The 72,089-nt window shown below is 43.5% G+C and overlaps 1 protein-coding gene across 1 annotated transcript; it reads left to right on the top strand.

Moving 5' to 3' along the window:
* The first annotated feature begins 40,292 nt into the window (after window positions 1–40,292).
* LSM6 (LSM6 homolog, U6 small nuclear RNA and mRNA degradation associated) lies at window positions 40,293–51,891 on the top strand. The gene is made up of 4 exons (XM_049770178.1): window positions 40,293–40,355; window positions 46,038–46,153; window positions 49,441–49,554; window positions 51,628–51,891. The coding sequence occupies exons 2-4, from the start codon at window positions 46,060–46,062 to the stop codon at window positions 51,660–51,662; spliced, it is 243 nt and encodes an 80-aa protein (XP_049626135.1). The 5' UTR covers window positions 40,293–40,355; window positions 46,038–46,059; the 3' UTR covers window positions 51,663–51,891.
* The last annotated feature ends 20,198 nt before the right edge of the window (window positions 51,892–72,089 follow it).

Genomic DNA, 72,089 nt, shown 5'->3' with positions numbered 1-72,089 from the left:
AGTCCAATCTTGGTGGCAGAAACCAAAGAGGAGGGAAATAAATGCCTATTTAAGAACTTTATAAAGATTTCTCAATACTAGACTTTCCTGACATTCTGGAACCAAAGCCCAATTAGTATGGCTGTGGATTATTATTTTAGTATGCTGCTGGACTGAGTTTCTTAAGATTTTATTTAGGCTCCTTTTATAGAGATTTAGAAGTGGATCTGGCCTGCAGTTTTCTATTATGTGTAAGCTTTGGTTGCCTTTGCTATATTCTGCTCGCTAGAGTTAAAGAAAGTTTTTCTCCTGTGGTGAACAGTTTCCATCACATTAGAACTGCCTTTCTTTAGAAAGTCACAAAATGGTTCTGTGAAATGAGCTGAGAACATTTGGGGACGGGGCGAAATTAGCCAAGAACATTCCCCAATGGTGCTTGGGGTTATTCCCAGCAGGTACCCAAGGATCACCTCAATGCTCTCAAAGTGTGCAAAGTTTTGCCAGAGTGCCAGGCAGACACACTCACCTTTTGAGTACTCTCTCTGCTCGTACTGAGAATGCTTTAAATGGGTCTTGTGGTGTTTGGGTTTTTGTTTTCTTTTTGTTTTGGAGCCACACCCTAGGGCTCTCAGAAGTTACTCCTGGCTCTAGGCTCAAGAACCACTTCTCAAAGGCTCAGTGACCACATGGGATGCCAGGGAATTGAACCTGGATCAGAAGTGTGCAAGACAAATGCCCTACCCAATCACTTCGGCCCCTGTTTTTTTTTTCTTCTCTTTCTTTCTTTCTTTCTTTCTTTCTTTCTTTCTTTCTTTCTTTCTTTCTTTCTTTCTTTCTTTCTTTCTTTCTTTCTTTCTTTCTTTCTTTCTTTCTTTCTTTCTTTTTTGACAACTTTGTCTAATTTTTGAATAATAAGTTAATCAGGTCTGAAGAGATGGGACAACTTTTAAGGCCTTTGTCTTGCAATAGGTTGATCCTCATTCAATCCCCGGCATTTCAGAGCATTGCCAGGAGAGATATGTGAGCACAGAGCCAGAAGCAAGACCTGAGCACATTTGGATGTATCCTCCCTCTATTAGATCAACAAATTCATCTGGAAAAATCTGTTTGGGGACAAGTTAAAAAAAAGAAAAAACCACATCACTTCTTCCAAGTTGGAGACATAACTCAATGGGCTGAATTATGGCTTTGCTGTTTCGGAGGCTCAGGTTCAATCCCAGCATTCCACGTGTCCTGAGCATTCCTGGGTGTAAAATAAATCCCCACGTTTTGAAATTGCCCATGCACTGTATTTGCACCTTCAGATAAACGTTTCTGAAGCAAGTAGGGCAGCTGTGAAGAATTACTAAACCAAGCCAGCCAGGAGAGAGTCATGGAGTCAGTTTGCTTTTTGCCCTGTGGTCTCTCCACCAGAGCCAGACTGACCTCTCTTTATTAACCTAATACAAAATTCTACTAGGAGGGGGAAGGACCAGTGATCCAAGTGGGTTTTTACACATGAACGGATAGGTTTAAAGGAAGAGAAAGATGGGGGAACACCTTTGTTTGGAGTTAATAGCTGAATGACATCTTATACCTGGGCATGATCACAGAGCACAGAGCCAGGAGCAGTCCCTGAGCACTGCCTGTCATGGCTCAAAAAAAAAAAAAAAAACTCTTTAAAATTTTGATGGAAGTCTGTCTGTCTATCAATCTATCAATCTATCTATCTATCATCTATCTATCTCTCTATCTCTATCACCCATCTATCTATCTAATCCACCTATACTTTTATAATTAATTGCACCCCTGAATATTATTGTGAACTTGTCTATTTAGCTCTTTATGCACCAACTATCTAGTGGTAAAATAATGGGCCCTGTTCTCTTTTTTAAAATAATTTCATGGGGCTGGAGTGATATCACAGCATTAGGCCATTTGCCTTGCAAGCTGCTGACACAGAATGGACCTGGATTCTATCCCCTGCATCTCATATGGTACCCCAAGCCTGTCAGGAGTGATTCCTGAGTGCAGAGCCAGGAGTAAGCCCTGAGCACCCAAGCGTGTGACCCAAAAACAAAACAAAACAAAAATAATTTAACAACTTGGGGCCAGAGATAGCATAGTGGGTAAGGCACTTGCCTTGAACATGGCTGACCTGGGTTCATTCCCCAGCATCCCACATTAACACTGTAGCCCGACAGAGTGATTCCTTAGCACAAAGCCAGAAATAACCCCTGAGCACAGCCAGGTGTTTGCCCAAAAACCAAAAAAAAAAAAGTTTTTTTTTTACAGCATAACTAATTTTGTTTCATTTTTAATTTTTACTAAATGTCTACCTTTTAAGAATTTTGTACCTATAGCAAAGGCAATCTTTTTGATACAATTTGACTAACTTTCCATAGAGGGGGTTGATTCTTGGTTTAATTAATGTGATGATTTCTACTTTTGTGGCTTTGAGAACTTTCCCTACTTTTAGTACTTTGTGCTGTGCATATATGTATGTGTGTCTGTTTCTAATATTTGGACAGATTACTCTTTTTATTTTGCTGTTTTATTTTTTAAAAAAAATAGAGAACTGCAAAATGGTTCTTTATCTTATATTTCCTTAGGTCACATTAAAATCCAAATAGCATTAGAAAAAGAATGTATCTATATATAGTTTTTGAAAGGTTTGTTCCAAAGTTTTCTTCCTGCACTGCCATACAATAACTTTTTTTAACAGATTCCTTAGGGATTCGGAAGGAATGCATAGCTTTTAATATTGAATTTCTTGCTAATTGTGTGATTCAAATTCTCCACAAACCTCCCCTCCCTGCCTCTGACCTCTATCCTTTCTCTCCTAGGATAGCCAATGTCAACAATTTCTTGTATATTCTTCCAGAAAAGTTATGTATTTAATATATTTTTGTGTGTGTTAAATATAAAAATTAGGCTGTTTCAGAAACTGAGTTATCACCTCTTTTTTTTTTTTTTTTGGCAGTAATGCTCACCTGGGGGTGCTGAGGACCACATAGCACTCAAGTCGGGGCTCCCTAATTCAAAGCATGTGCTCTTGCCCTGACCCATAATCTATCTGAGTTCTTTTTATGTTCATATAATTGGAGGAGCCTTTGTAGCCACATGTGTATGTGCCTCCTTCTGAATATTTTTTAATATATTATTGGGGAGGGGCTCCAAGTAATTAATGCTTCCCTGTGATCCTCAGCAAACCAGATGGGAGGGCCAATGTTAGGGCCAAGGAAGCTCAGGTTCTGGGGTGCATGGAAATACTCAACAAACACACTCCCAGATTCTTGGAGTCTCCATGGATGTCATCTCTAAGGATTTTCAGAGGATCTTGAGTTACTGGGGTGCATTAAGTGTGCTGCTCTCTGTGTACTCCTACCATTGAGTAACTTGCCTGGACCTGTTGTTTTATTTTGAAGAGGCTTCCCAAGTGGTTCAGGAGTGTTAGGGTGATTCTGTACGAAGTACTAAGCAACAGTGTTCAGGAGTCTCCATATCTATATCTAACAAAGTTCAGGGGACCCTGTGGTCCTCAAGATCACCTTACCTCTTGAACTGCCTCTTTGGCTCCACTCCATTCATCAAAGAATGATTTAAATAGGTGACCCTCATTCTATCTTCATGCAGTTAGACTTCACTAAACACATTTTATATTGAATATATCACTTTCTTACATCATAATCAGAGAATGTGACTGTATATATTAGAAGTTTATTGATATTTCCTTCATGGTCTAAAACCCAATTAAATGTTTGATGTTCCCTTGGGTCTAGAAAAGAATGTGGAGTTGCAGTATTTTGACTAACTAGCTCATATTTGGTGTTTCACATTTTCTCTATTATTGTTGCTTTGGTGCCATTGTGGGCTTAGAAAGTAAGTGTCTCCCACTGTGATGGTGGTCTTGATAATTCTCTTTGCAGTTTTCAAGTTATGGCTATTGTATATGTTTTGATGCCCGTAATTTGGGAGAAAATAGCTGTTGGCTAGTTTATTGCCTTTGTATTTTGTATTTTAAAAATCAATATAAAACATCTTTCATCACACCAATAATTTTTGCATTGAAATATGTATTTATAGCAAAGTATTATGTGCCATTAGGTTTATATCTTTCTCTGGTTGTTACAGGTTATTATGGGTTGTTACAGCTTTATTTCATTTTTTTATGTTCACCCTAGTGGCAGTTTGCTTTAAATATATCTCATAGAACTAACAAACTTCTGGCTTCAGAGATGTAGAATTCTAAAGGCTGGGGATAGAATTGTGTAAAAACTCCAAGAACTGGAGTTCTTACCATCCCTTACCATGAGATCTTGGGAAAATTATGCACCTTGGTAAGATTCAGTTTCCTCACCTATAAAATGAGACAATCACTTTATGTTATTAGTTTATACTCTGGATTGTAGCAAAAAGGCTGAACCTCAAATGAGGTCACATTTGAAGGAAAATGTCCCTGATCTCTGTTAGGAACAAGATGGTGTTGTTCTGCATTGATTTCTGATTGCTCCATCCAGCTTTCTTGTGTGCCTCCCCCTGCTTGGCTGCTGCCAGGAAAAATGGGTTTCACACTTTCTCTGTCCCCACATCTAAAACCCCAGAGGAATTGGAGCTTCCCATGAGCCACATATAAAGGAAGCACTTCTAAGAGATGGGGCAGGATGGGGAGAGCCTTACAGAATGCAGTGAGCCCACAGGAACCCAGCCAGGCACCTCCCAGGAGCAGACTGTGCTTGTATTTGATTTCTGGTCAGACATCTCAGCTCCCCACCATCACCTTGTCATGGGCCTAAGGAGTGGGCTCAGTGGAGATTGTTCTGTTTTATTATACCCCATAAATGAGTGTGATCATTCTATGTCTGTCCCTCTCCCTCTGACTCATTTCTTTCAGCATAATGCTCTCCATTTTCATCTGTCTAAGCAAATGTCATGACTTCATTTTTTCCTAACAGCTGCATAGTATTCTGTTGTGTCTGTAAATATTTTAGGGGATTATTATGTTACTGACCCTACCCTGATCGGTGATTGTGCCCTACCCTAGGGTGTGACCTGGCATTCTGCCCCCACCCTAGGGTGGTATCTGATCCCACCATTGGGTGATACCTGATTCTGGGGATAAAAACAAGGGTCTGTGGAAGGCGAGGGGCTTTTGGCTGGAACTTATGCTGAGTCTTTGGACTTCAGTCTTGTCCACTGAATAAAGCTAATATTTCCACAAGCCTGACTGTCTGTGAGCTGTTTACCCGCTGTTTCACCTCAGAACCATCGGCTAGACAGGGTGGCAGATGCATGTTCCGAGCTGGAGGGGAAAGACCTCATCCTCCATCCCTTCATCAGTCAACTCCATCAAGGGCTGACTTGCAACAGTATTCCATTATGTACATCATATTCCATTGTTATGTACCACACTTTCTCCAGCCATCTGTTCTCGAACACTGAGGTTGTTTCCAGGTTCTGACTATTGTAAATAGTGCTGTGATGGACATAGGAGTGTAGATGCTTAAAAATACTATAGTAGGGGCTGGAGAGATAGCATGGTAAGGCATTTGCCTTTCATGCATAAGGATGGTGGTTCGAATCCCAACATCCCATATAATCCTCTGTGCCCGCCAGTGGTGATTTCTGAGCATGGAGCCAGGAGTAACCCCTGAGCGCTGCCGGGTGTGACCCAAACCCCTTCCCAAAATAGTATAGTAATAATATCCAAAGACAAAAGAGAAGAGGTCCAGGAGGGCCAGGAAGGCTTGTCACAAATAGCAGGGAATGCAGTAAGGGCAGAAAAGAGGCCACTATGACAATGACAGGGGAAAATTATCATTATGGGCAAGAACTGGATGCTGAAACGAAGTAAAGTGATATGCATGATAATCTTTCAGTAGCAATATTGCAAATCACAGTGCCTAAAGGAAAAAAAGAAATACAGACTGACAGATAGATAGATAGATAGATAGATAGATAGATAGATAGATAGATAGATAGATAGATAGATAGATAGATAGATAGATAGATAGATAGATAGATAGATGAGAGAGAGAGAGAAGAAAAATGTCTTCCATGGATGCAGGTAGGTGGGGTGAAGACAGGAGAGAAACCGGGGACATTGGTAGTGGAAAATGTGTACTGGTGAAGGGATAGGTATTGGATACTGCATGACTGAAACTCAATCATAAATAACTTTGTAAATGTGTGTCTCATGGTGATCCCATTAAAAGTGCATTTTTTTAGAAAAGGAAAAAGGTGGAGGCTGCTGCTTTGCCCTAACCTAGACACCAAGTGGAAAATTCTGGACAGCATTTGCTCCTGGTGGATGGCTGCAAGATCTGGGAGTTGATGCTTTAACAAAGAATCCCAGAAGCAGGAAGACAGTCGAGGGGCCAGGAGCACATGCCGGGTGCACACCAGGCCCGGAAGCTGGTGCCCAGTGCCACAGAGGGTGACTCGGGTTCCCACAGTGCCATAGCCTGAACACTGAAGCTTCCAGCCCACATTATTGGGCAAGGGTGACCAGCAGTAGCCTTTAGGTGCCCTCTAGAACTTGACCATGTCAGATGAATGCCATGTTGTTGAGGAAGGACTTCACTCGAGCGGTTTCTAAGGTCTGAACCCTGTCCAGGGCCCTTCGTGAAATCCCCCTTTCCTTGCCTCTTTCCTTGTACCCACCGGTGAGAGGAAGCACAACACAGATAGGTGTGCTAAAGGGATGAGACCCCCCCCCCTCTCCGAAAACACTACAGTAGAAAGTGAGTTTCAAAGCCCTTGTGCTAGAGACCCGGTCACTCTAAGAACCACACAGCAGTGGAAAGAAGGGGAAATAGCCCCTTCTTCCCCCCAAAAGGCAAAGAAAAAACATGGAATTTCTCTGAGCTGCAGAAGAGTCCTTGCAGCTCCTTCCTCCCACTGGCCCAGGACTCAGCACCACATACAGATTTTGCTGGTTTGGGCTGTTTTCTCCAACTCAGGTCTGAGGCACACCGTGATTCTCCAGCATGTCCCTGCTCATCCCCGTCAATTAGGATGGCCAGGAGCCCAGTCCAGCAAGGTGCAGAGCCAACTTCCACAGGGCCAGTCGCCAGCCCCATCCTGGCTCCAACAGTGACTGAAGATCCTTCCTGGAGGACTGATATGCTGGCCAGGGTCTCGCAGTGGCTCTGGGGACCAGCCGGAGCTGATCCTGATTCACTGCTCATCCTCTCCATGCTCACCTGTTACAAAAGAAATGGGTCTCGTGAGGGGCTTGGGTGCCCCAAGGACTCAGTCGGGCACTGGATGCTGGCCTGGCATTGGCCAACTCCGAGCTCCTTCTCAGCACTGCCTGGTCTGCCAACCACAGATGTGGCGAACAGCCTCCAGCCCCTCCAATATGCCCAAACCGCTCCGTCCTGAACAAGAGATTGGGGCTTATTTGAGGGTTGCTCCCAGTGGTGCTCAGTGGTTATTCCAGGCCTCTATGCTCAGGAGTGAACCCTGATGTAGTTCGGGACTCCATAAACGGTGCCAGGATCCAAACCCTGCTCAGCCAATCCCAAGCAAGTGTCTTATCCTCTGTACTATTTCACTGGCTCCTCTGTTCATTCATATTGTTTCCATTGCACTTTGGATAACATGTTTGCAGAGATGTTAACACTCATGGTTTTGATGAATCCGAGACTCCACTGCCTTCTCCTTCCTCCTCTCCCACCTCCAATATTTAGTGGGATATTGTTACTTTTTGAAGACCACAACTTTGTTCTCATTCACTGTTGTTTTTTCCCTTGTTTTTGTATATCCCACATTCGAATAAAATCATCTGATATTTATTTTCCTTTAGACTTATTTCCAATGGGGCCGGGCGGTGGCGCTAGAGGTAAGGTGCCTGCCTTGCCTGCGCTAGCCTAGGACGGACCGCGGTTCGATCCCCCGGCGTCCCATATGGTCCCCCAAGCCAGGAGCAACTTCTGAGCGCATAGCCAGGAGTAACCCCTGAGCGTCACCAGGTGTGGCCCAAAAAAACCAAAAAAAAAAAAAAAAAAAAAAAGACTTATTTCCAAGTTTCAGCAAACTGCAAGAGTTCATCTTTTATACAGCTGCATACTATTCATTTGTGCATTTAGTACACTGCTTCTTTCTCCTTCTGTTGGGTATTCGGGGTGTGTCCATATCCTGGCAATTGTACTGAGTGCTACAATGAGCACAAAATTATCCATACTGTTTTCAGAGTGCCTAAACCAGACAATATTCCCAGAAGCTGTGAAGGAGAGTTTCTTTTTCAAGCCATCCCCACCTACTATCTCCAAACTTTAAGAAATATGCCATTATTACTGATGTGAGGGAATCTCTTTGTCACTTTGATTTGCATTTCCCTGATAGAAAGCGATAATGAACACTTTCTCACGAACCTGCTGACTGATCATGGGGAAACTACTAGATCCAAGAGCATAAATCTCTTGGCTCAAGAAGATTTCTTGGGGCTGGTGAGGTGGCGCTAGAGGTAAGGTGTCTGCCTTGCAAGCGCTAGCCAAGGAAGGACCGCGGTTTGATCCCCCAGCTTCTCATATGATCCCCCCAAGCCAGGGGGAATTTCTGAGCGCTTAGCCTGGAGTAACCCATGAGCATCAAACGGGTGTGGCCAAAAAAAAAAAACAAAAAACAAAAACAAAAAAGAAGAAGAAGAAGAAGAAGAAGAAGAAGAAGAAGAAGAAGAAGAAGAAGAAGAAGAAGAAGAAGAAGAAGAAGAAGAAGAAGAAGAAGAAGAAGAAGAAGAAATCTTGCTTGGCTTCTGAAAATAATTAATACCTTAACCACAGGGTGCTTTTCCATAGATCAAAGAAATTCTGGTTGATCTTTGAAACAAATGATGCTTGGGAAAATAAAACCTTCTGGGCCAGATCAATACGATAGCAGGTAGGGCATTTGCCTTGCATACAGCAGATATAGGTTCAGTCTCTTGCATCCTATATGGTCCCTCAAGACTGCCAGGAGTGATTTCTGAGTGCAGAGCCAAGAGTAGCCCCCGAAAACTGCCAGTTGTGGCCCCCAAATCAATCAATCAATCAAACAAACAAACAAAAACTTCTAATGGTCAGGAAATGGCTCAACTGATAGAGCAGAAACTTGAGGTCCCGGGTTCACCCCCAGTACTCATAAATTCTCCAAGTACACAGAGTATAGCCCTCGTGGCTCTCCAAGATCTGTAGAGGCTGCAGCCAGCAACACTGAGTATGACCCTTTTAAAAATAATTTAAAATATCTCATGTAAAAAGACAAGAGGTTGCAATTTGATAAAAAAAAAAAAGGGAAGATTTTTATCTTTACAGTGCTGGAGCAAATATTTTTCAATATAGGGAAACAAAATTCTGCAATGATATATTTCAAAATATTAATAGTTTATCTGTGTAGAGGGCACAGGGATTGCTTAGCATATACTTTTATCCAGTGAAGTGTGTTTTTAAACAAGTCTATAACAACGACAAATTATTTGTATAATTTTTAAAATGTGGTTTAAAAATTTCCTAAAAAACAAAATTCTTTAAAAAAAAAAAAACTTGGCACCCTGAACTGATGGATCATAGTTTACTAATGCCCAGAGCTGACCTTGAGTCACCTCTTTTCCATGTCCCTCTGTTTTGTTTTTCTTCCAGAAACAGCCACATACCTACTGCCATGATTAGTAGTGCACTTTGAGGACCCACCCTGGAGTTTGGCATTTGACATATTTTCCAGGAGAAGCCAACTCAGCCCTAAACGATGACAGCCCTTCTCAGAAAACCCCAGCTCCCCTGTTTGGCACTTGAAAAGTAAAAATTACGGGTTGGTTTTATCCCAAAATACATAAAAGATGCCTATTGAGATGCATGAATGGTCATTTAAAGTCTACTTATTTAAGCTAAGCTTGTGACTTATTTGGTTTTATTTATATACCAACCACTTTTACTCATCTAGATATGGGATCAGTTTTGCAATGTTTTCTGCCCCCTCCTTTAAAAATTAAGTCATTTTTGTTATGGTTAAAGTTATATTTTCTCATTTATGAGGGAAGAAAATTCTCTAACGGTGTTCAGAAAATCTACAGATCTCTCAGGTTGATTTTTGGCCAGCCTTCTGATGGTTCAATGCAAGGGTCTGAGGAAGTAGTCACCGCAGTGCTGGGGATGGCAGGGGTCATCCCAGCTGTGCTAAGAAGCCTCCAGGATCACAGTTATCTGCGCTGGGGAGAGGGGTCAAGAGGAATGGGACCAAGCAGGATTAGCAGCGTGCAGGACATGCATTTTAATCTGTGTATTTTTTCTTCAGACTCTGTATATAAAATTCTTTTTTTATTTTTTTTATTGCTTTTGGGGCCACACCCAGTGATTCTCAGGGGTTATTCCTGGCTATGCACTCAGAAATCCCTCCTGGCTTGGGGAACCATATGGGATACCAGGCGATTGAACGCAGTCTGTTCTAGGTCAGCTGCATGCAAGACAAACACCCTACCACTGCGTGTAGATAAAATTCTCTTCTTATTAACATTTTATTTAAACACCATGATTACAAACAGGACTGTAGTTGGGCTTCATTCACCAAAAGAACACCCCCCCCTTCACCAGTGCAACCTTCCCATCGCCAATGCCCCAATCTCCCTCCTCCCACACCCCCTGCCTATATTGAAACAGGCATTCTACCTCTCTCATTCATTAACATTGCCATGGTAGTTGTTAGTGTACTATTTCTCCAACTGCAATTATTCCTCTTTGAGGTGTTTCATATCATGAGCCAATCTTTCTGGCCCTCATCTCTGAGCATTGTCACAATAATGTCTTTAATTTTTCTTAAAACCCATAGATAAGTGAGATAATTCTGTGTGTCTCTCTCCCTCTGACTTATTTCACTCAGTATAATAGATTCTATGTGTAACTCCACCCTGGATTTAGGTGTACATACCTGAGACCCGCCCTTTTCTGGGAGGGGTCTTGGGAACCGGATATTAGGTGTAACCTTACCTGCAAGACCCCTCCCATTCCGGGGAGTGGTCTTGGAAGGTTATATAAAGCCTTTGACCGAGGGGATTAGCGTCTTTGCCCTTTTGGTCTTTGACCAGCATGAAGGTCAAAGGAAAGATGGCTGAAAGGAGTTAAGATGCGGGGCTAAGAATAGCAATGCTTGAAAGGTTATAAGATAGGCCACACACATGTGGTGAATAGGGATGAATAAAGTTGATGCTTTCTGATGCCTGCCTGTGAGTGAGTTCAATACCCGTTGCTTTCCTGAACCCCAGACCCACCGGTTGATGGGGGTTGCGGAGCCACGTGGCCTGGGATGGCAGAGAGAAATCCTTCACCATCCACTTCCATCCATCGCTATCCAGCCCCACCTTCATTAATTATTTAAAACAACATCTATGTACATCCATGTATAGGAAAATGTCATGACTTCATCTCTTTTGACAGCTGCATAATATTCCATTTTGTATATGTACCACAGTTCCTTTAGCCATTCATCTGTTAAAGGGCAACTTGGTTGTTTCTAGTGTCCGGCTATTGTAAATAGTACTGCGATGAATATAGGTGTGAGGAAGGATTTTTTTGTATGGAATTTTTGTGTTCCTAGGTTATATCCCTAGGAGTGGTATAGCTGGATCATATGGGAGCTCAATTTCCAGTCTTTTGAGGAATCTCCATATTGTTTTCCATAAGGGCTGGCCTAGAAAGCATTCCACCAGCAGTGAATGAGATTTCCTTTCTCCCTATATCCCTGCCAGCATATATTGTTCTTGCTCTTGGTGATGTGTGCCCATTTATGTGGCATGAGATGGTACCTCATTGTTGTTTTGATTTGTATCTTCCTGATAATTAGTTATGTGGAACATTTTTTTCATGTGCCTTTTGGCCATTTGTATTTCTTCTTTGAGAATTTTTCTGTTCATTTCTTCACACATTTTTTTTTCTAGATTTTTTGTTTTTGTTTTTGTTTTTGGGCCACACCCGGCAGTGCTCAGGGGTTACTCCTGGCTATCTGCTCAGAAATAGCTCCTGGCAGGCATGGGGGACCATATGGGACACCAGGATTCGAATCAACCACCTTAGGTCCTGGATTGGCTGCTTGCAAGGCAAACACCGCTGTGCTATCTCTCCGGGCCCTTAAGTTTAGATTGTTGTAGTTTGGGTCTCTTTATTCTTTTTTTTTTAATATAATTTTTATCTTTTTTTTATTTAAACACCTTGATTACATATATGATAGTGTTTGGGTTTCAGTCATGTAAAGAACACCACCCATCACCAGTGCAACATTCCCATCACCAATGTCCCAAATCTCTCTCCTCCCCACCCGACCCCCACCTGTACTCTAGACAGGCTTTCCATTTCCCTCATACATTCTCATTATTAGGACAGTTCAAAATGTAGTTATTTCTCTAACTAAACTCATCACTCTTTGTGGTGAGCTTCCTGAGGTGAGCTGAAACTTCCAGCTCCTTTCACTTTTGTGTCTGAAAATTATAATTGCAAGAATATCTTTCATTTTTCTTAAAACCCATAGATGAGTGAGACCATTCTGCATTTTTCTCTCTCTCTGACTTATTTCACTCAGCATAATAGATTCCGTGTACATCCATGTATAGAAAAATTTCATGACTTCATCTCTCCTGACAACTGCATAATATTCTATTGTCTTCACACATTTTTTTAAGGTTATATATATTTTTTCTTGTTAAGTTCTGTCAGTAACTTATATATCTTAGATATTATCCCCTTGTCTGACTGGTTTTGGGTAAATAGTGTCTCCCATTCTCTGGGTGGCTTTTATATCCTAGGCACTATTTCCTTGGAGGTGCAGAAGCTTTTCAGTTTATCATAGTCCCATCTGTTTACCTCTGTTTACTTTTGTATGGAAAGTGCTGTTTTTGCCTTGAAGATGCCTTTAGTCTTAATATCATGAAGTGTTTTACCTATGTGTTATTCAATGTACCTATGGTTTCAGGTTTAATATCCAGTTCTTTAATCCACTTGGATTTGACCTTTGTGCATGGTGTTAGATGGAGGTCTGAGTTTGCTTTTTTGCAAGTGGCTGACCAGTTGTGTCAACACCACTAGTTGAAGAGGCTTTCCTTGCTCCATTTTGCATTTCTTACCCCTTATCAATATTGATAGTATGTCTGGGAAACATTTTATGAATAATCAAGTCTATTCCACTAATCTCAGGGTCAGTCTTTATTCCAATTCCATGCTGTTTTAATGACTATAGCTTTGTAATACAATTTAAAGTTGAGGAAGGTGATGCCTACCATACTCCTTTTCCCAAGTATTGCTCTAGCTATCTGTGGGTGTTTTTGTTCCAAATGAATTTCAGGAGTGTTTATACACTCTTTGAAGAATGTCATGGGTATCCTTAGAGGGATTGTATTAAATCTGTACAAAGTTTTGGGGAGTATTGCCATTTTAATGATATTAACCTTGCCAATCCATAAACAGGGTATGTGTCTCCATTTCCATGTGTCCTCTTTTATTTCTTGAAGCAGTGTTTTATAGTTTTCTTTGTATGGGTCCTTCACATCTTTAGTTGACTCCAAGATATTTGAGTTTGTGTAACATTAATGTAAATGGGGTTGTTTTCTTTATGTCCATTTCTTCTCTATTATTATTGGTATAGAAGAAGGCCATTGATTTTTGTGTGTTAATTTTGTAGCCTGCCACTTTGCTATATGAATTTATTGTTTCTAGAAGCTTTTTCGTAGAGTCTTTAGGGTTTTCTAGAGATATTATCATGTCATCTGCAAACAGTGAGAGCTTGACTTCTTCCTTTCCTATCTGGATGCACTTGATATATTTTTCTTGCCTAATTGCTATGGCAAGAACTTCCAGCACTATGTTGAATAGGAGTGGTGAGAGAGGGCAGCCTTGTCTTGTACCAGATTTTAGAGGAAAGGCTTTTAGATTATCTTCATTAAGGATAATATTTGCCATTGGCTTGTGGTAAATGGCCTTGACTATATTGAGAAAGGTTCCTTCCATTCCCATCTTGATGAGGGTTTTTATCATGAATGGGCATTGGACCTTATTGAATGCTTTCTCTGCATCTATGATATGATCATATGGTTTATATTTTTTTGTTGATATGGTGTATGATGTTGCTTGATTTGCGTATGTTAAACCATCCTTGCATTCTTGGAATGAATCCTACTTGGTCGTGGTGTATGAACTTCTTGATGAGGCACTGGATTCTATTTGCCAAAATTTTGTTGAGGATCTTTGCATCTGTGTTCATCAGGGATATTGGTCTGTAGTTTTCTTTTCTTGCAACATTGAATAAAATTCTTAATGATTATTTTTTCCTTTATTTCAAACTGCTTCCAGTCTAACCTAAAGTGGCAGTGCTCAGAAATGACCGCTAGCTTTGCACTTAGGGATTAGTACTGGCAGGGCTCAGGGGACATAATGGGTGCTGGGAATTGAACATGGTCAGACATTTACAAGGCAAGTACAGCCCTCTCTGCTGTACTAGCAATCCAATCCTACATATGAGATTTGTACTTATTCTAGAATAACTTTCAAAATGAATGAACTTGTTATAAAGCTGATTCTAGTATCTATCTCAAATTAAAAAAAACTGATAGTTTAATTTAGTAACCTCTAATTTAATAGTTTTGCTTACTAAATTTAACTAGTGCTCTACATATCTGGAATATTCTGAAGTATGTCCTCAACTCTTTTCTTCTGCAAAGGATTCCAATAGAGAATACTATTTTTGCTGCTTAATAAAATGTAACACAACACACTTTAAACATCAGTTCTCTGGCACCAAGTAATTTAGTATTCCAACATTTCAAAAAACAGAACAGTTCAACAAAACGCAACACAGAGGGGAAATGTGCATTGGTTCTTAGGATCAGTGTGGCCCAATAGACATTCTTCCACAATGGGAAGTCTGCACTGTGCTTTTCAATCCTGTACCCACTAGATACAAAGGGCGTATGAGCACTTACTATGTGATTTGACTAACGACCTGAATTGTTTGTTTTATTTTATTCAAATTTAAGTAACTTCAGGTGACTAGTAGCTACCATATTGGATTGTCCAATATGAATATGAATTGTATTCAAACACAAGTATTCATGGAACTTTGCCACTTAGTTATGTCCCTTTAGCCTCAATCAAATCAATGTTGGGACTTGCCTAGTTGCCCCCTACCAAAACATCGTAAATTAGCTGTTTTCATAGTCTCTTTACTTCCAACTCTTCCCTGGCAGATGGTGGAAAATGAGAACTCCATCTATTTTCCCCAGAGAAAATACTGGTATTTCTCTCCATCCAAATAATTGTCTAGTTGAGCCCTTAGGGCTCTCCTGATGAAGATCAGATTGATTTAAAAAATAAAATCCTTTATTTTCTACTTATAGGAGAACAAAGAACCAATAATCAAACTTTTATTGTTACATAGGACTGAAGAGTATTTACTGGTTTTCTACCAAAAATCATTAAGGCTTACTTTTGCAGACTAACGGTGATAATTAATTATGTGCCTGTTCTTACCTGTATTAGTTAGGGTCCCCACAGGAAACAGAAGGTACACTACGACTTGTAATTACAGAGAGTGAAAAAGGACAGTTTACAAAGAGAAGGACCATATGGAAGGTAGTTGAAAGGGCTGTACCGTACTCAGGCTTCACAGCAGGGAGGCTGTTTGCTCTCTATCCCTAGACAACCTCACAGGGCAGGGGGAGACCACATATGGAGATACTTGAAAGTTGCTATAGGAGACTGATAGGAAGTGGGGTCTTTGTTAAGGGGACTCATTCAGTCAACTTTGGTAACCTTACCCTTTTCTCTTCTTCTGCTCTCTTGGGAACATTCCATTGGCTAAATTGACTTAGCTAAAACCACAGCAGATTAAGACCTTAAAGGTGGCTTTCTAGATATCAGGCAGGGCAAGAAAACATAGAAAGACTTAGAGAATCAAAATAAAAATATTCAAACATCATCGTTAGTAGTAATCCAATTGGGAGAGATGTGGGTATTTCTCAATCAGGAGCTCCTCCAATGAATATAAGACGTGCTGCTGGATTAAATTTCAAAGTATAGAATTTTGTATTGGATCCATCTTCTCAGATTTTCTGCTTCCCACTTCCTCTCCCTGCAAAACCCTGTCTAGGGCCACTTTCTCCTCTACTGACCTTATACTCTTGTGAGAATGACAGTAGGAGGTGGGCAGTGGGAGTGGACAGAGACCTTTTGATAGTGTGAAGCGGATGTTGGTGATGGGTGTCATGAATCTTGTGACACTGGAACTATGAGGTCAAATCCCTCAAATTCTATGATGCTGCAAACCAACAATAAATTTTTAAAAGTCAATTCCAGATATAAAAAATTAAGGCTATGCTTGCCTTTCAGAATGAAAAATTACATTTTTGGCCAAATCACATATGAGTTGATAAAGAAATTGTAGTATATAAAATATCTATAGTATTATGGATTACTACTCAACTATGAGAAAGGATACATTTTTGTATTTTTCTACAACATGGTTGATTCTGGAGAGTGTTCTGTAAATGAAATAAGAAAATAATTATATTTGGGCCCGGAGAGATAGCACAGCAGTGTTTGCCTTGCAAGCAGCCGATCCAGGACCAAAGGTGGTTGGTTCAAATCCTGGTGTCCCATATGGTTCCCGTGCCTGCCAGGAGCTATTTCTGAGCAGACAGCCAGGAGTAAATGCCGGGTGTGGCCCAAAAACAAAAACAAAAACAAACAAAAAAAAAGAAAATAATTATATTTATTTTATATATGTAGTAAATATAAATACAGATAAATTTATATATTTATATATAACATTTATATATAAAATAAACAAAGTAAGTAAAATAAGAAACAGACAGATAATCTCATTCATGCATGGTATATAAAGGAACAAGTAAAGGAATAGACAGTGGCCAATGAAACTAACCTTTAGACTCTGGAAGCACAACTGAAGATCCCAAGGTGGGGTAACAGAGGGACATGAAGAGAAAAGAAGGGGCAGATGAGAAGGGATCTACGAATGGTTATTGAGGGAGATTGCACTTTAGTGGTGGGTGTGGTACATAAATCTGTAGACATAACATAAATCTTAACAGTATCACAAATCCAGTTACCATAATAACAATCATATTACACTTATTTGTGTAATAGTAAGATAAAAACAACTTTACACCTCATCATTGAGTTTCTGGATCCAAGTCAGTTAGCATATCAGACCCCAATGATGGCAGGAAGTGCTGACTCTGTTTAAGGAAAGACCCTTGAAAGCCTCTGAAATTGAATTGTAGTGAACATTTTGTCCTTCCCCCAAAGGGAACAGGAAGCACTTGGCCAGGGCAGCTGCCCTGGAGAACACCAGGCTTTTCAAGGACTATTAGCTGCAGCTTCTGAACTAGTTTTCCTGCCAGGAGGCTTTGCACATTAGCACATCTTCAGGTTAGAATAGAGACTTACAAAGCTCCAGTGCATCAAATGGTGGGGTCAGTGGTTTGAGCTGCCTGCTTTGTGATGATTTTTCTGGATAGATAACTGAGACAAAGATACTTAGCTGCTGGCAGCACCCTGAATCGATTACCTGTCCTATAGAGTAAGGGTCATCGTGGTAGGAAGGGTTAAGTGCATTGTTTCCCAGCCTCAGCATTTTTGCATTTTCAACCAGACAACTCTTTGCTCTTGAGGCTTTCCTGAGCATGGTATGATGTCTAATAGCATCCCAGGCCTCTCCCTACTAGATACCAAAAATATTCTTCATATGACAAATGCAAAATTGCCATATATTGCCTTAATAGAGAATCACAGGTCATATGTAAGCCCTCTATAGTCTCTCATCCTTCATCAATTACATCCTTGGAGAACTATGGAAATTAACACCACCATCAATGGTGGAGAGTTCTCATAGTATCACCCTCTTTCCTCATAATTATTTTTTCAATTCACCTCTCTGTCTTCTGTAATGATCAGAAGTATCAGTGGCCCTAGCTGTGGCTCAGTTGCATAGTAGCAGCCTTACATATGTAAAACCATTAATTATTCTTAAAATGTGCTGGAGGAGGCTATTGGATGCCTAGTCTAGGACCAACTGTGGATTGATGTAGACCAATACTTCCAATTGCATGAGAGTAAGGCTGCAACACTATGATGTCACAATGATAGTTATGATGGTCTTGGGGCCATAAGTCAAATGGATGAGATCCACCTAGGATCTGACTCTCTTCTCTCAGTGGATATGGGATCTGACTTCTCCATCAGCTCTCTTAGAAGGGTAGGTGATCTGAGCCAAAAGTGTGAGGGAGGAAAAGCTATTTGGATAAACTATAACCAACAAGGGATACTAGACAGAATGGAGGTAGAGTAGACAGAGAAGACAGAGTTGGAATAGGGTGTGGTGTGGCAGACACATGAGCTGGCAACTAGTTGTTCTTCTTTCCTCTCACCACAAAACTGTTCTGAGACCATTGGCTGTGTCTAGATAAGTAAAAATACTACTTCTATTTATTCTCTTTTGTACATGTTTTTCTTCATTCCAGTTGCTCTGAGATTGTACTCCTTACCAGTAGAGCATGTAAGCTTGATCTTAGATTGTTTTCTAGGAAATTTATGTGAAAACAAAGAATTCCTCTGTGCTCCTATCAGAATGAAATCTACCCATCCGTAGGTTTGGCAGAAGTGAAAAAATATGGTATTGGCAACAAATAGGCCCCTTTGTGAAGGGAGAAGTATGGTAAGATAAAGAAAGAAAAACTTTCAAAGCTACTTAATTCCTTCAAATTGATTATTTCTCCTCCTACTGGGGAAATGTGAGCAAGAAGTATAGATATTTCTGGAGCAACTTCATCCAAAATTGGCTCCAGAAGGTGAGGGGTCTGAAAGATAGTACAATGGATATGATGTTTGCCTTGCACCAGGATGTTTTTGGGTTCAATCCAGAGCACCATATATAATTTCCTGAACCTGCCAGTAGTGATCCTTGAGCACACAGCCAGAAATAAGCCCTGAGCACTTTCAGGTGTGACCTCCAAAGACAAACAAACAACAACAACAACAAAACCCAGAAATTGTCCTTGCACTACAGCTTGACAGCTAAGCATTTTGAAATTGTTCTACATTTCTTAAATGTTGTTTTGTCCTTTAGAAGGGAGCACAATGCTTAGTGCTCCACCTATTATTCTCAGCCAATTGGATAAGCAGTTCAATACAAGAAATTACTGGACCACTGGAAAAGTTTAGTACTTCCTATTAGGGCTCAGTGACTATGTTGTTAAAACTGCAATCCTGGTTAGGCACAAGACCCCTAACTACTAGCCTTGTCCCTATTCTTAATTATTTATTTTAATACTATATTTCAGTTCTGAAGACAGATCTTCAAACTCACTTGCTCTTTTTTTGAAGATGTTAGTCTATTCTGAAGCCTTTCAAATACGTATTTTTTTTCTGTGATAGCATTTTTGATTTGCAGCATTTTCATTTACTTCTGACTGCTTCATAGAATCTTCCTCTTTTTGCTTATAGTATCCATCTGTTCTTGCCTGTTGTCAACCTTTCCCATTAGATCCCATAATATGTCAATTGCAGTTTTAAATTCCTATTTGACAGTTCTAAAATCTCTGTGTAAGCAAATCTGAATTTGATACTTGCTTTCATTTACAGACGCATTTTCTGTCTTTTAGTATGCCTTGTAATTTGTCATTGCAAGGAGGATATTATATACTATGTAAGACTAATAGGAGAAATTGGCTTTTAGAGTATAGTTTTATGCTTATCAAGTTACTGTTTACTATAGCTATAAGGCTAGAGGTTAAAATATCCTCCCATGAACTTGTCTTTGACTTTCCCTCCTGTTGTCTTAAGGTTTGCCCAGGTACATTGTAATTAAGCCTGAGATGACAGTTCTGCCTGCTGTAATCCTTTCATTAATCATGATCCCTAGAGATGAGGGGAGAAACATTCTTGGGTCACAGGGTAACATTTCAACATAGCAGTGAGCACATGCCCTTGGGTTTGACCTTTACATTGCCTTCTTCAATTGTTTTTTGCCTCCTTTTTAGATGAGATAGGAAGGCTATAAAGGGCTAGAGGTAGGCTTTTCTCTCCCCTAGGTAAATTAGATTTGGTAATATCCAGAAGTTAGCTTTTGTGAAATAGTTTCCAGGAGGATAATTCTTAGTATGAACAAAGAGCTGAACAATCTCAAAAGTGACTACATTAGCCTTCCCCTTACTAGCCACACAGGGAAATCTTTCTCTCATCCCCACTGTGAAAATTTGCCTATTAAGTTGCCTCAGCCTGTCTTGACTTTCTTTAGCTAATTTACATTGAGCCTCCTCCAGCAATGAATTACAGTATTTGCCGGCGTACAAGATGGGCGTATAAGACGACCCCCTAATTTTGCAGTTAAAACATAGGTTTAGGCCTATATTCGCTGTATCAGACAAAACGTTCCTGTGCTGCATGTGCTGCATGTGTTCCTGTGCTCATGTACCACAGTGAGCCAATCACAACAGGCAAAGGTTTAAAGGTTATACTGTAATAGACTTCCTCTCTGACTCTGGCTAATCTGAGCAGGCTTTTTACAGTGTTGATTCGGTACAGAACATTGTCTAATTTGCAAACATAAGAAGCCTGCTTGGATTGGCTGAGTTAGAGTGGCCATCCGAGCAGCCTTGCAGTGATTGGTGCAGGATCGAGTTGGAAAATTCATTTTGTGGCAATATTCAGACAATTTTTGTTTAGCGGCATATTGAAACATTTTTCGGGATATTCTCAGCGTATAAGACAACCCCTGATTTTTGGTTGACTTTTTTTTTTGTTTCAAAAGTCGTTTTATATGCCGGAAAATACGGTAACCACAGCTTAGATTTTCCCACCCAGCCTAGGTCTCTTCTTCTAGATTTCTGCTCTGATAAATTGTGATTCTATCTTCCCACCTATTTGTCTTTTCAACATTGAGGAGTAGAGCCTTGCTATGACCTCAGTATTCTGATAAATTTAAGATCTGATTATCTACAAGTTGTTCAACATTTTGTTTTTGTTTTGTAGTATGATCACTTTTAAGCTCCTTACATGTTTGGCGAAGAATGGAAAGTTTCTTTTGCTTGCTGTTCATAATGAAAATCACTAGGTAGTTTTGCATGGGAGACTAGAGAAACAATACTGGGTTATAGTGTTTGCTTTGCATTCAGCACGCTCTGGTTGAATCTTTGGTTGAACAAAATATAGCCCCTAAGCAAGGGTCACCCCTGAGCACAGACCCAAGAGTCAATCCTGAGCACCAAAAGTGTAGCATTAAATAGATTCACAAAGCAAAAGTATTTCTTTGTATATATGTACAGTTCAAAAGATAAAGAAGTTGAGAAGGTATAAAGATAAGAACTAGTCTGGTGTGTGGCCCTGAGATTGTATTCTCTCCCTGAAAGCTGCTGTAGCTTAGCTAATATGCTCTTCAATGGCATTGCAAAATATGATGAACACTATACACTGTTCCTGAAAGAGACCAGGCATTCCATAGTCTAAACGATATAGGATTGTGTAAAGGCATTCTACAACATTTGCACCAAGTTGAAATTGCCTAACAATGCTTTTTTAGTTTCTTCTTTCATTCAGTGATGGAGAAAGAAAAAAAAGAAAAGGAAAGAAGAAGGAAGGAAGGAAGAAAGGAAGGAAGGAGGGAGGGAGGGAGGGAGGGAGAGAGGGAGGGAGGAAGGGAGGAAGGAAGGAAGAAATGAAGGAAGGAAGGAAGGAAGAAATGAAGGAAGGAAGGAAAGAAAGAAAGAGAAAGAAAGAAAGAAAATAAAGAAAGAGAAAGAAAGAAAGAAAGAAAGAAGAAAGAAAGAAAGAAAGAAAGAAGAGAGAGAAAGAAAGAAAGCATGTAGAGAAAAAAAGAACAACCAGTGGATGTGGATAGAAAAGGACTCTCATTCACTGCTGATGGGAATGCAGATTGGTCCAGCCTTTTTGGGAAACAATATGGACATTCCTCAAAAAGCTAGTAATTGAGCTTCCATATAATCCAGCAATACCACTCCGAGGGATATACCCCAGGATCACAATAACACAATACAAAAATGTCCTCTACACTCCCATGTTCATTGCTACACTATTTACAATAGCCAGAATCTGGAAACAACCCAGGTACCTGACAACAATTGACTGGCTAAAGAAACTGTGGTATACCTATACAATGGAATACTTTGCAGCGTTTAGAAAAAAAAAAGAAGTTATGTAATTTGATTATACATGGATGGACATGAAGAATCTTATGTTGAGTGAAATGAGTTAGAGGGAGAGGGATAGACATAGAGAAATCTCACTAATTTGTGGGATATAAGAAAAAAAACAAGAGATTGTATGGTAATAATATACAGAAAAAATAGAAAGGTCCAGGAGGTCAGGAGGTTTAGCCCACAGTAAGAAGCTCACCACAGAGTGGTAAGTGCAGGTAGAGTAGAGAAGGGTCTATTATGACAATAAATAGTTGTGACTGATCACTCTGGACAAGAACTCAGTACTGAAAGAGAAAGTGACATGAACTCCTAAAACCAAGGGAAGAAAGCATTGAACCAGGATAGCAGTGGCAGCTAAAAGCAGATGGCAAAGGTAAATGGGTAGGTGCCAGCTTTTGTTAGGAAAGGGAAGAATGTTTGAATCAGGCAGTGTGTTGTAGGCAGTCTTTCCCTAGGATGCCTCAACCATCAGTTGGACTGTACCCTAGGATGCCTCAACCATCAGTTGGACTGTACCTGTTTCTTCCCTTTAATGGCAGACTCAGAACTGTTATGGTGAGTTAATAGGATCAGAGTGTGGCTTAGGAGAGAATCACTGGCAGGAAGATAACGGGAGTTGGGGATTTGGGTTTCATTATGAACTACACATTTTATGTTGTATAAAGGGGTAGGGGCTCTCAGATTGTCAAGAAATAGGAGAGATGGGGGGAGCTTTGAGTTAGCAGTTCTGGGAGTTGGCCTTTCTGCTGCACATAGGGAGTTAGATCCTCCCCATCCTACATGCTTACTGCCATCATAGGATAGGGTTGTATTTTCTCTTACTGACCTTTCTCCATAGTCTCTGGGTGCCATTTACATCAGAATTGCAGGGCCCTATTAACATACAGATGCTTGGACCCCATAAGGCTCCACACATCATAAATCTAGCCCCAGGAGAATGGGTCAGAAACATGGGTTGCTGCAGGAAATAAACAAGGCCAAGCTGAGAGGCTAAAACATGTGTGGTCAGGGAGCTTTCCACCTCATGGAATGAGAGAGAGCTACCACCCAAACCACAGTTTATATTAAGAACCAAGACCACCCTCTGGGGCAGGGTAGGGTGGGGCGAGAGGAGGGGAAGACAAAGGGCATATCTAGAACTAGTCCCAAGTAGGTAAGTCTTTGACTTGTAAAGAGGGCAGGGAAAGGGCAGGGAACCAGCTTTGTTTAGGGCAAAGCAAATTGTAAACCAACAGATCCCCTTTATAAATTTACCACACCAACTATCTACATTTATAATATATTCCTCTGATATTCTTGTCTGATGTCAAATATCTAAGTGTTACGATTATTTGTAAGGAAATGAAAGGGCTTGCATAATGGGCGTGGCATCATGAAGGCCTGAATATAAGGCCTGGGTCTAGTACTGTGGATAGGGCAGTTGCCTTACATGAGACTGACCAGGGTTAAATCCACTGCACCCCATTTGGTCCATCAAGTCCCACCAAGAGTGTTTCTTAAGCACAGAATTGAGAGTAAACCTATTAGAACCACTGAGTGTGTCCTCAAAACCAAGAAAAAATATGAATAACAATTGGTCACCACAGTCAAAGTGGGTCACTTGTAAGGTATTTTTTTCATTTTTGGTGTTTTGCTTGTTGTTTTGGTTTCAGTTTTTAGAGTCATACCAAGTAGTAGTACTCAGGGCTTACTTCTGGCTCTGAGCTCAGGGGTTAGCATAAGTGGTGCCAGGGATAAATCCAAATTAGCCACTTCTGTGGAAAGAACCCTACTTGCTGTACTATCTCTCCAACTCCTGTATTTTGTTTTATAGTGCCAGGGATGAAATTTAGGGTCTTGCCTAGGCAAGGCAAGTATTGTGCTGCTGAATCAAATCATCAGCCCCCCACCTAGAGTATTTTAGAGCTTGAAGTATCATTTTTTGAACAATTGTGAAAAACGATTAACTTTCACTAGCAAACAACACAAAGTAATTTTATATATTCTGATGAAGTGAGATTTTAATGCAAGTCACATAATTAATGCCGATATTTATCTTCTTTTAATAGTAGTAAAGGGGCTAATATTCAGAGAGGGCTCAACTATTGGTGGTAAGTGGGATTTTTTTATTTAGTTCATTAAATATCTACAGAAATCAAGTGGGTTGGAGAAAATGACTATATCTACCTCATAAATGATGAAACCGAGGCTTGAAGAAATTTGGTAGATTTTCCAATACATCTGATTTTGAATTGGCAGAGAGAAAAAAATAACTCAGAATTACCATGAGGTACAAGGGAATGAACCTCGAGCCCTGTGCATGCCAGGTGTATTTTAGTGATTTAAGCCCTATGCCTGCTCCCTCCAGTAAAATTAATGAGGTAACATTTTTTAAAAAGTGGAGCCCTTGGTGATATAGGTCATTTCTGATGCTTGCCCTTGCTATCTGGCTTCCTTACATGATAAATCTCTGGTACTTATTTTGAGTGTATACATGGCTGAATGTGCCTACATTTAATTAAAGAGAAGCACATTTAATTGCACTGGCAAATTTTAAATGCTTGGCTATCCTTTGAGCTGGCAAAACCTTCCAAGTCCTCAAGTTAACTCTCCTATGTCCAGAAATGTTGCTGAACAAATGCAAGTTTATTTGTTGCGAAAGCTTCCTTTGCTTCTCTGTATTAGGATTCTTTGACTGCCCCCCCACTCAACTTTCTCAGAAGCTTTCTTAGAGGCAGTGCACCCTGCTTGGGGAGTTTCTATGGAAAATGGCATTTTAGTCCCTCCCGGCAACTCTCCCACCTCTCCCTGGAACTGTGACTCTAGCATTGCAGCAAATCTCTGCCTGAGTTGATAAAATCCCTTGCTGGAGGGTCAGGAGTGAGCAACGGGTTTAATTAGGGTCTGTGCACATGGACATTTGAATATCCGCCAGTGAGAATTTAAACCAGAACTAATGTTTTCTGTCCAAACGCTAAAGCTCTCAGGAGTCATTTGCAAAGAAAAGTCGGCAAGTTCCTGGCACTTGCTTATTGTCTTTTGGCCACCCATGATCATCGAGAACCCTGCTAATGGCTTTGGGACTGTCAAACTCTTTCCCAAATCCTGAGACCAGACCTGTTCAGGGCTGGATGAGGGGGGAGAATCAGGAAAGAGCTCAGGCCCTGCATCTGCACACTCCCGGGATTCTCATGACCTTTCCCTTCTCAAGGTCAAGTCTGTCTAGACAGTTCCTGGCTGCATCTTTCTGCAGGAAATGCACACCCAGAGCGCACTCTTGTGCCCACGTTGGTGGCTGGTGCTGCACAAGATACCCTCCACCCCCTCAGGGCTTCCTTCCCTGTCTTGACGGTGACCTTTCTCTAGGTTGGAAGGTTGGTTTTTTTTCTTTTTTTGCCGCAGCCAGGTCAGCCTCGTTATGGTGACCGCCCTTCAAAGAGCAGCTAATCCCTTGTTAGAAGTGACATCACTGTGCATTAAAGACATCATATCTCCTTTCATATTAAAATGCCTGTCAGCTCTGCTGCTCAAAGGTTGTAAATCTGCCAGAGTAGCCTGAGCTTGGGGAGTTTTCATTATGAAAATAGGAAGATAAGCACTCTGTTTTACTGTCAAAGGCAAAGAGGCAGGCTCGGAGTAATGACATTGCCTATACACACACACACACACACACACACACACACACACACACATATATACATGTATATATGTATATACACACACACACACACACACATACACATCCTCTCAGCAGGGTATTATAGGAGCCAATATTGAACTGTTAGCTCCCGCCACACCACCCTACCTCTGAAAAGTTTTTCATATGCAGACTTTATAAAGCAGACTACAGAGAGGGCACAGCTGCTGTGCGATTTATTAATGAATTTCAGACTTGCTCTTCGAGCAAATCAGTAGACATTTTCGATGATTTTAGACCTTCACACGTAATTGTCAGGTCTAGGAAGTGCAGAATTGTTAACCCACTCTTCACTTTTCACTCCCACATTAAGTAGGCTTTGAGCTGCTTTTAAGATTCTTATTCACATATTAAACAACAGCCATCACCCAAACATCTTTTGCTTGTGGAGCTATTCTGACTGGCCCATCTCTACTTCTGAGTGTACCTGAAACATTTAAGGTGGTTTTGAGGGAGCATTGGTGATAGGTGGGGAGACCATTTCCATCCAACAAGATAAAAGCCGCAGGAAAAGCATTGAAGGGCTTATAACTTTTCCCAGAACCACATTGAGAAGCCTTTGCAAGTCTTCAGGCTTTCCCAGGAAGTCTTTACAGGCACTGAGATGTTTTAATTTTCTGCAGGTCTTACCTTCAAAGACCTAATTGAACTCCACAAACAGTCTGATGGGAGGAGAGGCATCAGTCACTGCAGAAAACACCTGACTCTCCCGTTCAGACTTTGGGTTTCTTTCACGAGTTGATTCTTCCTTGATAGTTTGCGTGGAGGAGTAATGATTCCAGAGATACTATTATTTCTCTCAGTAGTAGTGACCAAGATCGATGTGGGGGTCATTTGGGGCATCCATTAAGTGAAAAGGAAAAAAAGAAGAAGGCAGCTAGGCTTGGCAGCCCACTGATTCTGTAGACTTAGATTCAGAGCTCAGCCTCGCCAAGCTGAGGCATCAAAAACTCTTCGTCAAATGGATTATTACTGTTTCATTCATAAAATGTGGACATGTAAATGCCTCTTCATTTGCCCAGCTAATAAATGAAGAGAAAGGACACAGAATGTGCTCTCATGTTTGACACAATGCTCTAGATCCCAGCAGGGCCACTGTTGGAAACTTGTTTTATATGTGGTGTGTAGAAAATTCATTCTGTCTCAGCTATTTGGCTTGTATATCTGTCATGGACCAAATCAAATGATCAAGTTCGTGTATCCCTCATGGATCAACTCAAATGATCAAGCTACACTCACCAAAGACCAGGAAAAACATGGATTGGTCACCAACCCTCCAGTTAAGATGTGTAGAAGAGACAAAGAACCATAGATATGTAGAAACCACACATCTGTTGTTCTTTGGGGATGTTTGATGTCCTCTATAGAGAGCTACACAAATCCAGGAGGCCCTATTCTGTGACTCGATCTGAAGAAATGCAAGCCTGTGTGAGGTCGGTCCCCACCACCTTCCTGAATATCTAGAAATAAGAATAAAATTGTCTCCATGACAGTAAATTTCCTGGACTATGATGTCAAAGAAGCAATTGGGGCTCTTCTGTCTTCTCTGGAATGTGAAGAAATAATTTTGGGAAGTGCTAGCTGACTTTCTTGAGAAGTTAGTCACACTCACCTAAAATGGGCCAGTCTATGCAATTTGGTGCCAATGAACAAGGTAAGTCAGGCAGAGGGTTGCATCTGACTTCTCCAGACCACAACAGACCTTCGCTACCATTGTCCCTAGCATACTGGAAAACAGTGCTATCAACAATAAAACCAATGGCAAGCTTAGAAAAAAAAACACACAGTAGAAAACTCAGCAACACTAAGGCTGAAGAGACTGGGATTTCATCATTGTGGACTGGTTTAGCTTCTGTCAATTGTCTTCAGCTACACCCAAGAAGCAAATAGAATTGGATCCTCCACTAAGCTTTACATATTGTCTACCTGTTGGCCTTATTTCATAAATACAATCACAGCTGAACATGAAGAGGCCACTTTGGGTGGCCTTCCTGAGAGACCCCAGCCCTATTAAGAGTCAGCTATACTGAATTTAATTCATGTATGGAAAATAAATACAATTTTGCAATAAGGGTCTTTTCTTTAAGCTATAAAACATATCTTGTACATTTAGTTGAAATGCTGGCTAAGGAGACCAAGGTCCTAGACATAATTTATATCAAAGTGGGTCATTTTACTTGGTTCTAGAGCCATAAACTTGTAAGCCCATCCTATAACCATCCTCTGTTCATGTGCCATTTTATGAGCATCTTTTATCAATCAGAAAGGTGGACTGCTGGCAAACAAGAATGAATCAGCACTCACATTATTGCCTCTAACTGAAGCGTAAGTTTCAAAGTGTGTTTTATGAGCTGTAGAAAATGTTAGCTATATGACAGATTGTAGTTTTTCAAAGAAGGAAGTATCAGAATCTTCTGCCCTCCTGTTCTTAGAATGTGGCTTTGATTCTTCTTCCATTGGGAAGGGGTGGGGTGTCTGGCCCCTTAGAAAGTGGACATGCTTTGTGAATATTGTGTCGATAGACTATGACAGAATGGACTTAGATAACTTCTGAAAATAGGTCATAAAACTCATCTGGCTGGTAGATTGGAACACTCAAAATGTTTTCAACCACTGCTTAAGCTGCCTAGTTATGGAGCTGCCATATTGTGAGGAAGCACAAGTCACCCTGACAAAGACCCTATGAAATGATCTAAGAACCATGTGAGTAAAGAAATTGTTGGTGGGGCCAGAGCGGTGGCACAAGGGGTAGGGCATCTGTTTTGCCTGCGCTAGCTTAGAAAGGACCACGGTTTGATCCCCCACAGTCCCATATGGTTCCCCCAAGCCAGGAGTGATTTCTGAGCTCATAGCCAGGAGTAAACAATTCCTTAGCATCACAGGGTGTGACCCAAAAAGCCAAAAAGAAAAAAAGGAAAAAAAGAATGAAATTGTTGGTGAAATGCAAGTTCATTAGCCAGGGACAGGATATGAGTTAAGAAGACCCACACCAGGGCGAAGAGATAGCACAGCGGTAAGGCGTTTACATTAGACTCAGAAGGATGGTGGTTGGAATCCCAGCATCCCATATGGTCCCCCGAGCCTGCCAGGAGCGATTTCTGAGTGTAGAGTCAGGAGGAACCCCTGAGCGCTGCCGAGTGTAACCCAAAAAACAAAAACAAAACAAAACAAAACAAAACAAAAAAAACAAAAACAAAAAAAGCCAAAAAAAAAAAAAAAAGAAAAAGAAGAAGAAAAAGAAAGAAGAAGACCCACACCATTTCTGGAATACACCTGCCCTTCCAAACCCAAATCCAGGGTGGAGATTTGCCAGAATAACCTGTATAAATCCACTGTAGTTTAAGCTCCATCCATCAACTCATTCCGATTTTGGTAGAACACCCAAAGCTGTTGCATCTTTGCACCTTCAAATCCTAGGACATAAAGTGATGACTTGAGGATGATCTGTCATGAAACAATAGGTAACTGGAAAACATTTGTTTTTTGGCCAAAATAATAGCAATGTTTAGATTGGTACTGTGCAATTTAAAAAAATAATCAGAGTTATGGATTGTGGAGATCAGCTGCCTAGGTTCACAAATACTTTTCACAAATATCACAAAAATTTCACAAAAAACAAAAAAGTATTTTACAAATACTTTTCATGAGGATATGGATATGTTTCTGAGCCTCAACCTTTAGATGTACAGATTACACATGATATCTTGTAATTTCACACAGCTTTGTGAGAAGTAAATCGATCTATATTAGTAAAACACAGCGCGCAATATCTCTCATTTCAGAAATTCTTCCAGGAGATGTCCAGCTGATGCACGGGCTGAAGGTAATTTGGTGCCTAAATATCAACACATACAGACAGAGACCAGCATCAGGAATCCTCAGGAGCAGGGTTGTGCTAGGGACTGTAGATCCACAAGTAATCTCAGACCTCTCCCTATCTCTCAGGTGCTGGGACTTCACTAGTAGACAGAAAAATTAACAGATACAAATGATCAGTTTAGAAAATAATCTTCTTTTAAAGATGCTTTCATTCTAAAAGGAATATAAATTGGTCTTCCTGGAAAGAAAGATGGCAAGATCTAACGCAAAATATGCTGTAAAATGTGCCAACCTTTGAAAATATGAGACAATGTTGGTGAATTTATCTAAGGGATTACTCAGATAAGCAAGCCTCTCCAGCCAAAAAACAGACACACACTGCATATTCAAATATGTCTTGCTATTGCAGTAAAGAATTCAAAGTATATGCTTGTCTAGTAACACAAAGTGAAGATAGAGGTTCAGGTTGCTATTAAAAATTTTTTATTTCAATGACAAAGAAAGATCGTCAATCAGGTCAAGTAAATGAGAAAAGAATAGATAGTCGTGTGTATTGTGCTGAGCACAAGAGTAAACAACTGAGGTGAGGAGTGGGATGAAAAGCTCCAACTTGTTTTCACATCTTGTTTTGCTTTGAGTAGTAATTAGGCACATTTTGAAGGTTTTCTTTCTGCATTATCTATAATCCATCTACATAAAATGTCATATTGGTGTGATTAAAGATTATTTATTTTAAAAGATGCCTCCATCTCACTCAAGGATCTATCTTTTTTTTTCAGAGCTATCAACTTATTTTATTAAATGTTTTTATTTGCCCTCTTAGCAAATCCAGATACCTCCACAATAAAATATACGTATATAACAGCAGTTTTCACAGACTGTGTATTAACTTTCTGACTCAAAGGACATGGGAATTGTAGATGAGGTGCCAGTTTATTAGCCAAGATAGAATATGAGCTCAGAAAACTGCACTTTAAAAAAATTCTATTTTATTAAAAAATTTTGGGGTCACACCTGGCGGCGCTCAGGGGTTACTCCTGGCTCTGCTCTCAGAATTCGCTCCTGGCAGATATGGGGGACCATATGGGAATCGAACCAGGAATCGAACCCATGTCTGTCCTGGGTTGGCCACATGCAAAGCAAATGCTCTACCCCTGTGCCATCTCTTTGGCCCAGAAAATCGCACTTTTTCTGAAAGCTCTCTTGCCCCTCCAAATCAGAGTCCAGGATGGAACAGAGCTGCATTTGGAAATGTGATTGAAAATGCTTCCAACAGTGATAGAAACTAGCACAGCATCTCTGTGGCTTCATTAGATTGATTATTTTGGAAATAATAATAAAATAATAAATTCCTTTCTTGGCAACTTCTATGACCCTGATGATCTGGGGGTGGATAAAGGCCTTTGATTTGTTAGGAAGCCAGTTTCAGGCTTAAATCTTTGAGCCTCTACATTTTTCTTTTTCTTTTTTTTTTTTTTTTTTTTTTGAGTCACACCCGGCAGTGCTCAGGGGTTATTCCTGGCTCCAGGCTCAGAAATTGCTCCTGGCAGGCACGGGGGACCATATGGGCGCCGGGATTCGAACTGATGACCTCCTGCATGAAAGGCAAATGCCTTACCTCCATGCTATCTCTCCGGCCCCGAGCCTCTACATTTTTCAAGTGGTTAAATTAAACAAAATATGTCCTGGACCATCTGTATGTTCCCCTTGCCCCTACTTTCATGTTGATGAATGCTGTGGCTCTATTCCTTGATTGAATGGGATGGAGAGAATCTCATGAGTTCCCTCAGACTTCCACACTGTAGGAAGTCTGCTCTGAACTGCTGGCTAAGTGGGAACATACCCTGCTTGACTAAGAAGATCATCATGACCTGAAATACTTGAACCATTTCCCCCCACCTAACAGTGATGTAGTTTCACAAAAGATTTATTCCATTAATTTGTAAAAGAATTCTTCCTATTAAGTATCTGTGTTCTATTAAGATACATTTGGGGGAAATTGCATATTAAGTTTAAAACCGTCAGCTTATCAGAAATGAGTTTTTGGGGCCGGAGCGATATCATAGTGGTAGGGGGTTTGCCTTGCACACAGTCAACCCTGGATGGGCCTCAGTTGGATTCCCAGCATCCCATATGGTCCCCTGAGCCTGTTAGGAGCGATTTCTGAGCAAAGAGCCTCTGAGTTACAGAGGGGTAACCCCTCAGTGGCTGCAGGTGTGACACAAAAAAGCAAACAAACAAAAAAATAAATGAGGTTTTTCTTTGGTCGTGATGACATTTAGCTGAGAAATTGGGGAAGAATCTAAGAGCACAAGAATTATCTTGGGGTAAAGTTTAGAGAGCAAAAAGGTAGAGCCTAAAGCTCTATTAGATGGGGTACTTTGGAAGGAAAACCCTAATGAGAATTCCTGTTTTTTTCTGGGGTTGGCCCATAAGGCTAGCTAAATCTAAAAAGTTTAGACACAGGTTAGGAAGGAAACTTGGGGAAGACATCTAAGTCAACTATTTTCTTCACAGGACTCAGCTCTACTGGCCAGCATTCAGTCTGCACAGTGGAGGCCAAAGTCATTATCAGAGGCTTCTTCCTGTCCCTTTCAGGAAATGAGGTAGATCCCTGACTCACATCATCTCATAGTAGATCTTTTGCTACTTGTATACATTCTGCATGTTCTTTTTTTTTTTTTTTGTGTGTGTGTGTGTGTGTGTTTTTTTGGGTCACACCCGGCAGTGCTCAGGGGTTTTTCCTGGCTCCAGGCTCAGAAATTGCTCCTGGCAGGCACGGGGGACCATATGGGACGCCGGGATTCGAACCGATGACCTTCTGCATGAAAGGTAAATGCCTTACCTCCATGCTATCTCTCCAGCTCCTGCATGTTCTTTTTAAGTTTTTTAGCCACACTCAATGATGCTCAAAGCTTTCTCCTGCTTATGCACTCAGTAATTACTCCTGCTGGATTTCAGAGTACCATATGAGGAATCATAAGCCAGGAATCAAACATAAGTTGGCGATGTACAAGGCAAGCTTGCATCCTACCCTCTGTTCTATCTCTTCAGCCCATAGTCTTCATACTTTATGCCACTGTTTCCCACTTGCCACATCTTTCTTGACTGAGGAATGAGTGAGCTATGCTGCTCTGCCTAACGTATATATCACAACAGGAGCCAAGGATTCTTGCAGAGCATAGTACTTGTACTTGCAAATATTCAACTTTTATACTGGCACTAATCCTACAAATGACCAAAAGGAGAGAAATAGTCTCCAACCCCATCAGCAATTTATAGTGAAAAAGTTTCACTCTTTCAATATGACATTTTGCACAGGATGTGGGATGTTCATGGTCACATTTACAAATGGTGGTGGTATAGAATGCACTCTGAGAATATTGGAGAAGAGAGGTCAACACTGGTGGTAGGAAGGACCCTGATTCATCGTATGTCTAAAACTCAACTATGAAGGACTTTGTAAATTACAATGGTTTCAATAAAATGAAATAATAATAATAATAATAAATAATGGACACTTGAATAAATAAATGCAGGCTGTCTTGTGTGCACCCCACTCCCAAGAGTACAAAAGTCATATTCCTTTCTATTTTGAAGGAACAATTCATTGTCTTCACTGCTTAAGGAAAACAAAATTGAGTTTAAAAGGATTTTTATTAATATGTGGATAACTTTCAACCACATAAGTAATTCAGAATTGAAGAAAAGTTCAATGCTAAAAGTGACAGACAAGTAGCATTTGCTCTGCAATAGTTGCAACCTGTGTGATGAAAGCCTGAAGTACTGGTCTTGTTCTTGAACTTAGCCACGACAATTTGTCATGGTCAAACTTCTGGTGTAGAGGCCTCTTCAGGAAGTACTAACAGGACTGGATAGCAAACCCAGAGTCCTAGCATGAAGTCACATGCCCCAGCCCTTGGAACTAGTGAACCAGTCTATGACACAGGCTACATTTCAACAGCACCACAGTGCTGGTGAGAAAAATCTTTACATTTAAAAAAACATATGGATTTGATAAAATACCCTGGAAAATCAAGGACATATGTTTTTTGCTGTAAACAATTTTTGGGGGGACAACCTAAGCATAAAACACCAGTTCAATTCATTAACATGTTGAAATGAACTTAGTTATGATATGTCATAATAAGAACAGATTGCAAGTTTTTTTCTTTGTAACTGAAAAAAATCAGAATTTTCACATTAGCAGTTTAAAGCCACAGTAGAAAGAAACATCTTGAGAGTTGAATTAATTTGAAATGAGTTTGGTAACAGGTGTTCTAACAGAAAAAAAATCTCTCATAGAATACAGATGTGCATTTTTGTTGTTTTCATGAGGAAGAGTTTCCAAACAATGACTGGAAACTTGGGGGTGTCATTGCCAGTGACACTGAGCTTATTGGACCAGGAATTCCAAGATGCAATGCTACTTGGACCCTGTTTGAGGAACACCAGGGTCATCTCAGCATTTCACAGGATCTCCAGGGCTACACTTGGTGCTGGTGCAGGAGACATGCACATGAGAGGTCACATGTACCTTCAATTCCTATGTTTTCCTAGTACTAGAACCACATTAAAATTATTTTTATTAAGGCAGTAGGATTTACAAGGCAGTTCACAGATGAGTTTCAGGTACAATGTTCCAACACTAAATACATCACCAATGTCCAGTGTTTATGTCCCTTCACCAATACCACACTCATCACCAGTGTTCCCAACTTCCTCCTCCAAGGACCTCAATGTTCATACCTTTATTTTTTTTTTAATTTTATTTATATTTTTAATTTGGCCCCCACATAGTGGTGCACAGGATTAGTCTCCTGGCTCTGTGCTCAGGGACCACTCCTGGTGGACTCATGGGACCATATGGGATAACAAGAATTGAACCAGTCTCAACTGTGTGCAAATTAAGAACTATTCTATATCTCCAGCCCCTGTCCCTCCCTTTTGACCCTTCCCCTTACAAACTCTTGATTGTGTGAATTAGTTCTGCTGTGTTGCCTTTGGATCTTTGTTGCTACCTTGCTGTGTATCACATATCAAAGATAATAGAAATACATTTTTGGAGCATTTTGGGCCATGCCTCCTAGTTATGCTAGACCTTACAATTGGCTCTGTGCTGAGGGGCCACTCCTGTTGGTGTTGGGGGATAATATATGGCATCAGGAAAATGCTTTAACACCTGCACTATCTCTCTGGCCTTAGAAATATATCTTTATGAATTAAAATCACCATCTATTTTGGACATATTTGGGGGAGATTTCTGCTATTCCTCAAGTATCCCATTCTGTATTTCATTGACTTGAATTACACACACAGTCTTAATTAGCTTCGCTGGGGTAAAATGAACTTCATTAAAGTAGTCACACTAGCCAGCAAGAGATGTACCAGGCCCTTACACTGCCGATTTCCACAGAAACTATAATTCATCAAAGCTGACACAAGCCTTTTCTTTGTAGCTGGGTAACCATTTATATTGGAGGTGAAGATGTTAATATGGAAATTTCACGAGCTGAGAAAGAGGATGAATGCCATCATTCTAATTTATAACCTTTTGTCTAAGGCCAAATGTAAAGACAACTTCCATTGTTTTATATCTCAGGGCCAGCACCAGAGCAGATGTAGGAAATCTGGAGTATTCAACATAAACTTTTATGGCCAAATTATAAATAATTTCTGCAGCTTCTAACATTCACCTTTCAAGTTCATCTTGATGAGAACACCAGAATAGCGTCACGCTGATTTTCCCAAGTTTCACAGCAGGGAGGGGTTTTCTAGAGTTCATAGGGAGCAGAAAGCAGCATCTGGAGGTGTCTGTCTCCTTAGAAGTGTTCATACCCCAAGCCCATCTTCCTTGAAATTCAAGTTTCACAAAGCAGATGAACAATAAAGTCTCATATCTAATGCCCATGATGTGGACAGAATCCTGTCTTTTGTTCAAAGTCAGAATTCTACTGCTGTTCCTGAGGAAGATAGCTTCCATTCCTCAATAAGTTTTCATAGATTCATTCACAAAAGAGATTCAACAACTTAAAAAAATTGGTGCTAGAGAGCTAGAACAGGAAAAAGGCATTTGCTCAGCATGCAATGAAACTCATTTGGATCTTCAGCCCCACATATGGTCTTCTGAGCACCTCTAGGGATTACTCCTGAGCCCTGAGCACTGCTGGTATGATCCATAAGAGTTCTATAAACAAACAATAAATAAGTTTCATGTCCTATGGTCAAATATAGATGATCTTGGTATAAATATTCTAAAGTAGGATATAGTACAGTAAGGTTTTTATTATCTGGTGTTAGTGTATTGAAGCAAGACCACTCAGTATTTCTAAATACATAGGCATATTTAGGTAGTAAGATTGGCTTTGCAGGCTACTAGCCAATGCATTTCCCTTGTTCCTGTCATCATCATATAACATTATACAACCACCCACATATCCATGGGGAAGTTAGGTGCTTTATAAAATAAGATAGACAATGGGGCCAGAGAGATAGCACAGCAGCCTTTGCCATGCAAGCAGCTGACCCAAGACCTAAGGTGGTTTTTCGAATCTCGTGTCCCATATAGTTCCCCCAGGCCTGCCAGGAGCTATTTCTGAGCAGATAGCCAAGAGTAACCCCTGAGCGCTGCTGGGTGTGGTCCCAAAACAAAACAAAACAAAACAAAACAAAAAGATAGACAAGACACCTTCTCTTATGGACACATAACACTGAAGAGAAGAATGTTTTTCAAGGTAAAGTTGGAACACAAGAAACTGCTGATGTTTGGATCAAATTATGAAATGGCAAGAACTGGTTTTAAATGTTTGTACCAATATTTGCCTGTATTGAGAAAAATACAACAGCTGGAAAGGTGCTTGCCTTGCATGTAATCAACGTAAGAGGTTGATTTCTGACACCATATTTGGTCCCCAAATTCTCTAGGAGTGATTCCTAAATGTAAAGTCAGTAGTAAGTCCTGAGCATCACTAGGTATGGACCTCGAACAAAAGTAAACAGTAGAAAGGAAAGGAAAGGGGAAAAAAAAGAAAAGACAAAAAAAAAAAAAGAAGGAAAAGAGATGAAAGGAGAGGGGAGGAGAAGCAAAATGAGGTGAGGTGAGAGGAGGGAGGGGAGAAGAGCCAAGGAGGGCCAAGGAGAGGTGAGGAAAGGTGAGGAGAGGAGAGGAGAAAAAGAGGAGCTGGAGCCATAGTATGTATAGAGGATAAGGTGCTTAAATAGATATGGCTGACATAGAGTCAATTTCAAGCACCCCATATAGTCTCCTGGGCCCCACAAGATTGGTACCAGAGTGTAGAGCCAACAGTAAGCCTTTAGCATCACTGAGTGTGTGTGTGTGTGGGGGGGGAAACTCCTTCAAAAGAAGACAATCCACAAATTGGTAGGGAAAATAAAGAAAAAATGTAAAAGACTTATCTCCATAATGGCTATTGTCCAACATATACAAAGAGCTTTAAAAACTGAACAATAAAAATAAAACAACTGATCTTAAAATGGACAATATAAATAAAAGTAGACACAGAGATAGCAAATAAGCCCAGTAAATGATGCTCCATGTAGTTGCTAGTAGGGTGTCTGGGGAGTCCCGGAGCAGCAGGGGGCATCTATAACAGAGAATTCTACTTGGCTCCTAGTTGACGCACTGAAAGCTTGTGGGGGAAGTCTGGGTAGAGCAGGAAGGCAGAACTGCAAGAGCAGCTGCCTGCACCAGGGGCCTACGAACTGCCTTAAGGCAACCATGCATGGAGCCTGAGGTTCCTGAGTTTTGTAGTAAGAGAGGGTTCTGACACCCAACTTTTCTGGGAGCTGCAGTGAAGTTACTCTCTTCTCCAGGAAAAGAAAAGCCAGCTCCTACTTCCACTCTCATCCGAAATTCCTTATCTCTAATATAGAGGAATTTCAGGAGAAGGCAGTGAGGTAACCAGAGTCTATGGTGAGTGGGTTGTCTAGAGAAAAGGGAAGCAGACCAGTGTGTCTGCTGGTGGGCGGCTCATCCCCTCTACCTGGGCCCGGGGGGGGGGGGGGGGGGGGAGGGGGTTTGGAGATTAGGAACTCCCAAACACAGTTTTTGAGGCTTCCTGAAATAATGAAAGTCAGGGGTCCTTATCTCCCTACTAGTCTGCCTCAATCATACCTCTGAGAAGGGTCAACATTCCCAACACTGGAAACTCCCAATAATAGAGATCACTGGGAACTCCCCAACATCGCTGGCAGGTATGCAAACTCAGCAATTATTTTTGGAAGACAGTCTTTTTAAGAGGGAGCACGTTCTTATAAGTTAGTCATTGTACGCCTTAATACTTAGTCAAGTGAGTCAAAAGCTTTGTCCACACAAAAGCACCCACACAGGTAGGTGTTGATAGCAGCTTCGTTTGTAGCTTGGAAGCAACCAAGATGTCTTTCAGGAGTCCAGTGGCTGAGAACTGGTTCGACCAGAAAAGAGTATTATTCTCTGCTAAAAATAAACATGTTGGGAAGTTCAGAAAAGTCCCAGAGGCATCTTAAGTGGAAGAAATCAATCCTACCTATAATGATTCCAACTGTATGACATTCTGGCAAAGACAAAAACAGTGGGGATAGTGAAAAAGATCAGTGGCTGGTTGCCTAGGATTAGTTAGGAAAGAGATGAGAAAGTACAGAAGACAGGATGCTAGGTGTATATGTGTGGGAAAATACTCGGTGTGAGAGTATAAAGGGGATGCACATCATGCACACCCCACCCACAAACAGTGGATAGGAGTTCCTAATATTTCAATACAGATAGATCAATTTTCACAGCTAAACTACATAAACAAAGCAAAATCTTGTAAACAAAATTTTTTTATAACTTTTAGTTTTCTTAAGTTGACGTTTATGTTCAGGGTTTTGAAAACCAGTGCTTGTTGAACAGCTAAGCTCTTCAGGAAAAGGCTTGCATATGTTTTCTTTCTATAACAAAAGAGGCTTTTAAAAGGGCCTGTGAAATAGGGTCAGTTGCTTTGTGAGTTGGAAAAAGTCCATTTCAAGCTGCCTTGGCAGTTCTGGGCACAATCAAGTTTTGATAAGCCTGTTGGCTCATGAAGAAATTCATAGTGCCCACCGCATTTGTCTAGTGGGCCCTCACAAACTCTTCCCTCTAGGAAAAAAAGGCAATTGCCTTGCCTGTGAACTATGCTTTTAAAATTCCTTCTTGCCCCCTGCACACCACGCCAGTCCTAAAGGTTCATCAGGCTCTTTAGGGAAAAGAAAGAAGCTGAGAAGCCAAAGTCTTTTGTTGTTTATGATTTTTTATTGGTTTTGTTTTGTTTTGTTGGCCACACTCAACAGTGTTCAGGACTTACTCCTGCACTCAGGGATCACTTCTGATGGGGATCAGGAGACCCTATGTGGGTTTGGGATATGCTATGTGGTGCTGAGGATTGAGTCCTCTTTGGTCCTGTGCAAAGCAAGCACCCTACCTGCTGTACTGTATGTATAGTCCTCAAACATGCTTTTTTGATCATGGAAATGAAGTGAAAAAGGCAGTATATAATTTGATGGTTCCTATGAAGAAGGCTTTTAGGACAGTTAACTTTTTCATTTGAATGATGCTTTATTTGACATATTTTTAAATAAACATTACATTTTATTTTAATTAATACAGGGGCCAGTGCAGTGGTGCAAGCTGTAAGGCATCTGCCTTGCAAGCACCTCGTGGTTCGATCCTCCAGTGTCTCATATGGTCTCCCAAGCCAGGAGCGATTTCTGAGCACATAGCCAGGAATAACCCCTGAACATCAATGGGTGTGGCCAAAAACTAAAACAAAACAAAACAAAAAAACAAAACAACCCCAAACAAAAATAAATAAATACAACTTATTATAACACAATGTTAAGACTGTAGTTTCACAGTCTTTCCAACAGATCTGTAATGCCATTTTTATGCAAAATAAACTTTCATAGTATGTGTGCAGGAACCAAACACAAATAAACTTTCTTCTTCTCCCTTTCCATTAACAGTCAGAATATTGAGAATTCATGCAAACTTCCAAATTAAGTTCCCATAGCAGCGCTTAGAATAATGCCTGTACACCACTTCGAATTAGAACGAGTTTTTAATGTAAGGCAATTTATGTCATTTTAATCCGTCGTTACTTTAGTGATTTTTCAATTCTTTTTGTGTCTCTTAATGTTCCCATGGCAACGGCCTCCTGGTAATAACGACTTCGTCTTCGCAAATCGTTTAATCAAATTCAAAGGTGCGCTTAAGACTTGGCGGTAGCTTGCTTTATTTATCTATGCGCCTGAAATTACTCAAGGACATTTTGGGGGGCTTTCTACATCAGGACTTTAGCAGTAAATTCCAAGGTCCTCTGACTTCGATCTATTTCTTACCTGTCTGCCTAAAAGAGTATCAGAATATTGTGTGTGTATGCGCGCGTGTGTATAATTACGGTAACTGACTTCCTGCCATAATTACCGTAACTGACTTCCTGCTAGACTGAGAGCTCCCCGCGCTTTCTGCTCGAATCCAACTTCAGAGCCTCTTTTGCGCTTCCAGGCGATTGCGACATTTTAGGCCCCGTCGGGCTGCCGTAGCCCGCAAAGCAGCGATTGGAGGAGAAGCGCAAGGTCCCGCCCCCTCCGCGCTTTTGCTTTCGCTTCCGCCCAATTGTTGGCGGCGGCGGCGGCGGCGGCGAAGGAGGAGGTCGGAGTTCTCCTCGAGTGCCGGGCGTCCGGGGCGCCGGTCACGGGGTGAGCCGGGCCGTGTGGGGGGCCGCGCGAGGCGCTGCGGGAGGGGGCGTGACGATGCGCGGGGTCGGCTCGTTGCTCCGAGGGAACCCGGACCGGGGAACACGTGGAGCGGGGGGACCCGCCAACGGCGCCTGCGGGGGCGCGGCTGCAGCTACCTAGCGTGCGGAGAGGCCGGGCCGGGCCGGGCGGCGCGGGACCGACGTGCTTTGGCGGGAAAGCGCGATTTGGGCCCGGGACGCCGCGGGGTCCTGGCTAAGGTGCATCCCCGGACCCAGCCCGCGCGTCTGCGCCCCTGGCGCGTGCTCAAACCCGCCTGCGAGTGGCCCCCGGCTGAGGATGCCCACGGCCCGGGCGGCTCCTAAACTACCGACCTGTCATTCCCGGCAGCGCATCTTCTCTTCTCCCGTCGGTCCCCTTAAACGTTTGCCTCTACCCTTTCCTGACTACACCCGGCTGCTTTGTCTTAGAGAAGACTTTCCAGATGTTTTTTTTTTTTCCTTCAAACTATTTTCAGGTTATTGGCTTGCATTGGATTCAGAGACGTGGCATTGCTAGAGGAGATGCCCCTCCAGCACCCCTATGGCTCCTTGCAAGGTTTGCAAAATGCAACCTTAGGTCTTCCCCCAAAAGGAGTTGTCCTCCAAGAATTGTCTCTCCGAGGGTTTGGTCTCTGGCAAGTATTTCCTACAGGAGCCGCTGGGAAGACAATCATTGCTTTGGCCTTTGGGGTGGGGGGTGTCTTTTGTTTTTGCTGTTGGTGCCGGGCAGTTGCACAGGCATGGTTATTTTATTTTCACTGGAAAGGGCTTCCGGACAACCTCCTGCAAGGCTCAAGGCCAGACCCTGGCTCAGTGCTCAGGAGTGACTCCTCTGATGATCAAACCTAGGGTCGCCCTAGGCCTTACCTACATGAACCACCATCTCTCCTGTCCTTGCTTTTTGTTTGTTTGTTTGAGGGCCACCCCCAGCGGTGCTCAGGAGTTACTCCTGGCAGGCTTTGGGGGACCTGTCTTTGCTTTTAAATTTTCTTTTTTAATTTAGTTAAAGAGCCGTGGTTTACAAAGTTATTGATAGTTGGGTTTTAGGCATGTAATATTTCACCACCAGTGCCAACTCTCATCACTAGTGCTCCTATGTATGTTCCCTACTGCCCTTGGCCTGCAACCGTGGTGGGCACAATTCAAAGGTTACAGCTTAGATCTCACGTTTTCATTGTTCTTGGGTGTGTGCTTTGTACCCCTCTTCCACATCCCCAATATAACCAATGCTCAGACTCCTGTTCCTCCATTATTTCCCTTTCTCATCTTCCTACACCTTGGTTTCTTTTCTTCTTTGTCCTTTTCCTGAAGTTCTGGGGTCAAGGGCAATCCCCCCACTCCTTGCCTGGGTTTTTTCCCTTGGTGGAGGATTTTGTGAGGATGTGAGGGAGACCTACCCTGAAAGTGAGAGAATAATGGCCCATCAGTTAGGCTCATCAGTGGCATAACCCCCTATTTCTGCAGAAGAAGAACCTGCTGGTATAGGTGATAGTCTCTTAAAATGTCTGAAAGGAGATCACATGAATGATTCGATCTTTCTAGAATATCAAATAACTCGTTTTAATTATCCGAGGGACTCAATTCTGAGAAATGTCCAAGTGAATATTTTCTCTTTAATTGTTTTTGGCCTGGGGGCCACCCCTGGCAGTGCTGGGTTTGAAATCCAGATCAACAACCTACCCAGATCCAGCACTTTTTGTTTTTTTTTTCATTGTCACCTGAAGCCAGCGTGCCCCAGATTGTCCCCTCCAAGGGCACACCAGAGTGATCCCAGAGTTGCTTTCTGTTCCCTCAATGAAGGCAGATTTGGGGGGGTGGTGTCTCATCACTCTTCCTCCAGAGAATGGCTTTGCACGTGCGGCCTGATAGCAGGTGAAAGGCAAGAAGCAGGGACGTGTGTGTCATACCTACATGGTCTTCCCAGGAATTGGTGTGCCAGGGTTCTCCCTCCACCCTCATTCTCTCCACCACCCTCCACCCCAACATGGAGACCATGGCATCTCCTGCCCCTCAGGATGCTGTGGGGACACGAGTCCTGCTCACCTTGCCCCAGGGTCACCATGTCACTCGCCTCTCGAGCTCATGACCTTGTAGCTGAGTGGGGTGCAGAGTGCTTCTCGTTCTGTCCAAAAAGTCCCCACAGCACCTGCCAGGTGTCCTCATACCCTTTGCTTAGCTGCAGGATCGCAAGTGGACGGCCACCTTGTTGCCATTTTTGAAATTGATCACTTCAGGCTAATCTGAGTAGGAGTCAGGGGAAGGGGAAGACTGGATGTTGGGGATGGTCCTGTAGACAGTGTGTGTGTGTGTGGGGGGGGGAATGGGATGATTGTACTTTGGAAGGGGCATTCGTCAAGGTGACCTCAGGAAAAAAGCCTTTTGTCCCATTTGTTTCTGATCCAGCGAACTGTTCTCTTGTGTCCTAAATGGTGAAAGTGATTCCTTCTGCTTTATCCAATTTAAATGATGAAAACTTCAAATTGCGTGACCAAGTGATGGGAAAAATTGTGGTGTCGAGACCAATTTGCTCCTCGAGAACGGATTTATGGGCCAGTCATTAAGTAACGGGGAGGACCAGGGCAGCCTAATGAAGATGAATGTGGAAGATGTGCTCTCTGAGAGTGGCGGGACCCATGCCGAGGCAGCCAGCCGCGTCAAGAGTACTCGGAAGGCCTGTTTTCCCCCCACATTCAGCAGACTTGTCACTGTTTCAAGAACAAACCAGAACAACATGGTCTTCGACTTGCCTTTCCATGCAGCTTTTGAGGTAGAATAGACTATTTTGTAGGAGTCAGGATACAGACTCTGCATAGGTGAGAATTTCAATCCCTGTTCCCTGTAAGTGAGACAGATTGGGCCCTCTGCATGGAAAAGTGCTTCTTGCTGAGCCAGAGCTAAGGAGATGGCCCCATATGTTCATCCTTTCAGACTAGACTGTTCAGAGTCTCCTGGGCCTGCTCGAAAGCTTCTGAGTCAGACTTTCCTGGTGATTGTATATAGGTCATCCAGATCTCCAGGCCCAGACCCGGCACCTTGAGCCCCACCTGCCTCCCAGCCAGGGCTATCCAAACTCCAGCAGCCCTCATAACCCTGTGTCAGGACATGCATTCGGCCAGTGCCTTTGGGTTCAAGTTTCCCATAGCAGTGCAAGCTTCCTTCCTGTTCTTTCAGCCTATGGTCACTTGCAGAACTATGGGTACCCAGCCTAGGCAACTACAGGGTATCTATCTCAATACATATGTGGGGTTTTTTGGGGGGGCCCCACACCCGATGTCGTTCAGGGGTTACTCCTGGGTATGCGCTCAGAAATTGCTCCTGGCTTAGAGGACCATACAGGACACCAGGGATTGAGCCAAGGTTCGTGCTGGGTCAGCTTCGTGCAAGGCAAAAGCCCTACCACTGCGCCATTGCTCTGGCCCCTCTGTGTTTTAAAGATTTCATGGAGATCGTTTTCCCTTGTCCACCAAGGCTCTGGTTTTATGAGAACCTAGACCAGTACTGCTTGGATAGTGGATTGTTGACTGCCTCTTGGGGAGGGGAGGGGTTTTGAGAGAAAGCAGGTGGTGGTGGAGTGGCAGGGTGGCAGATGTGTTCTCTTGGATGAGCACAAAAGATGACCTGATCTATGTGTTTTTATTAAGGTGAGGAGAAGTTACTATCTTTGAAATAACTGATAAACCAAATTTGCAGATCTGCTCATATCTGTAGTATAGAAAATAGTGACTTATACTGTCTGTTATAGGCTGATGTGGTTTTCTGTCATCAACTCTGAACAAGGTAGCCAGAAGATCCTTGGCAACTAGATTGTCTCATTCCTGTGCTTCATGGTAGTGGCAAGGCTTGTTTTGTTTTTAAACAGAAATGGCTGAGTTTGTTTCGTTCAGGAGGAAGCTGGTGTAATGAGATTTAGCCTCTGAGAGGAAATGGTCCTAAGATCATGAATGGCGTTTCCAGAGGAGCTTTTGGTTGGGGATTAACAGCATCACATCTGCAGGTGGATGGTTATGTGTTATGTGTTTGGGTTTACTGAAGTCCTGTGTTTGTTACATGTTTTGTTATGTTTGTTCAAAACAGCAGGAATATAAACTTGTTGCATAGCCTGAGCCTGAATAAGTGAACAGTGGTTGTCTGGATATTAGTTGTAACTTCAACTATATGTTGCAACTATATCGCTAAAAAATGTTATTTATTTGGTGTTGGAGCTATACCTGGTGATACTCAGAAATTACTCCTGTGAGAGATCAGGGGATTGAACCCAGGCCAGCCATGTGTAAGGCAAGCATCCTACAAGTTAATTTTTTTGGGGTGGTGGGCCACACCCAGTGACGCTCAGGGGGTTACTCCTGGCTATGCATTCAGAATTCGCTCCTGGCTTGGGGGACCATATGAGATGCTGGAGGATAGAAACGTGGTCTGTCCTAGGTCAGCATGTGCAAAGCAAACACCCTACTGCTTGTGCCACTGCTCCAACCCATCTACAAGCCTGTTTTCAGACTATTTTACTTAAAAGTTTGAGGGTTTTTTCCTCTCTTAAATATAGATGGCCCTCATCTGCTGTCATTTTAATAGCGTAGAGATGTGGCCAGGGAGCTAGTGCAAAGTGTGGGCTGTGTGCTGGGGTGTTGGAGCCCCTGAATTTAGTCCTTGCCACTTCGTCCCCTTCTGTGCATCTGGGCTCTGCATTTGTGGCCCTCAACCCTGCCAAACCTTCACAGCTCTGGCCTTCAGACTATCAAGGCAGTGCTCTGGGTCTCCAAATGCTGCTCAATAATGTGAGTGCTTTTAGGATTGTGACACAGTGTAACACGTTCACACTCCTTAGCTTGGCATGTGTCTCTGCCTCTGTCCTTGAACTGTACAGGCTGGGAGGGAGAAGGGTTCTTGGGCTTTGGTAAATACATATATACATAAATAAAGCTCCAATAAAGTAGGATCATGGGTGGCAGGACAGCACTCCAGAGACTGGGGAGCTGATTTGGAGCACATCGTGCCCGGTGACCTGATGCTTGATTTGCTCTGTGTCCATCTCTTCCTTTCTAAAATGATAATGGAAACAATACCTGCTTCATGAGGACTGGCCTTTGAAGAGACCTGTGAGCCTGGTTCAGTGCTTGGAAGTGCCACCCATCCAACACTCGCTGTACCACTTGGTTATATGCGATGGCTCTTTTCAGAGCGACCTACCGATGTCGACGATGCACCTGAACCTGTACAGCACAGCTGAAAACGTGGCTGATTGACATTTCACTACTTGGTCTGTCACTCTGGGGAACAGACTAGTTCATCTTCCTGCTCCTTTATTTTCATCATCAAAATAGGGGTGTTCAAACCTTCCAGGGTTCCTAGAAAGATGAAATGGATCAGCAGCATCTCAGCGGAGTGCTCAATATAAAGAAGCATTCAGTTTTTGTTTGTGTCAGTGGCTGTAATGGGCATGTGGAACCTCCTCTGTGAGTGCTTTTAGGGTTGTGACCCAGCGTAACATGTTCACACTCCTTAGCTTGGCATGTGTCTCTGCCTCTGTCCTTGAACTGTACAGGCCGGGAGGGAGAAGGGTTCTTGGGCTTTGGTAATGCCGAAAGGACTTCCAGGTGTGCTCAGGTGATCCGTGAACTTCATTTGTCCCTTTTTTACTCCTTGACAGACTTCTGCTCAGGACTGGGAAGATGAGTCTTCGGAAGCAAACCCCCAGTGACTTCTTAAAGCAAATCATCGGTCGACCAGTTGTGGTCAAGTTAAATTCTGGAGTGGATTATCGAGGTAATATTACCTGCTCCGTTCTTACCTGTGTCACAGATAAGCCAGTGGATTGGGGCATGTTTTCTGAGCCTCCTTAGTATAAGACCAAGAACACGAGGGTTTTCTGGTTCATTTTTCCTCTATTCTGAGATGGGTCAAGGAATGTGATGGAGGATTTTATCCTGGCTCCTCATCCCAGCAGGGCTCCCAGCACCTCAGGGCAAAGCCCTGCACCTTCAAGAGCTTATTGCTGGGCACAGTGACAGGCTGGCAAGATTCGCTTACCACACTCCAGATAGTAGTAATTTACACTATGTACTTTTCATGCATTGAGCTTCCGGGACCTTCAAAGATACTTTTCTCTCTTCGTGGACTGCAAGGTTTCTTTTTTAAAAGAATTTTTTTTAAGCCGCACCTAGCAGTGTTTAGGGCTTCTTCCTGGCTCTGTGCTCAGGACTCACTTCTTTGTTCATGGGACCCTGTGTAATGCCAGGGTCCGAACCAGGGTCAGCCACACAAAAGGAAAGGGTCTTAACCCCTATACTAGTTCTCAGGACTGAGAGCACAATTTTTAAAAGGCTGATACTACTAAAATTTTCTTTATGGAAGAGAACATATCAAATTCCATTTTTAAAAGTAAGATATTCCTACTCTTCCAATTGTAAGCCAAGTTTAATTATCTAGGGTATTTCACAGGTGCTGATTCATTAGTTTTATAGTCTTGGTCTCTTTTTTTTTTTTTTTATAGTCTTTCCTTGGTCTCTTCTGAATGATGGGAATTTTTTGAGCTTTATTCTTTCCCACACTTACAAAATTAATTTTTATTGAGCTTGCGACATGTCCAGTGAGTACTAGTCACTTAAGTTTTTCTTTCAGCTTTACATAAATCCTTTGTGATCTTTTGGAATATTTCTTCCTAGTAAAGGAAACCTTGTTATGAAATCTTGGGGTGGGAGGGGCAGCGAGGGTGAGAGTAACTAGACAGATAGAACAGCAGGTAAGGTACTGTCCTGTATGCAGCCAACTCAGATTCGAACTCCAATTTTTCATACAGGAAAATAGACAAAGATCACTCAGGACAGCTTAAATCACCACGTGTATGCTTAATACCCAGAATGCCTGGATTCAGTTCCTGGTCACTTGAGTGTGGTCCCCTGAGCACCCTGGGTCTGACTCTTTCCCCATATTTTCCCTTCTCCACTCTCATCATCCAAAAAAAAAAAAAAGACATCATGAAATCACTTGATAGCATCGTGCTACTATTGTTTCTGGACACTAATGTTGTTTTTTTCATTCAGTTCATCTAATTTGTAAGTTTAGGCTTTTACCAGTTTTCTTTTTAATCAACAACTTGGTTCCTTTGACCTGTACCTGAAGTGTTCATCCAAGTCTGTTGAAGTATCTCCTTGGGCTCGGACCCTGGAGTCCATGGCAACTTCATGCTGCCCAGCAGAGCACCCAGGCTCATGCTTTCCTGTCCCTGCAATGAGGCTGGGTTTACACCTAAGTCCACATTGAAGTCACTTGGTCGCTCCTTCTGTCACCCTTCTTTCTTTGCTTGTGAGCATAGACAGATGCTTTTTCTCTTTTTCTTTTTTTATGAGTGTCTGTTCATGGTCTCTACTTCTTTTTGAAAATTTTTTTAATTTAAGTTTTTGATTTGCAATGCTATTGATAGGTGAGTTTTAGCATAAAGTATTTCAGCATTAATCCCATCACCAGTGTGAGCTCCCATCCAGTGCTCTCCTATATTTTGTCATCCCCACCCCTCCTAGCCACCTTAACAGGCACCTTACAAAGCTCTTGAAGCTAAACGTACATAATGGAAGACCTCACTTTTATTTTGTTAAGTTCACCTTTTGGAGATGGACAAGATGGGAGATGACCATTCTATCTTTAAGTCTGGGTTTTGTTTTTTTTTAATTTTGCTTGCAGAATACATCTTTTTATTCAAGGGCTACCTTTCAGTTTGACAGGTATTTGATTAATGTTCAAATAGATTTGTCCCAGAAGCTTCTTGATCATTTGTAGCAGTGGTTTAAATGTCTCACACTAGAGCAGTGACAAATACAAGTTACAGATTTGACTTTCTGTGGTTAGGAAGTAATTGTTATTAAGTGTTCCGCATCCGTTCTGATTCTTTGAAAGTTTACAGTTCCTAGAACAATTTTATTGGGTTAGCATCTCGTGCGCTCATTACAGACTCGTAGTTTTGAAAAGAACCTTTGTTTCAGGGATAATGGGGGAAGAAGCAGAGAGTGAAGGGCATAGTAATGAAGTCTTAAACTCTTGACTTAAGTTGGTTGAACTTGTTTCAACTTGGATTTTTATTTCTAGAATTTGCCACTTGAAGAGATCCAGAAGTTTATGTATTTTTCCCTTTTGGGGAGAGGGAAAAAGACCCCAAAGTCAATTTCGACATGGTCAGATTATCCGAATGGAAACAGTTTCCTTGAAAGCTCCTCCGAATGTTTTGGGCCATTTTCAGTATTAGTTTGGCTGAGAAACTATCCGAAGTGTGACCAAACAGAAAGGGACGTGTTACAATGCAATATGTCACTCTGTGTTCTCAAGCTGCTCAGCGCCTTGAGTCACAGCTTCAGATGTGCTTTCGGGGCACCTGCTGTCTGTCCCCTCTGCCGTTCTAACAGACTGTGGAGACTCCTCTCCACCCCAGCCCATCCTCTGCCATGGGCCATGTTGTGGACTCAGGAAGAAAATCTGCTGGGCCTGCATTGCACCGAGGGTTGGCTAGTGGTATTCCCTAGGCTTGTGTCAGAGGATGATCCTGTCTTCTGAATATTCTTAAAGCTGCATCATATGAGGAGATTGAGATTAGGCTGTTGTTCATACACCTTTGCTTTTCCTGCTCGCCATGGGTGTTTGGCTATTCTCATGCCAGATGCTTCTTCAGACCAGCATCTGGGAAAGAAACCCCATCCAGACCTACATCAGGGAAAGACATTGTGTGTGTGTGTGTGTGTGTGTGTGTGTGTGTGTGTGTGTGTGTGTGTGAAAGAGAGAGAAAGAGAGAAAGAGGGAGAGGGAGAGAGAGGGAGAGGGAGGGAGGGAGGGAGGGAGGGAAGGAGGAGAGGAAAATGCATATGGGTGTGAGAGAGTGCATGTATTTTTGTGTGCATGTGCTTTGGTCTATTTTAAGCATCAATGATGGTGGATTTTTATTATTACTATTAAGCATGTAAGAGCTAATGAATGAATAAAGAGATTGTCAGTTCTATGGTCTGCCCTATAATTTTTCTACTGTTATTTGCCTTGTTTTTCTTCCCTTTGATGAAATCTCTCCCCAGGGGTCCTGGCTTGCCTGGATGGCTACATGAACATTGCCCTGGAGCAGACAGAAGAGTATGTGAACGGCCAGCTCAAGAACAAGTACGGGGATGCCTTCATCCGAGGGAACAATGGTAATGCTCCTTGCAGCTCCCTGGGCCATGTCCAGGGCGGCCTTTGTTGTTGGTGATAAAGTTTACTGGGGCCTGAGAGATAGATACTTGATCATTGAGATGAGGCATTTGCCTTGCATGTGGTTGATTGCGGGTCCCAATCTTGATCCCTGACGTCACATGCTCTCTTCACGCATGGATTGCTGAGTTTACTTCTAGACTCATAGGTGTGGCCAGCTCATTATGACATCATCAAGTTTAGAACCAGCTCCTATAGGAACTGAGAGGCACTAGGCAGCCAGTCCAACACAGTTCTCTGAAGTGTGGCTGGTTCTGCTCCCAGCGATACACTGCCCAGGAGGGTCAGTGCTCCTGGGGCTGTGCAGTCTGGCCATCGCCTTTGGCAACAAGTGTTGCCTATTTGACGCTCTCACTCTAAAGCTGTCCTGTGCTTTTAGTTGAATGTGTAGCCTTAACTGGTTTCAAAAAGCAAAGAAAAGGACAGAAAGAAATAAGGTTCTAAAGTTTCTCAGCTTTTTTTGGTTTTGTTTTTGTTTTGTTTGGAGGTCAGACGCAGTGATGCTCAGGGTCATTCCTGGCTCTACTCGGGATCATTCCTGGCAGTGATTGGGGAAATCATATAGGATACTGGGGACTGAATCTGGGTCCACCACTTGCAAGACAAACACCCACCCCTGCTGTACTGCGCCTGACATAATTTTTTACTCCAGGTATATGGCTGGATTGACTTCATTTCTATTTACTTCTTTTGTCAGTAAAGTCAGAGTTGAATGTTGCTAGAAGACCTTGTATCCCTCAGCTGACCACTTCGGCTGAGTTCACCCCAGGGTAGCTGGGGTACTGGCACAGATGGTCTATCTTCTTTCCACACAGCCCACAGTGTCTGTTCACCCATCAGTCAGTCCTTCCCATGGGCAGAACATCTTTGGCTGTATAGAATCGCTTCGGACTCCTGAGTCCTGCTTTTACTGAGGGTTGTACTCTGCATGGCTGCAGGTTCTGTGTGGTGAATGAGCAGCTTGCTCTAGCATGGGGGAAGAATTTAGCAAGTCACCAGATTTAATCTGATTCTTCTGAACTGCCTGTTCTTTAAGGTTCAATTTGGGCAGTCAGTGGCGCAATACTTGATAACAACAGTTGAAACTTAAATTGAGAATAAGGATATTGGTCTAATTAAAAAATGTTATGCTCTCAGTTATGCTGTCACAGTTAAAAGTAAGGTGATGAGAGGGTGGAGAACATGACTCAGCAAACTGAAGTGTGTGCTCTGCATGTAGGAGCCCTGCATTCTATTCCCTGCACCTCTGGGTTCCCTGAAACTCCTCCTAGTGATCCTGAGCACTGAGCTGGGAGTGACCTCAGTGCTCTGTAAACTAGGGCTTCGTTGTGGGTTTTTTTGGTCATACCTGGTGGTGCTGAGGGCTTACTTCTGGCTCTGCACTAAGGGATCACTCTTGGTGCTGACCTGGGCATCAAACTCAGGTGAGCTGTACACGAAGCAAGCCCCCTGCCTACTCTACCAGGCATCACTCTGGCCCCGCAAGTTCAGGTTTTAATTTGGTGATAATGTCTTTTTTCTTCTGAATCTGAAACCTAGTCTGTTTGATTGACTAGAGTTTACGACAAGCATCCCAAGTATTAGCTATGGTCACGAGCCATTTTCCAGGTCCAGGGTCTTCATATGTCATTCTGTCTCTCTATTTTTTTTTTTTTTTTGGTTTTTGGGCCACACCCAGTAACGCTCAGGGGTTACTCCTGGCTATGCACTCAGAAGTTGCTCCTAGCTTGGGGGACCATATGGGACACCGGGGGATCCAACCGTGGTCCGTCCAAGGCCAGCACAGGCAAAGCAGGCACCTTACCTCTAGCGTCACCGCCCGGCTCCCGTCATTCTGTCTCTTGACCACAACTTGCAGCCATGTGAGTGGACTGCTCAGAGAGCACAGTCCTGTGCTTGTGATTCCCATGTCCACACTCCTCTAGTTCATTCGAGTGCCGATTTCTGGCAATACTGGGTAGCGTGGGGGTTTCTCTTGAATTTGCAGTGCTCCTGAGTATGTTCTTCCTTTGCAGTGTTGTACATAAGCACACAGAAGAGAAGGATGTGAAGGCTCTGGATGGCGGTGCTCAACTTTCTAGGATTAATTTTTTTATCAGTTGTTTTGCTTTTGTGACACTATCTGTCCCATTTTCCTGAGTTGATTTCTTACCATTGTGACAAAGAGAAATGTGTAAATGTGTGATTTGATTGTCACGAGAGTCCTTTAGTGTTGAGTCTTGGTTCTCATTTACTGTCAGTACAATGTACAGAAAGAATTAAAGACTACATGTTTTTAACTCCGACTGTCTGCGTGTCCTTGGCTCTGTGATGTGGCTGGTGTTTCAGACTGGCAGTGCCCCTCTCTCTGCCAGCCTCCCCTATGTACCCCATTCCAGAGCTTCTGAGTTCAGCGGATGCGTCTGAGACTGAAAAGGGCCCCTCAAACCAGAAGTTCAGCTTCTCGGTAAAACTACAAAACAGTTGGAATTGGGGCCCTCTGCATGCACTCCACAACCCTGGGCGAAGTCTCGCCCCTTCCAGGAAACCCGTGTTGTACCCCTGATGTGTGAACATGCCCATAGAACAGATGACCCTCTCTATATGGCTGGCAGGCTGAGCACTAAGCCGACTTGTGCCTTTCAGTGCCCACCTGCTGGGATGTGACTTTGCTTCCCTGTCACGGCTGAGTGGGCCTGGGCCGGGCAGGGCAGAGCAGAGCCAGGCAGAGTAAGCCAGTCTCTGCGACTTAATTTGGGCCCAGAAGATTTTCCCAGCCAAAGAGTGTGATTCCTCTCTGGCCAACACATTCATATTTGGGTGCACTCCCTCTGGCCAGCACATTCATATTTGGGTACTGGGTGTGAATGAACACCCATAGTTGGGGAGCAAGGTGCAGGCTTGCTTCCTCCTTCCTTTGTACCCATTTCAGGGGCAAATAGAGCAACTAGGCATTGGTGTGGCTGAGGGGTCTGGGGATAGGATAAGTAAGCAGAGGCCACCGGGGTGCTGGCTCCCAACAGCTGGCATGTTTCGAGGTTCTATCTTAAATTCTCATTAATGCAGGGCCTGAGCAGTGGCACTAGAGGTATGGCATCTGCCTTGCAAGTACTAGCCTAGGACAGACTGCATTTTGATCTGGATCCCAGTGTCCCATATGGTCCCCCCCAAGCCAGGAACAATTTCTTTTTTTTGATTTTTGGTATTTGGGTCACACACGTCAGCGCTCATGGTTTCCTCCTGGCTCTATGCTCAGAAATAGCTCCTAGGGGACCATATGGGATGCCCGGATTTGAACCACCGACCTTCTGTATGCAAGGCAAACGCCTTACCTCCATGCTATCTCTCTGGCCCCTCCAAGAGCAAATTCTGAGCGCATAGCCAGTAGTAACCCCTGAGTGTCAAATGGGTGTGTCAAAAAAAAAAAAAAACTTCAACAATGCAAGGTAGTTGTGTGGAGAAAAAGGAATGGAAGTACTTCCTGGGGTTTCATGGTGAGTGCCCCCAAAGGAAGCTCTTGCTCCTTCACCTCAGTAATTCATCACTTACAGGGAAATTACCGAAAAAGGTTCAGCATGGAAGTACAAATGGCTGGTTTGCTCTTCAGCAAAGCCCCTGCTGAGGAGAGAGTAGACAGCTCTTCGTAAAACATGATGGATGCCCCTGGGTTAGACTATGGCTATGGGCCCCGTCATCCTCTTTAGGGACTTTGGAGAAGTTTCTTCGTCACCCCCCTTCGCCCCTTGCCAGCTGTTTTCTTAGTTGCTCAGTGGACTGCATATGAAGTTCCTTGACCCCATGAGGGCTAGGGTCCCCCTCTCCCCAATCCAGTGCAGAGTAGTGGAAATGCCCAGTTGCATGGACCTTTGTCCCTGATGGAAGAAGTAATAGACTTTGTTTCCCAGTCTCTGTCCCCCCAAACACTGTCCGCCGGGCCCCGGCTTCCGATCAAACAAGCTGAGTGGGAAACCTAGTGGAATGCCATCGTTTGGTTTGTCCCACATCACTGCTCTGCTGTCTGTCCTCTGGGTTGCACCTTAGTTCCTCAGGTAGGTTGTAGGGAAATTCTTCCCCCAGCAGGGCTGTGGTGCAAATGCAGATGCAGAGATGTACCTGAATTTCCTGCTTTCATCTCAGCCCTGGGTGCAGGTGGTTCCTGATGGCTGGTTTTCACCTTGACTTGGCTTTGCTGACATTTAGACTTCAGTGCACATAATCCCAGGGCTCGGTGATAAGGCAGAAAGGTTTTAAGGGACATCCTAAAGGCAGCCTTGGTGGGTGAAGGCGATTTGAGTCCACTGGGAGAATAGAGGAGCCCAGGGTGGGAGGGTAAGAGGGTCCTGATAATTACCTGACTCCCAAGTAGCCTCACTACTGCTTTCCAGGCAAGGGGACTGCTGGGTCCTTCCTGTGGGCTGGCCTTGACCATTGCCCTCTGAGCAATTAGAAGAGAGCCCCTGGCCGTTCTGGCCTATTCTGGGCAGCCAGGCTGCATTTATCATCATCTCTCCACAAAGAAGTGGTGAGAGGAAGACACTTGACCATTCTTGTCTCCTGTGACCCTAGGGAGCACTGTGGAGCCATCTAGGACTCTCGTCCTGACCCTTGAGGACTCAACAACTGTTTCCAGCCCACTGACACTGCTCTTGCCAGAACCTAGGTCATGTGACCAGCTGTATGTTGGGAGACAGCCATCTTGGAGATATAATAATTTTCACAAGTGTGTTTGCTAGTGTACTTGCTACTGTTCTTTTTCTTTTTCTCCTTTTTAAACTTCTCCTCCTCCTCCTTCTTGTTCTTCTTCAACTTTGTTCTCTTTATCTTCCTCCTCCTCCTCTTCCTCTTCTTCCTCCTTTTCGTTCATGTTCTCCTCTTCCTCCTCTTTCTCCTCCTCCTCCCAGTGATGCTCAGGGGTTACTCCTGGCTATGCGCTCAGAAATCACTCTTGGCTTGGGTGATGATATGGATCGCTGGGGGATCGGACCGCAGTTAGTCCTAGGTTAGCATGTACAAAGCAGATGTACTACCATTTGAGCCACTGCTCCAGCCCTCTTTTTTCTGTCCTAGGTTAGCATGTGCGAGGCAGATGTTCTGCCACTTGTGCCACCGCTCTGGCCCTCTTCTTTTTTTAAAAAAAAAACAACTTTTTCACTTATCTGGAAACAAATGTATTAAGATCAAAGTCAACTAGGTGATGCATTTTCTTTAACCCCTGGCGATGCTCAGGGGTCACTCTTGGCTGTCTGCTCAGAAATAGCTCCTGGCAGGCACGGGGGACCATATGGGACACCGGGATTCGAACCAACCACCTTTGGTCCTGGATCAGCTGCTTGCAAGGCAGACACCGCTGTGCTATCTTGCTATCTCTCCGGGCCCTACATTTTTTTAAATGTAAAAAAATAGTCCTCTCCACTGTGGACATAGAAACTAGAGTAGGGGTGTTAGACTGGGTGTAGTAGGACTTCTAACCAATTCTTGGAAAACTGTACATCAGTAGCTGTGTGCACAATTGTATGCCTGGCTTTTGTATTTGGTTCCTGACACTTTATTATTGTCATCTGTGTCTAGCCTTGTGACAGTGGAAAGATAAGGATAGATCATACTAGAAATAGAATCTAGAGTAAGAAAACTCAGTAAGCTAGAATAAAGGAATGAAATATACTGGAAACAAAAAGCACTTCAATTCCAGGATCGTGTGTATATATATATATATATTTTTAAGCTATCTAATAGTGTTTTGGAGATCTCAAAATTATAGAATCTCATTTTCAGGAGGAATTTTTGATCGTCTAGCTCAGCCAAATAGTTCCACTAAACAATTCTCCAGTCCATTGTTTTTCAATCTGCATAAGATGGCATGAGAGATGAAATCTACTTAGGGGGCTAAAGGTTGCCATTTGAAAAGAGTAAAATAGGAAAAAAAAACCAAAGTGTACCATTTATAGTAATTACTAGTATCATTCTGTTAGACTTCTGTTACCATTTTATTCTTGGCTGTGCATGCACTTGGTGGGATTTAAAATATATTTTCCATTATAGATTGTGGCCCAAATATTTGAAAGCCAAGGCCTTGGCCAATTCTTGATAACTTTCCTTTTCTAGCTACATTAACAGACTCTCCTGGGAACTCACAAAGTTTTCACATTGTCTCTGGTACAGATCTGTCTCTCAGGAAGAAGTTTGCTTTCTACAGTGAAGACAAATTTTTCTCAGTGGTTATGTCTCCACTCTGTCTTAGACCAGTTAGGCCAGGTGTTTCCAAATATGGCCTGCCAAAGACATTTATCCAGACTACCAGGTGTTTCTGCCCCCACTACCTGTTCTGCTTAGTAGTTGTCTCGTCCAAGGCCCACAGTGCTCATATTTCGGATGTGCAACACACACTCCAACTTCCTTTTGTCTCTTGAGGCCTCCTTTCAATTTTGAGCAGGGGTTCTCAAACTATGGCTTGCCGAAAGCAGATCAATATTTCCCATTGAAACACTGGTAAGTTTGTTGATTTAACTTTACTTGTTTTTCTTTTTAAATATTGTATTGTTTCTGTTTTGTTTTTTGACTTCAAAATAAGATATGTGTGGCGTGCATAGGAATTTGTTCATAGTCTTTATTTATTAGCTATAGCCCAGCTCTCCAACAGTCTGAGGGACAGTGAACTGGCCCCCCTGTTTAAAAAGTTTGAGGACCCCTAAGTTTACAACTTTAGTCCCAATGGCCCCAGATCTCATCTTTAGGATGTAGCTCCTTCTAACAATGCCTTGATGTCTTTGCCACCTGTTGTGAGAGAGCAAAGGCATTTTCATTTTTTTTCCATTTGATTTGGGGGGGGGGGTCACACCCAGCAGCGCTCAGTGGTTACTCCTGGCTCTGTGCTCAGAAATTGCTCCTGGCAGCTCAGGGGACCATATGGGATTCTCTCTTGGGTCGACTGCTTGCAAGGCAAACACCCTACCTCTGTGCTATCTCTCCGGCCCCCAGCAAAGGCATTTTCTAAGAAAACTCAGTAAGCTGTATAGATGCTATACTCATGGATGAGCCTTCCACTGGTCTTGGCCAAGGACTTGATTTTTGCCTGGCCACTGCAGCTCTGTCAAGACCACCTTCACCTCCATCAGTCCCTGGCAGCATTGAAACTCTTATGTTCAGGATTCTTAATGCCTGCAGTCCACAAAGCACTGGGCTTTCCACACACCCCCATTTGTATGTACGTGCTTGTTCTATCTTGTTTATCTTTCTCCTGCTTGTTTTTTTTATTATTTATTTATTTATTTATTTATTTATTTATTTTTACAGACAGTCGAGAGTTGAAATAGCCTTGTTGGGCAGGAGGCCTGATTGATGGGCGCTTTGCCTTTTCCGAATGATTTTTTCTGGGCCATCGAGATAGTATTGGGGTTAAAACACTTGCCTTGCATGTGGTGGGCCTCCCCACTCCCCAATTGAACTTACTCCAATCCTTGGCATTATTTACTTCCTTGAGCACCATTAGGCATCACATCTGAGCACAAAGTCTGTGATAGTCCTGAGGACAGCAGGGGAGTAGACCCCAATACTGCTTCTCGTCCCCCCAAAATAACAAATTGGGTAGAACATGGGAATGTATTCTCTTATCCATAGAATCAAGGTTGGTGCCCAGAATCTTAAGCATCTTACAAAGTCTAATACATTTTCTACCCAGGAGACCAAATTACCAAATTTCAATATAAAGATTTGTTTGTTCAGGGGCTGGAGTGGTGGCACAAGCGGTAGGGCATTTGCCTTGTATGCAACTGACCTAGGATGAAACTTGGTTCAATCTCCTGGCATCCTATATGGTCCCCCAGGTCAGGAGCAATTTCTGAGTGCATAGTCAGGAATAACCCCTGAGCACCACTAGGTGTGGCCCAAAAACAAAAAACAAACAAAAGATTTGTTTGTTCATTGTTTAAAAAAATCTTTTTGCCATGTCTCCTGGCTTGCCTTGTCTTGGGTTACTGCCTTCATTTTTTCCTTTGTTTCTTCGTAAGGAAAGCATCTGACCGTCATCCTTTCTGAGATAGAAGCCTCAAGCTCCAACGTCAGAACATTGGAGAGACTTGGGTCTGGAAGCAAACACTGATGCAGGAAATAATCTACACACACTGAAGGGGGTGAAATGGGTTCAGGAATCCTAACATGCAAGCCTTCTGCTCTTAAGAAGCAGGCAGCTCAGTGGGGAAATCTAGAAATGCAGGAGAGCATTTTCCTGAGACCCAGGAAATTTACTGGGAAGAAACAGACCACACTCTGGGATCAAGTGGTATAAACACCAATCCAAGGTACTGCATTCAAAGATGTTTCCAACCAATGAGAAACAAGGTGTATACTGAGTGGGATAGGATTCGGTTAAACCAACAGTCCTTGTTGATTTTGTTTCATTCACTTCAGCACATGGCTCTGGCTTTCCAAGATCATTGCCTGCCCTGTCATCTTCCTATTCTGCCAGCTGCTGGGTTGGGCTGATCACTCATGGGCCCATTCACATGCCCAACACACCTTCCTCTGTGAGCCACTTGGGGAAGGCATCTGGGACACCCCGCAAGGGGACAGGATGGAGCTGGCCTCTGTGTCTCTTAGTCCTGAGTTCCTCTAAGCAGCCTTGTGCTGTTTGGACTCACTTTGCTCCCTCTAAGGATAATAAAATGGCAAAATGTCCAGAAAGAAAAGAACAGAGAAGCTGATCCAGTTCTTCCTGAAACTTGGCTGCCAGGAAGCTCCCAGCCTGGCCCAACCACCAATAGATGATGCCTGGAATGTGTGTCTGGGCAAGTTTGCCATCAGGCGGCTTAGCTTGGGATGGGACAGCAGAAGAAAAACCTGTAGGGATTCAGACCATCTGGGCGCAACTTGGGGAAGATAACTTGTTTTATTTTAGTGGGAGCGGGATACTTATGTGCCTCCACCAAACAGGTTAGGCGAAAGGTGTGAGCTCTGTGTGTTTAAGGCAGGGGTTTCAAACTCACGGCCCTCCATACAACATTTTGTGGCCCGAGGCCGGTCTTCAGATATTCACAGTATTCACAATAAAAATTGCATTAGTAAGAAAAAAATCACATTAAACATTCGCATACCTCAAGCAGTTCCATTCGGGGTATGCAAATGTTTAATGTGATTTTTTTGTGATTTTTTTTCTTACTAATGCGATTATTTTATTGTGAATATTCAGTAAGCGAATAATTGCAAATACTTTGTGCCTAGCGCAGATGTCATTTCCGCTGCTCCTGCCCACTGTCCCTTGCATTACTGGAGGCTTAAGGGAGAGAAGTTTATTACAGAATTAGATTTTGTCATACTTTCATCATGACTTCATCAAAGCCTGCAGTGAAGAGAAAGATTGATGATGAGCACAGACAATTTCAGGAAAAGTGGGAGACGCAGTATTTCTTTGTTGAGCACAGGGGCATCCCCACATGTCTTATTTGCTCAGAGAAAGTTGCAGTGCACAAGGAATACAACTTGAAATGCCGTTATTCAACTAAACATGCTGAGGAATATGCAAAATATGAAGGAAATGAGAGAGCCAAGTGGGTTGCCAGTCTTAAAGCATGTCTAATGAGGCAACAAGATTTCTTCAAGAAAGCAACCAAAGAGAATGTTGCATCAGTCGAAGCTAATTACATGGTTAGTGAGATGATTGCTAAGGCAGGGAAACCATTCACAGAAGGAGAGTTTGTTAAAAAAAATGCATGTTACAGGCTGCAAGTATTATCTATCCAGAAAAGAAAGGTCAGTTTAGCAAAATCAGCCTTTCTGCCAACACTGTGGCAAAGCGCATTTCTGACATGTCAAGTGACATCATCAATTGTGAGAAAGCCAAATGTTTTGATGCATACTCAGTTGCTCTTGACGAGGGCACAGATATAACAGACACTGTGCAGCTCACAATTTATGTCCGTGGTGTTGATTGCAATTTTGAATTAACAGAGGAGCTGCTCACAGTAAGTCGATTGCATGGCCACACCACCGCTAATGAGATATTTCGGCATCTGTGTGATGCCATTGAGAATGCAGGTTTGCCATGGAAGAGGTTTGTTGGAATAATAACCGATGGGGCGCCATCAATGACAGGGAGGAAAAATGGACTGGTGGCACTTGTTCAAAAAAAAACCTTGAAGAGGAAGGTGTAGAGAAGGCCATTGCTCTTCACTGCATTATCCATCAGCAGGCCCTTTGCAGTAAATGCCTGCCGTGTGACAATATGATGTCTGTTGTTGTGAAATGCATCAACCAAATCAGATCCAGGGGCTTAAAGCACAGGAGGTTCCGTGCTTTAAGGAGGAAATGGAGTCAGAATATGGAGATGTGCTCTATTTCACTGAGGTATGTTGGCTCAGCAGGGAAAATGTCCTGAAAAGATTTTTTGAGTTGAGAGAAGAAGTGAAAACCTTCATGGAGAAGGATGGGAATGCTGTTTCTGAGTTGAGTGGTCACAAGTGGCTCATGGACTTAGCTTTTCTTGTTGACATCACACATAAGCTGAATGTACTAAACAAGATGTTATAAGGTCTGGGGCAGCTTATCAGTGCTGCCTATGACAACGTGAGAGCATTCTCCACAAAACTTGTGTTATAGAAATCCCAGCTCTCTCAGACAAACCTTTGTTATTTCCCAGCATGCAAGGAACTTGTGGATGCAGGCATACCATTCAGTGGTGAGAAATATGTTGATGCTATTTTTCAGCTAGAGAAGGAATTTGATCACAGATTTGCAGACTTCAAAAAGCACAGAGCCACTTTCCAAATTTTTGTGGACCCCTTTTCCTTTGATGTGCAAGAAGCCCCTCCTGTGCTTCAAATGGAGCTCATTGACCTGCAATGCAACTCTGATCTCAAAGCCAAGTTCAGGGAGATTAGTGGAAAAGCAGACATGCAAGTCAAAGTACAGGTCTAGACTTAATGATGATCATCTTCAAGCCATATTGAGCGTCTCAACTGCTTCCTCTCTAAAGCCAAATGTGGTTCAGATTTGTGAGAAGCGCTGTCAAGTCTCTGGCAGCAAGGAATAGGCAAAAGATGCCATGTTCAGAAGAACTGTTCATGATCTTCACTCAATATTCTATTCATGTTCAGAAGAAATAATTAAAACTGTTAATGACGTTTGAGGACTTTTTTTTTTTTTGGTGAAATCCCTTTTGCGGCCCTGCTCACCCCAACTTTGCCTCCTGTGGCCCCCAGGTAAATTGAGACCCCTGGTTTAAGGGATTAGCAGGGTGTGAGTTCTGTGTGTTTAGGGGACAGAGGGAAAGTAGGGTGTGTGCCCTGTGTGCTCAGCGACACCACCCTTGCCCCCTGCCCTTCCCTCTGTGGGTGTCAGTTGCCACCTTCTCACTCATGGGGTGTGGTGGATTCTGGGGGGATCACTCATCCATTTATGAGGCTGGCCACGGCTCATGCTCTACTTTCCTAGTTGTGGCGCTTTCACAGGGTTGAAGAGCTGCTGTAGTTGGATTAAAGGAGGCACCAGACAGTCTGGGGGGCCTCACCCCGGGCCCTACACTGTTGGGAAACACCAGTGGCCCCTGGGTCACAGAACTGTGAGGCTATACTTGGTGCCTGTGGCAGCACCAGGGGCTGAAATCAAGGCCTTGGGCTATATTTTTGTTTGGGGGCTACACCCAGTGGTGCTCAAAGATCACTCTATGTAGTGCTCAGGGACCACTCATGCAGTGCTGGAAAGGGAACTGGGATTTGTTGCAGTCAAGAAAAGCAGCCTCATCCTCGAACAAGATATCTGGTATCTATATAAGCTACATGAAGTAAATCCTATTTGAACTTGTTCTGTATTTGGAACATTTCAACACAGAAAAAGTGAAAACTAAGGGACTGGAGTTAAAGCCAACTCAAGTTGGATCCCCAGCACCACATAGGTTCTCCCAAGCACAGCTAGCGCAAGCCTTGAATACAGGGCCAGGAATAAGCCCAGCGTATAGAGCCAGGAGTAAGCCAAGAGCACTGAATAAGCCTTGAGCACTAGCTGGGTGTGGTCCAAAAAAAATTTTTTTTTGGCTTTTGGGGCCACACCCATTTTATGCTCACGGGTTACTCCTGGCTAAGCGCTCAGAAATTGCCCTGGCTTGGGGGGGACCATATGAGACAGGGGATCGAACCCATGATCCTTCCTTGGCTAGCGCTTGCAAGGCAGACACCTTTACCTATAGTGCTACCTCACCGGCCCCGGTCCAAAAATTTTTTAAAGATTTAAAAAATAAACCTAAAATGCCGGCCGGAGTGGTGGTGCAAGCGGTAGGGCGTTTGCCTTGCGCGCACTAACCTAGGACTGACCTTGGTTAGATCCTCTAATGTCTCATATGGTCCCCCAAGCCAGGAATGATTTTTGAGTACATAGCCAGGAGTAACCCCTGAGTATCACCGAGTGTGGCCCAAAAACCAAAACAAAAACCCTAAAACTCCAAGGAACTTCACTTTGGAGAGTTTTTCTAAACTCAAACTGTTACAGTAATTCCTATTTTGGGCCTAGCTCTAAATTCTTTGGATAGCTTGTGAATTTTGGAGGTGGAGACACAGGGTTCTGGGGGGAGGAATCATGGTGAGCTGCTGCCTCGTGAGAAAAGAGAGCAAGTCTGGGGGTTGAGCCACATGATGGAGACAGAGGTTATCCAGGCTTGGCCCAGGGTGGATCTGCTGGCCGTCCCTGTTTTAGGGTGCTGTTGCCACTTTCATTTTGCTCACCGCACTGTAGGATTTATCTGTGGAGGAAGCAGGAAGCACTGACCGTGGGACTGGGAGTGCTTCTCCTTCCTGCTTTCTTAGACAGCTGTGTTGCTGGAAGTAATGAGCACCTTTTGGGGGCTTCACACTCACACCCCTAGTGCTAGTCAAAGGTGCTTGGAGAATCCCATCAATTCAACTAGAATATTCAGACCAAGAATTTCTTCTGTTGGGCAGGAGACTCAAGAATGAGGCCTGAAGATATCTCTAGTGTGGAGAGGCAGAAATTTGGAGGGGGGTGGTGGTAGTGGTGTTACTCCCGGTAATCCTTGGAGGGCCAGGCTTGGGATCAAATGAGGGGCTCCTGTAGGCTTTGGAGCCGTCTCCCTAGCCCAGATGGCTGACCTTTCTACCTACACTAAGGACTAGGAGAACAAGCAAACATAAAGCATGTCATTTCCATGAAAAATGATCCTGAATCTTCCCTCAGAGGGTTCACATCAGTTTTATCAGCCTTTTTTTCACCTACGTTTACCTGTAATCTGTTTCAGAGTTAATTTTTAATCCTGTTCACTGGCAAAGAGACACAAAATTTACTATGTAAATGTCGCTGGACCCTCATCATAGTTATTTTATTCCAAATCCAACTCTCTCTCTCTCTCTCTCTCTCTCTCTCTCTCTCTCTCACTCTCTCTCTCTCTCTCTCTCTCTGTCTCTCTCTGTGTCTCCTCTTCCTCCCCCTCCCACCTATTTTAACAAGACACAAAATGGATTTCTTGGGTCTAATTTTCTCTATTATCTTAGTGAAAACTAAGAACAGTCCACAGGAGAAAGATCAGGAGACAGCACAGGCAGGAAAATCTCCCCAACCCCCACCCCTGCCTCAGTAGCTGATGGCTGGCAGAAGTTCCATGCCATCTCTCTCTGTAATTGGCAATTGCAGAGCTGAGGCGCGAGTCCATGCTGCCATATGCCAGGCTGCCCGGCCGTACTGGAACACGGGCGTCTCGCCTCGGCAAAGCGTGTCTCAGCTCACACTTATTGGATATCAGACAGCTTGGAAGGAGTTCACGTTAGGATACAAACATTTTCTGCGCCTATTTCTCCAACTTAATAGTGAAAACCTTTCTTTAAATAGAAGCAATCTGGTCTTGCGAAAGCTGGCAAGAAGAGAGATGTGAGGAACGAAACTGAGGGAAAGAAGAAGAGGTGGATGAGAGAGACCAGGGACCTCGGGCACATGAGTGGGGTGGACAAATGGTTGGTTATCTAGTCCACAGGGCCAGGGACCTTCTAGATAGGAGATAAAACTAACTACCACTAGGGGCCAGAGAGATAGCTTAGTGGGCAGGGCCATTGTCTTGCATGTGGTGACCTGGATTCGATCCCATGTGGCTCTTAGAGTGATTCCAGAGTGCAGAGCCAGGAGTAACCCCTGAGCATTGTCAGATAGGGACTCCCCCAAATCAAAGCAAACCAAGAAACACACACACCTGTACACAAAGAGGCAGAAAATCTTCATCTACCAAACTTAAAAATGTGTTTATGAGAGGGAGGGAGTTGGGTGGGAGCAGGCTGGGAGTTGGGTGGGAACCTGGGGACTTTGGGAGACTTTGGGGTACTCTGGGGGACACTTGTATTGGAATTCGTACTGGAATATTGTATGCCTAAAACTCGACTGTGAATAGATTTGTGAATCATGGTGTCTTAAGAAAAACATTGTTTAACTTGTAAGAAAAAATGTAATAAAAAATATGAAAGAAGGGAGTGGAAGGTAAAGCTTCTTCAGACTGCCACACTTTCTTGCACCTGCACCCAGGAGCAGCACAAGAGGGCCTTGGGTGCAAGATGGACGCTGGTCTCTGGTGCTCAAAGGGACAAGACAGGAGCATTTGGCATCATTGGTGACAGCTCATAGAGCTGTGTGGAAAGCAGCAAGTGTGTGGGTTCCCCCTGAAATCCCTAGTAGAAATTCCATGTACAGAGGATGGAACCCCGGTCTCCTGTGCTTTATCCATGGGCTTTGTCCCGAGTCATGTGTCTGACCCTCTGGTTAAGTGCTTAGAGCACAGACATTAGTCTAAAAAAAATCCAATCACGAATCTATTCCAAAGAATAGATTCCAAAGAAAAGTGTTGTACTGCCTCCTCCTGAAATTCTGTTCTGTGAGGGGAATGCAACAGGCAAGGAAGCCTGAGAAAGAATTCAGGACTGAAGAATCAGCGACAGCACAGGTGGGAGGGCATTTGCCTTGCATGCATTTGGATCCCCGGCATCCCAGGTGGTCCCTTGAGCCTGCCAGGAGTGATTTCTGAACTCAGAGCCAGGAGTAACCCTTGAGCACTAGAGAAACTTCTGCAGGGAACATTAGGCTCTGCTAAGAATATGAGAAAAGGAAATCCACAGTCCATGCCTTCCCCCTTGGTAGCTATGAGACTTACCTGTGTGGAAATGGCCTGGACAGGGCAATTTGGAGGAAATTTCTGTAAAACCTGTAACAGGACAGCCCCTGAAGAGGTTGACTGATGGAGGGATGGAGAATGAGGCCCTTTTCTTCCAGCTCGGAGCACGCGTCTGCCACCCTGTCTAGCCCACGGTTCTGAGGTGAAACGGCGGGTAAACAGCTCGCAGACAGTCAGGCTCGTGGAAATATTTGCTTTATTCGGTGGACAAGACTGAAGTCCAAAGACTCAGCTTCAGTTCCAGCCAGCAAAAAAGCCCCCGCCTTCCACAGACCCTTGCTCTTATAGTCCAGAGTCAGGTCCCACCCAATGGTGGGATCAGATACCAACCAATGGTGGAAGCAGAATCAGGTCCTACCCTAGGGTGGGGGCAGAATGCCAGGTCACACCCTAGGGTAGGGCACAGATTAGGGTGAGCAACATAGTAATCCCCCAAAATATTTACATACACAACAAAACCAACTGCAATAGCAAGTAGTTGAGAGGCCATTCCTGGGGCTGCTGCAGTTGTACTGCAACATCTCATTTCTTCTTTTCACTCATGGTGTTGTCCCTTTCTTCTCTCACCTCATAGAATTTTCTCTTTATGTCTTGCTCCTGGACTTCCCAGAGAGAAGCAGCAAAAAGTCTGGGAATCCTGGGCACAGCACAGGACTGCCAAGCCCACACCCACCGTGAAAGTCTTCATGTACTTTTGCCTATCCTGACCCCTCCCTTCAACTTTCCTTGGGCACCCATTGAGTGTGGGAGCCAAGCAGGAGCACAGGTGCTTTCCCTACTGTGCCTCCCTGCTCCCTGGCTTCCCACACTCCTGACAGCATCCAGCTCTTGGAGTAGTGGGCCACTGTGTTTACAACCTGTTCCAAGAATGCCTTGAAGGAGTCTCAAGGAGTGAGATAGCACAGTGGTTGTCTTACACACATGCAGCTCAGGGTTTGATTCCCAGCATCTCATATAGTCCCTCAGAGCCTGCCAGAAGTGTGATTCCTGAGCACAGAGGCAGGGATAACCCAGGAGCCCTGCCAGGAGTAGCCCCCTAAACAAAAACAACCAAAGGGGGCCAAGATGATGTTCCTTCTGTCACCCTCATTGGTCCCTCCCCCCATGAGAGGGATCCTGCTGGGGCCACTTCCTTATTCTCATCAACCATCTACACACATCAAGGTCCATCCTGTCCTAGAGGGCATTTTCTTGAGCTGACCATCTTGGTTTCTTATCATTGTGAAACAAACTACCCCCCAAATGCAGTGGGTCTGACCCACAACCACCAGGTCTGATCTCCATGGTGCATCTTTAGCCTGGGTTCAGTAGGGTGGTTCTTCTGCTCCAGGGTTTTATTGGAGAGGTCAGAAGTGATTCTGGCTGTTTATAGACACTCCATCAGGTGAGTTTCTGAAGCCACTTGGTTTTGTGTGTCCTGTTTCTCTAAGCACCACGGCTGGTTCCCGGAGACCAGGTTCCCCTCCTTCGTGACTTTCTGGAGACCTGTGCTTGCAAGTGCCCTGGTTTCACTTCCACCACTTCCTGGGGATTCCAGCTCAGCCCAGGCCAGCCCTGATTCTTCAGAGGTGCTGGGGAGGAGGTCAGTGGACTCCCAATGTGCTTTAACTCAGCACATCTCTGTGAACCCGACTTGATCAGTGAGAAGTAGAAGGGTACACTGTCTGTCCCCTGAGGTTCTAGGAGTCACCATCCCTGCACAGCCATCCAGAGGGCAGGAAGTATTCTGGGTTTCACTTTAGTTTCACTTATTTTTGTCTCCTCCAGTTTGGATCTCAGATCAGGCAAAACAGTCCAGTACTGGGGGCAGAGCAATAGCATAGCAGGGAAGGCTATTGCCTGGCATGCAGCCAACCTGGGTTTGATCCTGGCATCTCATGTGGTCCACCAAGCCTACCAGGAGTAATTCATGGGCACAGAGCCAGAAATAACCCCTGAGCACCACTGAGTGTGGCTCCAAAACTAAAACACAAACAAAAAATATATTGTCCAGTGCTTTGGAACCGGGCAGAGATTTCTGGGGAAAAGAATTCTTTTACTTATTATAGCTTCAGTACTAGGATAGTGTTAGAGCTCATGGTTTTGATGTCCACAATCACCTTCCACCACTGTTCTGTCTGTCCACTCTGGTTCCGGCTTCCTTTTGTCCTTCCCGTTTTGCTTGGCCTTGGACTTTATGATCTCAGCCTCGAGGTGCTCAAGGCTGTGTGCTCCCTTGCTGTGTGTCTGTATTTGACAGAAAAGTTAGTGGAGGCTTCCTCATCTGAGAACAGCAGATCACAATTTTTTTTTTAAACCTCTTAAACTTTAGTGAAGCGGAAGTGTGTGTTCCCCTGTCATATCTGTCACTGACCGAAGCTGCTTGTGTGATGATTCTGAGCTGCGGCGGCCACGTTATCTGTAACTCAAGTCCATCTATAAAGTCCACAGCCATCCCAAAATACTGTTTCTTTCTAACACTGGCCCCGTTCCTCAGTAAGTCTTCACAATCCATGTCATCACCACTGAAGAAACAGCTGAGGTCACCGGCTCTTTAGCTGAGAACTCCAGGGTTCTTTTATAGGCCTGGAAAACCTTAACTCAATTTTTTTTTTTCGTTCTGAAGGCTAGGGACTCGATTGCATCATCTTTTTTTTTTTTTTTGGTTTTTGGGTCATACCTGGCAGCGCTTAGAGGTTACTCCTAGCTCTATGCTCAGAAATTGCTCCTGCCAGGATCAGGGCACCAGATGGGATGCCAGAATTCGAACCACTTACATCTGCATGCAAGGCAAATAAATGCCTTACCTCCATGCTGTCTCTCCGGCCCCAATTGCATCTTCTTAAAATAACTTATTGTTGTGTTTTTATTTTTTGTGATTTTTTTTTTTTTTTTTTTTTTTGGTTTTTGAGCCATACCCTATGATGCTTAGGAGTTAGTCCTGGCTATGTGCTCAGAAATTGCTCCTGGCTTGGGGGGCCATATGGGATGTTGGGGATCGAACCCAGGTTTGTCCTGGGTCAGCTGCATGCAAGGCAAATGCCCTCCACTGCACTATCATTCTGGCCCCCTTTGTGATTTAAATTTTTAATATTTTTGGCCACATCCATTGATGCTCAGGGCTTACTCTTGGCTCTGCACTGTAGAACTCTTGGCAAGCACATAGGATGCCAGGGATCAAACCAGGCTGGTCTTTTGCAAAACAAGTGAATAGCTGCTGCGCTGACTTCGATTCCTTGCTTTTGTAGGAACCAGCTACAGAATTGTTAACTACTTCTGCAATAAAAAGAAAGTCTGGGCAAAATACACATGACAGAGAAAAGAAGAGAAAGAAAAATGCTGAAAATTTCAGATTTTAAACAAAACTGTCTATATCTATTGAGCTCATACAGTCATCACAGATGGGATAGGGCTGAGCTTTAACCTTTTCTTTTTTTCTTTTTCTTTTTTTTTTTTTATACTCAGAGGCTATTTTTGATCTAATTCATGTCCCCTCTTGGAATTAACACTTTCTGTCATCCACGACAGAATGCTGCTGCTAACTCACTGTGGACCTTATCTGTTACAATCTGCTGTTAAGTTTGTTTATACTTAAAATATTCTAATTAGGGGCCAGAGGGTTGAAGAGATTGTACAGTGGGTAGGACATAACTTGGCCAGGGTTTGATCTCTGGAATTCCAAGCACTGCCAGGAGTGACCCCTGAGTGCAGAAACGGGTAACCTCTGAGCACTGCCAGGTGTGGCCAATAAACAAATAATTAAAAAAAATAATAAAAGCAAGCAGGGATTAAAAAAAAAAGCAAGCAAACAAAAACAGGGGCCAGAGAGATAGGACAGGGGTTACAGTGTTCATCTTGCATGTGGCCAACCTCAGTTCAGTCCCTGGCCCTTGAGCATTGCTGGAAGTCACTTCTCTCTCTCTCTCTCTCTCTCTCTCTCTCTCTCTCTCTCTCTCTCTCTCTCTCTCTCTCTCTCTCTCTCTCTCTCCCTCCCCCTCTCTTTCCCTCCCTCCCTCTCTCTCTTCCTCCCTTTTTCTCCCTCTCCTTCCCTCCCTCCCTCTCCTCTCCCTCTCTTCCTTTCTCTCCCTCTCCCCCACCCCCTTTTTCTCTCTGGGGCCACACCCGGCAGTGCTCAAGGGTTACTCCTGGCTCTGTGCTCAGAAATTGCTCCTCGCTCAGGGGACCCTTTGGGATGCTGGGGATGAAACTCGCATCCATCTTAGATCAGCTACGTGTAAGGCAAACAAACACCCTATCGCTGTGCTACCACTTCAGCCCCTTGTAGTCATCTCCCTATAGAACTTTGCCACATGTAAGGTTGTAGATTTGACCCCTGATGCTGGAGAAAGAAAATTATCAATAAATTTCAGTGAGTGCATCTACCCCAGGATTCTGTGACCCCACCTTTCTGAAAGACCTGTGAGCCTCCTTTATTCAACCTAGCTCTCCCTTCTGAAAGGAATGTGTGGCAGAATTATGTGAAAGAAATCTTCATTCATCTTTTATGGGTGTCTCTGCAGATGTGCTGGGGACCCTGAGCCACATCCAGCTGGACACCAGGTTCTTCTACTGGCTCAGTGGTTGGGCCCAGCAATGCAGCTTTATTTGATTTGGAGTTCTGGGGTCCTCTAAAAGTTAGGATCTCAGCCACCAGGTACTCTAGTTCTTGGAACGGTCTTCTCAGCTCTTCGAATTAACCTTTTCCTTCTTTAAAAAATATGCTTTATTTAAGCACGTGGTTAAAAATTGTTCATTGTTGGGATTTATAGAATGTAAATGAATCACCAGTGCACCCCTCCCACCACTGATGTCTGCCCGTTTCTCTCCACCCCCACCTGTTTCTAGGGCAGGCAATTTGCTTCTCTTTCTCATTTTCTCTCTCTCTCTTTCCTTTTCCCTGTGGTTTGCAGTATTGTGCGTTAACCTTTTCCATCCAGGAGTAATTGACATGTAACTGACCTAGTGTGTTCAGTTTCAGGCTTGCCAAAGTGAACACCAACTGATCCCCACTCTGAGATTAGGTATGAGGCACCATGACAGTCACACCTGGCAGTTCTCGGGCACCCTTAGAATGGAAACTGCAGGGGCCAGAGAGATAGCATGGAGGTAAGGTGTTTGCCTTTCATGAAGAAGGTCATTGGTTCGAATCCCGGCATCCCATATGGTCCCCAGAGCCTGCCAGGAGTGATTTCTGAGCATGGAGCCAAGAGTAACCCCTGAATGCTGCTGGGTGTGACCCAAAACCCAAAAACAAACAAAAAAACAAAACAAAAACAAAAACAAAAACAAACAGAAACTGCAAAGAGGCAACTTAGCTCCAGAGCAATGAAGTCAGAGAAAGCTCAAATGGGAAGGCCCACACATGATCCACTGAAACCTAAGGAAGAAAGCTTAGAGACTGCAGGTGGAATGAGAGAGAGAGAGAGAGAGAGAGAGAGAGAGAGAGAGAGAGAGAGAGAGAGAGAGAGAGAGAGAGAGAGAGAGAGAGAGAGTGCATGCAGGCTCCTTCCTGCTGCTCCTCTTCATTTCTGTCTCCCAGAGACAGAATGAAAAGCCTCAAAGGTCTAGGTCCTTAGGTGAAGAAGACAAAGCTGAGAATCAAGCCACAGGATAAAGGTAATCAAGGAGAAAGGGAAGGGAAGCAGGTGATGAGCAATTGGACAAACTGCTTTGTGGAGTTGATCCCCAAGTACTGCCTGCTGCGACCCCCAAACCAAAGCAGAAACTTAAGAACATCTTCATGCCTCATCAGATGTTCAGAAGCTCGAAGCTCGTGGCTCCATTTAACCCCCAGGGATTGCAAACCTGGCTAAAAGAGAGTGACCCTTCATGATGAAAGCATGTCCTGTATCATGTGCCATGCTTTAAATGTCCCCAGAGAAGAACGAGGTGTTTTGATGGGAACAAATCCTGTTGAACCGTTTCAGCATCTTTCTGCAATAAAGACCTAGACTGAGTTGGTTCCACATGGTCAGAAATCACCAGCACAGCAGGTACATCTGGTGGGGCTGACAGAGACCTGGGAGTCTGCATCATACCTGGCACTGTGTGTCCCACTTGGGGGCAGCACTGTTCTCTCCTAAAGCGGGCAAGAACTTTGTTCTCAGATGCCCAGATCGGAGCTGCTTCTGGTGGGCATTGCGCCATCTCACTCTGTATCCACTCTGGGGGTCTCCTGAGTTGGACAAATACATCTGTAACACCTCTGTGTTTTCTTTTTTTGAGTGGAGGTTTGAGGGATGGGGCACATTCAGTGATGCTCAAGGATTACTCCTAATTGCACTCTAGAATTACAGATGGGTTCAGGGACCACATAGGATTCCAAGGATGGAACCCAGGTTAGGTGCACGTAAGGCAAATACTTTCCCTGCTGTACTATAATCTTGGTCCCTGTGTTTTCTTTTCTCTCCTCCCAGGAGGAAGGTTCTCTTTCTGGTCTTCCCTCCCCTGCTCAGGGCTGTTCCCAGGACACAGGAAGTGAATGGCAAGCACAAATTTTCATCTGGCTGCTACCAGCTTTAGTTCCCATTAAGGGGAATGGGGATGAGTTGCTTGGGTATTTTTTTGTTTTGTTTTTGGGCCACACCCGGCAGTGCTCAGGGGTTACTCCTGGCTGTCTGCTCAGAAATAGCTCCTGGCAGGCACGGGGGACCATATGGGACACCGGGATTCGAACCAACCACCTTTGGTCCTGGATCGGCTGCTTGCAAGGCAAACGCCGCTGTGCTATCTCTCCGGGCCCGAGTTGCTTGGGTATTAACTCAAGAATTTGGGGCACTGCCTTTGGAGTGGGAAAGGTCCTGAGGATGGGGAAGCTGAGATAAGCAACTTTGCACTATGCACTGGGTCAGAAGGGCAGGGAGGAGTTTCCCAGCTCAGCTCAGCTATGAGCCAACTTTGACTTCCTTCCGTTCAGATATACTTGGCCCTTGCTTTGTCCTGTCCACACTGTGTTTGGGACTGAGGGGTTAGCCACACCTTTATTTCTGACTGCACTCAGGGATTCCTCTTGGCATTGCTCAGGGGAACTATATGTGGTGCTGGGGATTGAACTGGGGTTAGCTGATTGCAAGACAAGTGCCTTAACTCCTGTACCATTTGTCTCTCCTTGCTTGGCAATTCTGCATTTTTCTTCTTCCATGTGGCACCTGGGGTAAAGGGTCCAGGCAGTTCCTGGATGTGTGTGTGTGTGTGTGTGTGTGTGTGTGTGTGTGTTTCCTGGACGTGTGTGTGTGTGTGTGTGTGTGTGTGTGTTACTTTATCAACAAAAGAGGCTGCCAGAGAAATACATTCCCTGGGATATGAAGGCAGCTTTGTACTGATTTATAAGCCAGTGAGCAGACTCGTCTGCCAGGCCAGACACCAATGGGGATC

This window comes from Suncus etruscus, chromosome 3 (assembly GCF_024139225.1).
Source record: "Suncus etruscus isolate mSunEtr1 chromosome 3, mSunEtr1.pri.cur, whole genome shotgun sequence".
Classification (NCBI taxonomy): Eukaryota; Metazoa; Chordata; class Mammalia; order Eulipotyphla; family Soricidae; genus Suncus; species Suncus etruscus.
The sequence above is the reverse complement of the archived record's forward strand: the minus strand, read 5'-3'. Positions and strand labels throughout refer to the sequence as shown.

Coding starts and splice junctions, on each gene's coding strand:
- LSM6 (XM_049770178.1), top strand. CDS start 46,060: ATGAGTCTTCGGAAGCAAACCCCCAGTGACTTCTTAAAGCAAATCATC. Junction 46,154..49,440: donor TTCTGGAGTGGATTATCGAG/GTAATATTACCT, acceptor ATCTCTCCCCAG/GGGTCCTGGCTTGCCTGGAT. Junction 49,555..51,627: donor CTTCATCCGAGGGAACAATG/GTAATGCTCCTT, acceptor CTTCCTTTGCAG/TGTTGTACATAAGCACACAG.